At 39.8% G+C, this 72,089-nt stretch overlaps 1 protein-coding gene and 1 long non-coding RNA gene across 2 annotated transcripts; one reads left to right on the top strand and one right to left on the bottom strand.

Annotated features, from left to right (window-relative positions):
- Positions 1-40,421: 40,421 nt before the first annotated feature.
- On the top strand, positions 40,422-41,148 carry LOC145015701 (uncharacterized). The gene is made up of 2 exons (XR_013665999.1): positions 40,422-40,726; positions 40,960-41,148. It is a non-coding gene; the product is annotated as an uncharacterized LOC145015701 (long non-coding RNA).
- A 723-nt stretch (positions 41,149-41,871) lies between these two features.
- On the bottom strand, positions 41,872-43,933 carry LOC145015700 (uncharacterized). The gene is made up of 3 exons (XM_078974173.1): positions 43,213-43,933; positions 42,438-42,625; positions 41,872-42,321 (listed from the first exon to the last, which is right to left on the bottom strand). The coding sequence occupies exons 1-3, from the start codon at positions 43,784-43,786 to the stop codon at positions 41,932-41,934; spliced, it is 1,152 nt and encodes a 383-aa protein (XP_078830299.1). The 5' UTR covers positions 43,787-43,933; the 3' UTR covers positions 41,872-41,931.
- Positions 43,934-72,089: the final 28,156 nt, after the last annotated feature.

Below are 72,089 nucleotides of genomic sequence, written 5' to 3'. Positions count from 1 at the left end.
CATATTGAGGACTCAAGAGCATTCCAGATACGATTTCTGGGCTGGGTAGGGCATGCCAGACTTGTACTGTGGGCTCAGGAGCATTCCAGATACGAGTTGAGGGTCGGGCAGGGCATGCCAGACTTGTACTGTAGGCTCAGTGGTAAGCCAGATGTGAGTTGTGGGCCCGTAAGGCAAGCCATACTCACACTATGGTCCCAGGGGTAATCCAGTTTGTAAAGCTGTGGACCCATTACATGTTGTTATTTGTATATGTGTTATTTTTTATATATAGGTATTTTGGGGGAACTCATTAAGCATGATCGTACACTTCCTCGATCGATGATTATGATTTCTGGGAACTCTGATGTTTAAACTATTTTGAACACAAATTGTAATAACTGAATGGTTTTAAATGATTTAAATAGATTTAAATTGGCTTCAATTTTATGGATGTTACATTGTAACGATAAATCAGCTTGAATCAATTACAAAAAGGTTTTGAAATCGTTTGAATATTAACACAAGAGTCCTTTTGTTTTACTTGTATTCCCAACCCCCCCCCCCCCTAAAAACATTGAAAAATAGTGAAAACATAAGGGTATAAACTCACATCTAGTACGTTTTTGTGTTTGGATAGCGAGACTGAAGAGATGATCATTGGGCTAGCGTACGTGGGAAGAACGGTATCCTAGAATTATTTAAACACATAATCGTATTTAAATTTGTGAGATAATTAATTATTGTGTTAGACAACACTTACTTTGTGTAAGGAATTTCTTACAAATATTACCGAGAATTGTATGAAGTGTTGAGGAGGGTTTTCGGTATAGCCTTCACTGAAATCCTTGATTTCAGTCCTAATTCCTCAATCGAGAACTAGGTTCTCAGTCCTAAAGTGTTCTCAGTCAGAAACAAGTTCTCGGTCCTAGGTGTTTTATGCCAGCTTGAAGATTTGAAGACTGTTCTTGGTGTACTTGGTGTTCTTGGTGAACATTATGAAGATTTGAGAGATTTTTCTTGAAGATATGAAGATCCTTGTATGATACTTGAGAGAGAAATGGGAGTGTTTTCGAGTTAAAAGTTAGAAATGACTAAGTTTTGTTTAGTGTATATATATATATATATCGGTTGGGTTTTCGGTCGGAAAGGGGGTTCTCAGCCGAAGATGGGTTTGCGGTCCGAGATCTGCTTTCGATGGGGGAAGGTTTTAGGTCTAAGGATTCTCGGTTCCAAAGGGAAAATCTTTGATTTTTAAGTGTATTTTATTTCAAATACTTATATAAAACAGCATTTATATAATTTAAATCATATTTAACCCTTGTGTACTTAACGAAATAAATAAAATTTGAAATTTTAATTAAGATGGTTTGGCTTTTTATTGACTTGGAAATGACGGGCTGTTACATTATGCCTCTGTTAGTGGGAATCCCGAAATTTTTGTTATAGGGAGTACATCATGGACTAGAGAAAAGATGTGGGTACTTTTATTGCATCTAATCTTCTTGCTTCCAAGTGAATTCATGTCCCAGCTTGGCATTCCAACGAACCTTCACTATTGATATGCGACTTTGTTTCGTTTGTTTGAATTCCATATCCGTGATTTATATTGGTTCTTCCACGAAGTTAAGACTCTTGTTTACCTCAATTTCATCGAGTGGAATCACAAGAGTCTCGTCGGATAGACACTTCTTTAAATTTGACAAGTGGAAGACAGGGTTTACGTTGTTAAGTTCTTGTGGTAGGTGAAGTTTGTAAGCTACTGGGTTGATTCTAGTGAAAATTGTTGGATTAGTGTCTAAGTTCATAACTATTTTAGTATGTACTTGACCCGATTATGAGCATGGTCCTTTTAGGTTGCCTTTACCATAGCAACTTATAGGAAGAATTAAGGAGAGAGGAGATTAATTATAATTTATTAATATATTATAAGAATAATATATTAAAGGAGAAATCATATTGTTTTATTAATATTAGTCAAGAATTAATTGATAATTAATTTTGTGGCTAAAAGACATTAACTAAATAAAGGGGACTAGAGCTGTCAATTATGTGATAGTTGAATATTGGGCTAATGGACTCCATAGAGGATGGAGTGGATGAATTCTATGGGGAAACCCATAAGAAATCGTCCAAGGCCTCTAAGGAGGGAGTCCATGGACTTCTTAGAGCCTAAGCAGTCATATTAGGGTTTCCTAAGTTCAAAACCCTAATAGCCTCACATATTTAAGGACCCCTACGGCACCAAAAACGGGGCCAACTGATTCCTTAGGGTTCTAGACGTTTTTGGGTGCCTTTTCTCTTCTCCTCCTTCATCCTTATTGCTAGTGGTGTTTGTGACTCCATTAGAGGTGCAACACTTGGCGCACTAAGCTTTCTGAAGCCAATTACAAAGAGGAATAGATTTTTATTGCTACATAATAATCAAAGGTATTCTCTATACCCTAATTCAGTTTATAATATGTTAGATCTAGGGTTTATAGCTTTGGATAATTCAATTGCATGTTCATTAGACAAACTAGATCCGAAGCATTAGGGTTTACATGTACACCATAGGTATGATGTAGTGCTCAAAACCCATCAAGAATATCGAATGGCCCAATGTACCATGGATTTAGCTTCCCACGCTTTCCGAAGCGTATCATGCCCTTCCAGGGTGAGACCTTCAACAGAACGCGGTCACTAACCTGGAACTCCAAGGGTTTTTGTCTCCTGTCTGCGTAGCTTTTTTGTCTATCTCTAGAGGCTTTTAGTCGTTCATGGATTTGTACAATCTTTTATGTGGTTTCTCGAATGATTTATGGGCCAGTGAGAGTGCTATCAGGGACTTTCCCTTTAGCTAGCTGTGTGTCGCCCACTTCATCCCAGCACATAGAGGATCTGCACTTACGTCCATAGTGGGCTTCGAATGGGGCAACCTTGATGCTCGAGTATAATAGGTATAGTTTGGAAAGCACTACTCTACTTTACAAATTCAAGAACATGATTCAGAAACAAGTATATAAACTATAGTTGGTATAGTTTATGGAACACTAATCTAATACATTGATTCAAGGATACACTACTAAATAATTATTTATGTATAATTATTTTACATTACAAAGTACACTATCACTAGGTAATACATACAGTTTAAGGTACAAGAGAACACTACTACACTACATGTAAAATAGTAAACACAGGGTTGTGAGGCACTACTTCAATTGTACCCATCAGGGTACAGGTCTAAGTCCTATAAAATATAGCCAGTCTCCTAGAGGGAGAGCGTCACTTTGTGTATAGATCTACATTGGATTGGCAACCCCGTACCTAAACTGTTAGCTACAGTTAGTGTGACATCCCCATTTTTCACAGCCAGAAAAGACCGATTTTGTTTACGCTTTATAAAAATCAGAGTATCTCTTTTAATAAAAATGTTGCGGAATTTGTTCCCAGAAAAACATGATAATTGCGTTATCAAAGCATTTCTGAAGAAATATATTTTTATTTACTTTTAAAACATTTGGGATGTCATCGTCAATACATAAACATAAGCATAAACAAAACTTACATTTATTTACACTAGTGATCTACATCTCTTTTAAATCTCTCAGTGTAATGTGACTTCATATCAATACCTATGATATAAATAAACTGAGTGGGTCAGGTTGGGAAACCTGGTGAGTACATAGGGTTTTCAACCCACAATAATATAATTATTATGTTTAAATATTCAAACAATCAACCCAATTACCCATCCTCATTATCTTCTTTATTCTTAAGGGTCTACCCTAAGAATAAGCTATTTCTCATTCATTCATTCCTAAGGGTCATCCTAAGGAAACAACATGAAGTCCATTGTTGCCAATGACACATTGGTCAAGCGCAGCTGCTAATATTGTCACTTAGGCGCACCTGCCAGAATTGGGACATTTTCTATGAGGCGCTTCTACCAGTATTGACCTTTAAACGCTATTGTCATTGTCATAAGGCTCCCTATTAAGCGCAGCTACCGATACTGTCCTTAGAGCGCAGCTGCTAGGATGTTTACCGTAGATCTAAATCATTTGCGGGTTGTGGCACAGCTGCTAGTGCTCATCTATAGGGTACTAGGTCCACTGCTGCCAATGTATACCTATAGGGCACTAGGTCCATGGTACTAATGTTCCTCTATTTCAGCTTTTATCCCTCATCATTCATCTACCCATGTTTTACTTAATATATTTTGTAGATATAAAATACTTTATACAGTTTACATCATTTAAAACATGTATAAAAATCTTTCAGCAGTATATACAGCAAGTATTCAGACAATATGCACACATAGCACGTAATTTATAATAAAATACTTCATATCTATGTGTAATTTGAAAGGGACCATGCACTCACCTGATAAGGTGATGACTTGGTACTCGGACAACACTTCGTTACTGTTAAAACAATTTCCCTCAGACAAAACCTAGTATCATTACCACTAGAGTTTAGTGTAACGACAACCGCGAAAAATTAATAGTCTAGCTATTATTATTATTATTATTATTATTATTATTATTATTATTATTATTATTATTATTATTATATAAACATTAAATAACACTCAATATAACTCATAATAATAGCCCTAATAATTATTTTAAGGTCCTAATAACATTACTATATCGAAACATAAGCTATGCTAAAGATAGGGTAGGCGTAGCTCACTTACAGCGGGTTTTCTCGAAAATCGGGCTTTGCTGGAGCAGTGTTTCCGAGCCGAAAGACCCTTTTTCTCGGGACTCTGGGAGCCTCGGGGCTTCCTTCAGGTGCTAGGGGATTTACCTAGGCTTTAGGGGGGGGGGGGGGGGGTTTAGGAGGCTAGAGAGACAAAGAATGTTGGAGAGGTGTGAAGAGAAGTGAATGCCCGACACCTCTATTTATAGGCTGAATTCTTGATGGACTCACCGAGTAGGAGGACCTACTCACCGATTTGGGGCATGTGGCAGCCTTCTGGTGGTGCCACGTGTCCAATTCTGGTGGTGCCACGTCACCTCCTATTGCACATCAGCCTTTAAACTTAGAAAAATCATAACTCTCGCATACGAGCTTCGTTTTCGACGTTCTTTTTCTCAACGTGTAGGTAAAATGAAGATCTACAACTTTCATTTAGACTCCATTGGCTAATTCTCGACTGATCTCAAAATTATCAGTAGGAGGCGTTTAGACTGTTAAATGACCGCGAAGAATTCATAACTTCTTCATACGGACTCCGTTTTCGTCTATCTTTTTACCGTTGAGTTCCTATTAATGAGATCTTCAACTCTCATTTAGGTCGCGTAAGTCAAAAACTGCTCGAACTAAAATTCGAGTTTCGGGTCGTGCACTACTAAGCCGAATCTTAGAAAAATCATTTCTTCATACGAAGTCAGATTTGGGCGTTCTTTTTATGGATTTTCTCGGTTTAACATATTCTATGACTTTAGTTTAGATCACTAATGCTAAAAATTCCTCCATCGTAAATTCACTTTTTACGCTTCCCGATGCCGTGCCGGTTCCATCGCGAAACTTCGACGGGCCATAACTTCTTCGTTATAACTTGGATTTCGGCGTTCTTTATATGTATGGAAACCTTGTGACATATTCTAAAAATTGGTTAAGATTATTTATTCTAAATAATATTTTTTTGAAAAGTCATTTTCGACCCCTATTGCCTCTAAATTGACTAGCCCGGATCTACGGGCGTTACAATTATCTCCCCCTTAGGATGATTACGTCCCGGAATCATCAATGAAACAGGGATCGTATAATGACTCCATACGTCATCTCTTCACCCTAGGTAATAATTATAACATCTTTATTCCTTCAAGTCTATCTCTTAGAGTTATTGACTGTAAGCAGTACTTGATCGTGCACCTGCTCTCTACCTCAGGTTAGACAACAAATTATGACCTATCATCATGTGATGCACGTTTAGACTCAGGTATCTTAGAGTTAAATTCTAAAATAGACTATGTCTTCCTTCATTTTCTAATGTGATACAATCACACTTTAATATGTAGCATTTCTAGCTACCAACTTCTTTAACAACGAGCGTGATACTTCTATTGATCACTTTGATTTCAATCGTTTGGTTTAAGTCGGACGCTACATCAAACTTGGTTCTCTGAACCACATAACCTACTCATCTAGTTGGACTCAACGTGATATGACCACTAGGGTCGGGATAACAACAATTTTCTTAGTCATTACCGAAACAATGGTAACGACATACTTGAATAAAACGAAATCAATTACTAGATTCTTGGTAACCTTGTGACTTTCCCTGATCCAAGTGTGAGTCCTGTGCTTCCGGTAGTATAGGCCTCTACTACCATTCACACCTACTCATACTCGTCCCAAGTATTGTCTCGCAGTTTTCCAAGTCATTATCACAACAAAAAACAAATTTTAACACATATAAATGTGTCCAAACAATCATAAAAATTTCCCTAGACTCTACTAGGCCTTCTTCCATGTGTATGTTCAATCATTAATTCTACTTCAACTCGGTTGGTGGTGGAAACTCCATACGATGGGACAACTTCAGGAATTACACCAATCGTTCCATCATCCCGCCGATCGAAGATGTACTTTGGACGTATTGTACTCTTCTAAACACATTGTTATTTTACCATACATATTCTAAAGGAAAGATACCATTCTTATGATATCTTCCGATAGATGTCATTCACTATCATAAGCCTTTTCATTTCCACCATTTACACAATTTACTACCGGCCTTCACCATGATGTTACGTTCACAAAAGCATGCGTTCAGTGCATCAAGACGAGAATATAGATAAAGAAGATTTAGACGTGTAATCCTCCTTACTACTCCGAAAAGTTACATGCCAGTTCTAATATCGTAATTAAACGTTTATAAACCTAAGCACATAAAATTTTCAGATCCGGTCTGCAACAGACCATAGATCCGATTATACATTTAGCATCATAAAGCATCATAAATCATTTAGCACATAAAAGCATGTTAGGCATTTTCCCTAAATAAGCTAGCGCGTGTGTCTATTCAGGTGTATTACCTAAGACATACTCCTCACCATGATTGCTTAGAATTCTAAGTTTAAGTCTAGAAATAAATCCATATTCCTAGTTCGCTTAAACTAATGCTCTGATACCAACTGTGACATCCCCATTTTTCATGGCCAGAAAGATCGATTTTGTTTATGCTTTATAAAAATCAGAGTATCTCTTTTAATAAAAATGTTGCGGAATTTGCTCCCAGAAAAACATGATAATTGCGTTATCAAAGCATTTCTGAAGAAATATATTTTTTATTTACTTTTAAAACATTTGGGATGTCATCGTCAATACGGAAACATAAGCATAAACATAACTTACATTTATTTAGACTAGTGATCTACATCTCTTTTAAATCTCTTAGCGTAATGTGTAACGCCTGTGTTTCTAGGTCTGTCATTAATGATGATATAATAGTCTAGGTTAACCTTTGTAACCCGTTTTGAAATAATAGAAGTGTATTATTTGAGTATTATGTGTTTTGTGCTTAATTGCTTAATTATGTGGTTTGATTAATTAAGAATAAAAATAAGCGTCAAAATTTAAGTGTAAAATAAACTTTATATCTTTGGATAATGTTGTAGTAGTTGAAACAAGGTTTCCGAAGATATAAATAATGCCGAAATCCGAGTTATAACGAAGAAGTTATGACCTGTCGAAGTTTCACGACAGAACCGGCAACGCTGAATGATGTAAAAAGTGAAATTTACGTTAGAGCGATATTTAGCCTTAGTGATCTAAACGAGAATCGAAGATCTCGTTGTTAGTATCGAAGCGATAAAAACTTAGGCGAGAACGGACGTCAAACGAAGAAGTTATGAATTTATAACGAAATTTTCTGTCCCGTCCTATTAAAAATAAATAATAAAAATAAAGTCAAAATTAGCCAACGGAGTCTAAACGAAAGTTGTAGAGCATAGTCTCACCTTCGCGTGGATATAAAGACCGTCGAAAACGAAGTTCGTATGAAGAAGATATGAATTTTTCGAAGTTTATTAAATAATTAATAATTAAATTTAATTATTAAATCCGGCATTATCTGAAGAAGAGTCATCGGACTCATCCGAAGTACGCCCCGCATACTCGTGTACGCCCCGCGTACCCAAGGTATGTCGACACTCGCACTCGAGTTCTTCGGATAACGCATGCGCTTACGAACCGAGGCAGTACGCTCCGCGTACTCCGAGGCCTCAGCCTCCTATAAATAGGATGCGAGGGCAGCCGGCTTTTTTGACATTTTTCTCCCTTCTCTCTCTCGTTTTGCATCGATTTGCATGCCAGAAGTACCCCGAAGCCCCGGTATTATTCTCGAGCCTCGAAGCAAGTCCCGAGATCCCGAAGATCCCGAGAAGTGCGGTTCCCGAGCCGAAGCTCTGCCCGCGAGAAGTTCAATTTTTGTAGAGATCTTCCAGATCTGCTGAGGATTACTACTTCTACGAGCCGTAGTGTTCTCCAATCATCTTCTGATCAAGTGAGTGTGTAGTTACTTTCTTCTAACGCATAATTATGAAGTATTTTATACGAAATACGTGTTATGTGTATATTTTGTTGTTATGTGTGTGAATGTATATTCACTTTCTTCTATCTTATAGATCTGATTATTTCTCTACGAAATACGTGTTATGTGTGTGTGCCTCATCTGTTATGTGGAAAATGTATTGATTGAGCATTCTATACAAGTTTTGAAACTATGTATAAAAATGTATATTTTATCTACTAATATGTTGGGTAGAACATGGGTAGATAGTTGGTGTGTAATAAACAGATGATAGGCCTCGATGTTGTTTTGGATCCAGTCATCTAGCAGAATTTAGATGATGACTACGGAATTTTCTAGACAGTCCAGTGGAATGCTAGCAGGCTCATAACCTGTAGGTGTTAATGAACTTGGGTGTTCATTCGCTGTATTCCATCCCCCTCATGGTTGCCTTATTTGACTTATACTGTTGAGGAACCCCCAAAGCATGTGTTGTCACCCCGATGAAATATTCTTAGACTAGGTCCCCTGTGTTAGTTATTTTAGGGACATAAAGTGACAATAACAGGAATGGGTAACTGGGTTGTTGTTGGTTGATGAAAATTAATTTAATTATTTATTGTGGGTTGAAAACCCTATATGCTCACCAGGCTCCCAAGCCTGACCCACTCAGTTTTATTTGTATTACAGGAAGTGGCGCGAGGGCGTAAGATGGATGAACCATCAAGTTGTTTTGTTTACAAGTCTGTATATGTATATATTTGTTGAATAACTTGTAATGTTATCGTTTATGCTTATTGGTCTGTATCGGAACATGACACCCCGAGTTTTGATTATATAATGAAAATACATTTATTTTATGAAATGCTTTGGTAAACATTGTTTTATCATGTTTTGTTTTTGGGAACAAATTCCGTAACTCTTTCAAATCAAAAGGATTTACTCTAAAATTATTTTAAAAGCATAAATGAAAATCGGTCTTTTATGGCCGAGATTTTGGGGATGTCACAGTTGGTATCAGACCAGTAGTTTAAGCGAACTAGGAATTTGTAGGATTTCTAGACTTAAACTTAGAATGCTAAGTGAAATCTTGAGATGTGTGTCTGTTATATTTTAGACACGAGCACTAGTTTATTTTAGGAAAGTTGCCTAAAATGTTTTATGTGCTAAATGTTATATGTTGCCATATATGATATTATTTGTTCGGATCTATGGTCTGTTGCCGACCGGATCTAGAAACTTTATGTGTGTAGGATTCTAAGCGTATGTCTACGATATTAGAACTAGCATGTAAACGTTTATGAGTGATAAGGATGATCTGAATATCTGTCGTGAATGAGGATCTAATTTCACCTTATTCGGTGTGTAGATCAAAAATGGTGAGAACAAGAAGTGGAGTTGGAAATGCTGATGAAAACTGGAATCAACCACTAGTGATTGAACAAAGACCTGTCATAGTAGAAGCACCTGAGCCAATAACCATGGCTGGTGTGCAAATGATGATTCAAGCAATGTTGGATTGTCAGATGGATGAAACTAGGCGGTTGCTTCAACAGAATCGTGAAGAACTGTCAATTCGCGTGGAAGAGCCCGAATTAAATGAAGGGCACTCGGAAGGTGGAAACTTCAGTGGGTCTGTTGGTCAAGCCAACCCACCAATAGTTAGGCAAAACAACCATGATGGAATGGGATGCAAGTACAAGGACTTTCTAACTTGCAAACCATCGACCTTTAATGGAAAGGAGGATCCGATTGGAGTTATGGATTGGGTCTCAGAAATGGAATTGGCCTTCATGACTTGTGGCTGCAAAGGCAAGTTGCAGACCACGTTCACAGTACGTCAGTTCCGAGGTGGAGCCGTTCGTTGGTGGAACACTCTAGGGAAGACTTTAAGCCTAAATGAGCCACTGCAATTGACATGGGAAGAGTTCTTAGTGCAGTTCAAGCGCAAGTTCTGCTCAGCTCAAAATCTATTGGAACTAGAGAAAAAGTTTCTGACATTGAAAAAAGGCAGCATGTCAGTTGATGAATACACCAATAACTTCACCGATAAGATGGAGTTTTCCTTGCGTATCGTTCCAGAAGAGCTGATAAAGGTGGACCGGTATGCGAAGGGATTCCCATGGGAGTACGAGGTGCCAGTACGTCAGGCACATACTCTAGAGGCAGCTATTTGGGCTGCCAAGTCTGTTGAGAACATGATTAAGGGGAGAACCACCAACAAGATTGACGTTGGTGGGAAGAGAAAGTTTGAGGGAACATCTGGTTCCGGTAAGAAAGGCAAATTTTCGAAATCTGATTCGAAAAAGTTTGGAGGAAAAGGAGGCGAAGCGAAGTGGTGTGATATGTGTAAGAAAAAGCACTTTGGGAAATGTAGCGAGGATGTAACCTGCTACAAGTGCGGGAAGGTTGAACATTTTTCCAATGAATGTTCGAACAACAAAAGGATGTGTTTTGGTTGTAATGAAGAGGGGCACATTTTGAAAGACTGTCCGAAGAAGAAGGAGGCAGCTAAGCCCAACATTCCACCAAAGTTGAAGGCAAGAGCATTCCAGATGACACTGGAAGCTGCTAAAGATGAAGCTGATGTCGCTTCAGGTACCTTTCTCGTAAACACATTGCCTGCCCAAATTTTATTTGATTCTGGAGCCAACTACTCCCTTATATCGCATGAATTTGGTAGAAAACTAGCTTTGCCTGTTGATAGACTAGATAATGCTTTATTAGTCAAAGTTGCTAGTGGCAAGTTTGTACATGTTAGCCATCATATGAAAAACATCTTAATGGACCCTAATGGGAATAAGTTTCACGAAGAATTATTACCTATCGAACTTAATGGTTTCGACATCATGTTGGGAATGGATTGGCTTAGTGCCAATGATGCCGAGATATTGTGCAAGAAGAAGATAGTTAAAGTAAACCCGCCTGGGAATGATTTGTTTATGGTGTATAGGGACAAACACCGAGTGAATTCTGGAATCATTTCCCTAATGAAAGCTAGAAAGTGTTTGACCAAGGGATGTACATCATATTTAGCATTCGTGATTGATTCTAAGAAGGAAAAGAAGGTGATGCAGAGTATTCTAGTGGTGTGTTATTATCCGGAAGTATTTCCCGAAGATCTTCCTGGATTACCGGCTGATCGACAAGTGGAATTTCGTATTGACTTGTTGCCCGGAACAACGCCAATTGCAAAAGCACCTTATCGATTAGCACCGACGGAGATGAAGGAGTTGATGATGCAACTTCAGGAGTTATTAGACAAAGGTTTCATTAGACCTAGTTCATCACCCTGGGGAGCTCCGGTGTTATTCGTGAAGAAGAAAGATGGAAGCATGAGGATGTGCATCGATTACCGAGAGCTGAATAAGGCAACAATAAAGAATAGATATCCGTTGCCGAGGATTGATGACCTATTTGATCAATTGCAAGGTTCGAGCTATTTCTCGAAGATCGATCTTAGGTCAGGATATCATCAGCTGAAAGTAAGAGAGCAGGATATAGAGAAGACTGCATTCAGAACCCGATATGGACACTATGAGTTTTTGGTTATGTCGTTTGGACTAACCAATGCTCCAGAAGCATTCATGGATTTAATGAACAGAGTTTGTAATCTGTTCCTTGATAAATCTGTGATAGTGTTCATAGATGACATTCTGATTTACTCGAAAAGCCAGGAAGAGCATGGCAGACACTAGCGAGAAGTGTTAGAAGTCTTGAATCAGGAGAAGTTGTATGCTAAGTTCTCCAAATGTGATTTTTGGATTCGTGAAGTCCAATTCTTGGGTCACGTGGTCAACCAAGAAGGGATAATGGTTGATCCAGCAAAGATTGAAGCTGTAATGAAGTGGGAACAACCAAAAAGTCCCACAGAGATCCGAAGCCTTTTAGGATTAGTCGGATATTACCGAAGGTTTATCCAAGGTTTTTCTTCGATTGCTACTCCGTTGACAGCTTTGACCCACAAAGGAGCTACTTATGCTTGGAGTGAGAAGCATAAAGAAGCATTCGAGAAGCTAAAGAAGAAGCTATGCGAGGCACCGATACTTTCTCTACCCGATGGAGTCTAAGACTTCGTTGTTTATAGCGATGCGTCTGGTGTTGGATTGGGTTGTGTTTTAACCCAAAGAGAAAATGTGATAGCATATGCGTCTCGACAGTTGAAGGAGCATGAAAAGAATTACCCGACTCATGATTTGGAGTTGGCAGCGGTAGTTTTCGCTCTAAAAATCTGGAGGCATTACCTCTATGGCACGAAGTGCAAACTTTTCCCTGATCATAAGAGTCTCCAATATCTCTTCAATCAGAAAGAGTTAAATATGAGGCAACGATGCTGGCTAGAGTTACTCAAGGACTAAGACTATGAGATACTTTACCATCCCAGTAAAGCTAATGTTGTTGCTGATGCTCTCAGTCGGAAAGTCAATGTTGAGAGAAAAAGGCCAAGAGCGTTGAGAATTGAAGTTGTCTCGACTATTTTGGAAAGTATAAAGAAAACTCAAAGTGAAGCTTCTGAGAAGAATGACCGAAAGGAGGAACGTTTGGGCAAAACGTTGGTGTTCGGTCTATACAGTCATGGACTGAAGGTGTTCCAGGATCGGATTTGGATACCTAAGACAGGAGGATTCAGGGATCTTCTGATGGAAGAAGCTCAGAAAACCATGTACTCGATTCATCCCGGTAGCACAAAAATGTATAGGGACCTAAAACCCTACTACTGGTGGCCGACGATGATGCTTGATGTTGCAAAGTATGTGGCTGAGTGTGTGACTTGTGCAAGAGTCAAGACACAACATCAGAAACCGTACGGGAGTTTAGAACCATTGCATGTGCCTATGGGTAAGTGAGAAGACATTGCTATGGATTTTGTCACTAAATTGCCCAGAACAAAGAATGGTCACGACATGATATGGGTGGTCGTTGATCAATTCACTAAGAGTGCACATTTCATAGCAGCCAAGGAGAAATGGTCTATGGAAAAGCTTGCAAATTCTTACGTGAAAGAAATTGTGAGGCTTCACGGTGTTCCGTTAACGATTGTATCGGATCGTGATAGCCGTTTCACCTCAAGGTTTTGGAAAAGTCTACAAGAGGAAATGGGTACCAAGTTATGTTTAAGTACAGCTTACCATTCGCAGACTGATGGTCAGAGTGAAAGAACGATACAAATACTTGAAGATATGTTGAGAGCATGTACCTTGGAATTCCTAGGTAATTGGGATGAACATTTACCATTGGTAGAATTTTCCTATAATAATAGTTTTCACTCGAGCATTAAGATGGCAACTTACCAACCTTTGTATGGACAAAAGTGTCGTACGCCATCTTGTTTGCTTGAGGCTGGGGAAAAGCAGTTTATGGGATCGGAGTTGGTTCATCAAACTGCTGAAAAGTTGAAAATAATTACGGAAGGAATGTTAGCTGCTCAGGATCGTCAAAAGAGCTATGTTGACAAAAAGCGAAGACCGATGACTTTTGAAGTTGGGGATTCGGTTTTTCTTAAAGTCTCGCCGTGGAAGGGGTTTATAAGATTTGGAAAAAAGGGGAAAATTAAGTCCGAGGTTTATTGGACCGTTTAAAGTTCTTCAGAGGATTGGGATACAAGCTTACAAGCTCGAACTACCAGAAAAACTGAATGGAATTCATAACACTTTTCATGTGTGTTATTTACGGAAGTTCACGGGGGAAGTTCCCGACATGATTCCACTTTCGGAGTTGAGAATCGATGAGAACAAAAGGTTGATTGAAGAACCATAGGCAATTGTTGACCGAAAGACTAAGAAGTTGCGACGCAAGATGGTCGAGTTAGTGCTTGTCCGATGGAAACACACGAATGGGCCGAATCTCACCTGGGAGACGGAGAGTGACATGATGGGTCGCTATCCGCATTTGTTTATTGATGTGTGATTCCGAGGACGGAATCATTCTAAGGTGGAGAGAATTCTAACGCCTGTGTTTCTGGGCCTATCATTAATGATGATATAATAGTCTAGGTTAACCTTTGTAACCCGTTTTGAAATAATAGAAGTGTATTATTTGAGTATTATGTGTTTTGTGCTTAATTGCTTAATTATGTGGTTTGATTAATTAAGAATTAAAATAAGGGTCAAAATTTAAGTGTAAAATAAACTTGATATCTTTGGATAATGTTGTAGTAGTTGAAACAAGGTTTCTGAAGATATAAAGAATGCCGAAATCCGAGTTATAACGAAGAAGTTATGACCTGTCCAAGTTTCGCGACAGAACCGGCAACGCTGAATGACGTAAAAAGTGAAATTTACATTAGATCAATATTTAGCCTTAGTGATCTAAACGAGAATCGAAGATCTCGTTGTTAGTATCGAAGCGATAAAAAGTTAGGCGAGAACGGACGTCAAACGAAGAAGTTATGAATTTATAACGAAATTTTCTGTCCCGGCCTATTAAAAATAAATAATAAAAATAAAGTCAAAATTAGCTGACGAAGTCTAAACGAAAGTGTAGAGCGTAGTCTCACCTTCGTGTGGATATAAAGAACGTCGAAAACGGAGTTCGTATGAAGAAGATATGAATTTTCGAAGTTTATTAAATAATTAATAATCAAATTTAATTATTAAATCCGGCATTATCCGAAGAGGAGTCACCGGACTCATCCGAAGTACGCCACGCGTACCCAAGGTATGTCGACACTCGCACTCGAGTTCTTCGGATGACGCATGCGCTTACGAATCGAGGCAGTACGCCCCGCGTACCGTAGTACGACCGCGTACTCCGAGGCCTCACCCTCCTATAAATAGGATGCGAGGGCAGCCGGCTCTTTTGCCAGAAGTACCCCGAAGCCCCGGTATTATTCTTGTGCCCCGAAGCAAGTCCCGAGATCCCAAAGATCCCGAGAAGTGCGGTTCCTGAGCCGAAGCTCTACCTGCGAGAAGTTCGATTTTTGTAGAGATCTTCCAGATCTGCTGAGGATTACTACTTCTACGAGCCGAAGTGCTGTCCAATCATCTTCTGATCAAGTGAGTGTGTAGTTACTTTCTTCTAACGCATAATTATGAAGTATTTTATACGAAATACATGTTATGTGTATATTTTGTTGTTATGTGTGTGAATGTATATTCACTTTCTTCTATCTTATAGATCTTATTATTTCTCTACGAAATACGTGTTATGTTTGTGTGCCTCATCTGTTATGTGGAAAATGTATTGATTGAGCATGCTATACAGGTTTTGAAACTATGTATAAAAATGTATATTTTATCTACTAATATGTTGGGTAGAACATGGGTAGATAGTTGGTGTGTAATAAACCGATGATAGGCCTCGATGTTGTTTTGGATCTAGTCATCTAGCAGAATTTAGATGACGACCACGGACTTTTCTAGACAGTCCAGTGGAACGCTAGCAGGCTCATAACATGTAGGTGTTAATGAACTTGGGTGTTCATTCGTTGTATTCCATCCCCCTCATGGTTGCCTTATTTGACTTATATTGCTGAGGAACCCCCGAAGCATGTGTTTCCACCCCGATGAAATATTCTTAAACTAGGCCCCTTGTGTTAGTTATTTTAGGGACGTAAAGTGAGAATAACGAGAATGGGTAATTGGGTTATTGTTGGTTGATGAAAATTTATTTATTTATTTATTGTGGGTTGAAAAACCTATATGCTCACCAGGCTCCCAAGCCTGACCCACTCAGTTTTATTTGTATTACAAGAAGTGGCGCGAGGGCGTAACATGGATGAACCATCAAGTTGTTTTGTTTACAAGTCTGTATATGTATATATTTGTTGAATGACTTGTAATGTTATCGTTTATGCTTATGGGTCTGTATCGGAACACGACACCCCGATTTTGATTATATAATGAAAATACATTTCTTTTATGAAATGCTTTGGTAAACATTGTTTTATCATGTTTTGTTTTTGGGAACAAATTCCGCAACTCTTTCAAATCAAAAGGATTTACTCTGAAATTATTTTAAAAGCATAAATGAAAATCGGTCTTTTCTGGCCGAGATTTTGGGGATGTCACATAATGTGAATTCATATCAATACCTGTGATATAAATAAACTGAGTGGGTCAGGTGGGGAAACCTGGTGAGTACATAGGGTTTTCAACCCACAATAATATAATTATTATGTTTAAATATTCAAACAATCAACCCAATTACCCATCCCCATTATCTTCTTTATTCTTAAAAATCTACCCTAAGAATCAGCTATTTCTCATTCATTCATTCCTAATGGTCATCCTAAGGAAACAACATGAAGTCCATTGTTGCCAATGACACATTGGTCAAGCGCAGCTGCTAATATTGTCACTTAGGCGCAGCTGCTAGAATTAGGACATTTTCTATGAGGCGCTTCTGTCGGTATTGACCTTTAAACGCTACTATCATGGTCATAAGGCTCCCTATTAGGCACAGTTACCGATACTGTCCTTACAGCGCAGCTGCTAGGACGTTTACCGTAGATCTAAAACATCTGAGGGTTGTGGCGCAGCTGCTAGTGCTCATCTATAGGGTACTAGGTCCACTGCTGTCAATGTATACCTATAGGGCACTAGGTCCATGCTACTAATGTTCCTCTATTTCAGCTTTTATCCCTCATCATTCATCTACCCATGTTTTACCCAACATATTTTGTAGATATAAAATACTTTATACAGTTTACATCATTTAAAACATGTATAAAAATCTTTGACCAGCATAAACAGCAAGTATTCAGACAATATGCACACATAGCACGTAATTTATGATAAAATTGTAACGACCCAATTTTCATGTCCAAAAATTTCATTTTAAAATATTACTTTTAGAAAACATTAGTAAATAAAAACATTGTTTGATCACGCCATAACACATCGCAAACCATGTTTTAATAATCAAACCATACAACCCATCAAATATCAGAGTACAATCCTAGTGAATCTCGTAAATGCGGAAACCGAAGAGTGTGTGTGTGACATGCTGCTACCGTGCCAGCTCCTTTCCCCTAGCTGAGGAGGTACCTGAAACCAAAACTGAAAACGTAAACACAAAGCTTAGTGAGCTCCCCCATAATACCCCATACCATACAGCATATAACAAATAACATGCAATTAGGAGATACGGGCCCCGCCCACACTCGTGAAGATACGGGCCCCGCCCACACCTCATTTTCTGAGAGATACGGGCCCCGCCCACACTCGTGAAGATACGGGCCCCGCCCACACTTCGCTACCTGGGAGATACGGGCCTAGCCCACACTCCATTCTCGGAGAGATACGGGCCTCACCCACACCCAACCGTCAACACATATCATACAAGTATCACACAGACAACAAGTGTAACAGTTCTATCATACTGGCATATATCACAATCAACTCGACTAATAGATACGGGCTCGGCCCACACTATAATACTAACGTCTCATCTATACGGGCCGGCCTTGGTGCCTTAGACCCGTTACTACAGAAAGGAAACTCACCTCGAAATAGCTGTTGGTCTGTGTGGGAATTGATCACCTACTACTGCTGCTGCTGCTCCGGAAACTCCCCGGCTGTAATTCCCACAATATACTTAATCATACACTGCTAATTGTCCTTTGGGTAAAAAGACCAGTTTACCCCTGGTCTAGCCCTAAGTCAAATCGAAGTTAACTTTTAGTTGACCCGACTCGCCGAGTGGATCTCCACTCGCCGAGTCCCTAGCAAACTATTGTCCTGGGTCCCTGATTCTACTCATCGAGTTGGGCTATGACTCGACGAGTTCATCTTCTAAACTGTCATTCAACTCCTTCATCCTACTCGCCAAGTTGTTGAACAACTCGTCGAGTTCATCTTCATTCGAAGAACACATATGCTAAGACTCGCCGAATTGTATGAACAACTCGCCGAGTCTGTTCTTGATCTATGAAGATTGCCTTGGACTCGCCGAGTCAGGGCATTGACTCGCCGAGTCCTATCATGAGTGAGTCCAGCTTTCAACTCACCGAGTCACCCCCTGTGACTCACGGCTCAACTCGATACGTCTAAAAGGGACCAATTCGGTGACTCGCGAGCCGACTCGCCGAGTCGTCACCATGCATTCACTAGATACACCGATTTTTTTGATTTCAGTCCATGCCATTCATAGATCTGGGCTTCTGAGACACGAATCATACGTAAAGTTTCCAACTTTACGTGTGGATCTTCACTAATATGGATTTTAGGGTCCATAATGCCTCAAAAAGGGTAGATCTAGGATGAACAAGCCACATGGGTCCATAAAGCTAACAGATCTGAGCTCTTGGAGCTCAATCTTGCCTAGATCTAAAGGCCAACCCACTTATTACGAAACATTAAGCACAAACAAGCTTGGGGAATGGCTCAAGAGTGTCTTAAATGAAATCTTAAGCATAGAAACAGGGGGGAAACGAGATATACCTCAATCAAACCGCTGAAAAACACAATGATGCTTGGATGGCTCTCCTTCCTCTTGATCTCTTTCCCCTTCTTGCCTCAAAACCTTCAAGAATCCACACAAGAGCCTCAAATTCACAAGAAACAAGCTTAGGACGAGTTAGGACGAGGGTTGGGAGCTCTGGGGGTGAATGGGGGCTGGCAAGAGGCAGATATGAGGTTTAAATAGGGTGCAAACCCCTGAAACTTAGGGTTTCATCCAACAGCGGTGACTCGCCGAGTCCGGGATATGGACTCGCCGAGTCGCCAACTTAAACGTGTCCTGGGCCTCGTCCCTACTCGGCGAGTCGGACCTTGTGACTCGCCGAGTCCAAGGCTAAAATAGGGCAATACTCAAATAAAATTCACATACCGGAAACCAGGTGCTACAAATCTCCCCCACTTATTTTAGACTTCGTCCTCGAAGTCTGCTGCCCGGTCCTGAAACAGCTCGGGGTAATGCTCCATCATCTCGTCCATCGGTTCCCAAGTCCACTCCGAACCCTTGCGGTGCTGCCATTGCACCTTTACTAGTTCTACCCTCTTGTTTCTCAACGTCTTTGCCTTTCTGTCAAGTATTGTGACTGGGCGCTCAATGTAATTTAAGCTGTCATCAACCTGAATATCCTCCAATGGTACTACTGCTGAATCGTCCACCAGGCACTTCCGCAGCTGCGAAACATGAAAGGTGCTGTTGATCTGACTGAGCTTGGCTGGCAGGTCCAGCCTATACGCCACCTTGCCCACCCGGGCTGCAACCTTGAACGGCCCGATGAACCTTGGGCCCAACTTGCCCCGCTTCCTGAATCGAATGACACCTTTCCAAGACGACACTTTCAGGAGGACCATATCCCCGACTTGGAATTCCAAGTCGGATCGACGTCTATCAGCGTAGCTTTTCTGCCGACTCTGTGCAGTCTGAAGTCTGCTCCGAACCTGCTGGATCCTCTCAGTCGTCTCTAGCACCACCTCGGTGCTTCCCATGACTCTCTGGCCAACCTCACCCCAACATATCGGGGTTCTGCACTTCCGCCCATACAACATCTCGAACAGTGGTCGGTCAATACTCGCGTGATAGCTGTTGTTGTAGGAGAACTCAGCCAAAGGAAGATAGGTATCCCAGCTACCACCGAAATCCAACACACACGCCCGCAACATGTCCTCCAAAGTCTGGATGGTCCGCTCACTCTGACCATCTGTCTGCGGGTGAAAGGCGGTGCTGAAATGCAGACGAGTGCCCAACTCGTCATGGAATTTCTTCCAGAATCTGGAAGTAAAACGCACATCCCTGTCCGAGATTACCGATACTGGCACTCCATGCCGTGCCACAATCTCCCTGATATAGATGTCGGCCAATTTTTCGGCCGATATGCTCTCCTGGATTGGAATAAAGTGAGCACTCTTGGTCAATCTATCCACGACGACCCAAATCGAATCCACTCCACGTGCGGTCCTGGGAAGCTTTGTGATAAAATCCATCGTGATATCTTCCCATTTCCACAGTGGGATGTCCAACGGCTGCATCTTGCCATGCGGTCTCTGATGTTCGGCCTTGACCTTCCTGCACGTCAAACACCGCTCGACGTACCATGCCACATCCCGCTTCATGCAGGGCCACCAGTAATCCGGACGAAGATCCCTATACATCTTCGTCGCCCCGGGATGAATAGAAAATCGGGACTTGTGCGCCTCCTCCATCAAAATCTGACGCACGCCACCGTGATACGGCACCCACACCCTACGGTGTAGTGTCAAAAGTCCTCTGCCATCATAATCAAAGGAGGAAACCTGACCCACCACACGCTCGCTCTTCCGATGCTCCTCCTTGATAGCCTCCTGTTGAGCCTCCCGAATCTGCTCCAATAGGGGAGTCACAACGGTCATCCTCAAACAAACGTCCCTGATCGGCACCGTCTTGCGGCTAAGCGCATCGGCCACCACATTGGCCTTCCCCGGGTGGTAAAGGATCTCGCAATCATAATCCTTCACCACGTCCAACCACCGCCGCTGCCTCATATTCAGATTCAGCTGGTCCATGAGGTACCTCAAACTCTTGTGGTCCGTGTAGATGGTACACCGAACCCCGTAGAGGTAATGTCGCCAAATCTTGAGAGCAAAGACCACCGCCCCCAACTCCAAATCGTGCGTCGGGTAGTTTGCCTCGTGAGGCTTGAGCTGCCGTGAAGCGTAGGCAATGACATGCCCCCTCTGCATCAGAACTGCGCCAAACCCCGAAGTGGACGCATCGCAATAAACCACAAAATCCTCTACGCCCTCAGGCAGGGCTAGGATCAGCGCCTCACACAATTTTTGTCTCAGCATCTCAAACGCAGCCTGCTGCTCGGGTCCCCACCGAAAGACCACGGCTTTCTTCGTCAGTCGCGTCAGGGGTACGGCTATCTTGGAGAAATCTTGGATAAACCTCCGATAGTAGCCTGCCAATCCCAGGAAGCTCCGAATCTCAGATGGAGACTTCGGGACCTCCCATCTCATCACGGCCTCGACCTTGGCCGGATCAACCAGAATCCCGTTCTGGTTGACGAGGTGTCCAAGGAATTGCACCTCGCGCAACCAAAACTCACACTTGGAGAACTTGGCATACAAGCTCTCCCTCCTCAGGGTCTCCAATACCTCCCTCAGATGCTCCTCGTGTTCCTCCCGAGTCTTGGAATAGACCAAAATATTATCGATAAAGACTATCACAGACCGATCCAGCATCGGTCTACACACGCGGTTCATGAGGTCCATGAATGCGGCAGGAGCATTGGTGAGCCCAAACGGCATCACCACGAACTCGTAATGACCATAGCGCGTTCAAAACGCAGTCTTCTGCATATCCTCCTCCCTGACCCTCATCTGATGATAGCCTGAACGCAAGTCAATCTTGGAGAACCAAGATGCTTCCTGAAGCTGGTCAAATAGGTCATCAATCCACGGAAGCGGGTATCGGTTCTTCACCGTTACCTTGTTCAGCTCCCGATAATCTACACACATCCGATGCGACCCGTCCTTCTTCCTTACAAACAGAATTGGGGCTCCCCAGGGTGAACTGCTCGGACGAATAAATCCCTTGTCTAGCAGCTCCTGCAGCTGCGTAGACAACTCCTGCATCTCGGGAGGAGCCAACCGATACGGTGCTTTGGCTATCGGAGCCACACCGGGAATGAGGTCAATCCTGAACTCCACCTGTCGCTCCGGAGGTATCCCAGGTAGTTCCTCTGGGAAAACATCTGCAAAATCTCGAACCACCGGGACCTCGCTCACGGTCGCCTTACCCGCCTCCCGGGTATCCATCACATACGCAACATAACCCGCGCATCCCTGCTGAAGGTAGCGCCTAGCCCTCGCTGCTGAACATACAGTGGGTCCACACTGCGGCCGCTCTCCATGAATCACTAACTCTCCCCCGCTTGGGGTCCTGACTCGCACTAGCTGCTGCGCGCAATCTATCACTGCCCCATTAGGGCTCAACCAATCCATACCAATAATCACCTTGTTCCCACGCAATGGGATGGGAACCAAGTCTACCAGGTAACGCTCCTCAAACAGTCGCAGAACACAATCTCGAAACACCATCGATGCTCGCATCGATCGATTGTCAGCAATCTCTACCTCTAACGGGCAATCTAACTCGCCTGAAGTCTCATGAAATCTCTTGCTAAGAGCAAGAGAAACGAACGATCGGGATGCACCCGAGTCGAACAATACCTGAACCGGAATGCCGTTCACATGGAACGATCCTAATATACATGTATACACACGGAGCACATATCAATATCATAACAACATAAAACAAAAGATAGAAGGAAAGAATCATACCCGTCACCACCTCGGGCGCGGCGCGTGCCTCCTCGGCAGTCAACTGAAATGCCCGACTCCTCACTACTGGAGCCTCTGCCTTGCCCTGCCGACCATCCGTGATCCGCAGGGTCGCTGGAGCCGGCGCCTTCACTGGCGCTGCAACTGACAACTGGGGGCAATTGGCCTTCTTGTGGCCCCTCTGGTTGCAGTGAAAACACAGCAACTCGGATGTCTGAATAGCTGAAACTGGAGCAGTACAATCCCTGCTAAAGTGCCCTGTCTTGCTGCACTTGTAGCAGCCTCCTGATCCCATCCTACATATCCCTACGTGCGTCCTGCCGCATTTCCCGCAGCGGCTCGATCCTGAATGACCTTTCGGTCTACCGTCTGATCCCTTGGGCTTCTTCTCCGAAGCCCCTCCTGCCTGACCGTCCTCTAGTTTCCGTTTCCGGATGTGCTCCAAATCTATCTCTCTCTCCCTAGCCCTGGCAATCATAGAGTCCAGGGTAGGGCAAGCTATGCTCCTGGATGTCAGCTCGTAGCATATCATGGCAACGAGTCCTCCTCATATCCTCGTCACCGGCATACTGGGGCACCAATAAAGCCCTCTCCCGGAACTTGGCGGTGATCTCCGCCACAGTCTCCATCGTCTGCCTCATGTCTAGAAACTCCCTGGCCAGCTGCTGAAGCTCGACCGCCGGTGCAAACTCTGCCCTGAACCTAGTCACAAAGTCCGACCAGGTCATTGCCTCGATAGCCGAGGCTCCCAACGAGTCACCCACTGACTCCCACCAATCCCAGGCTCGGTCCCGTAAACACCCTGCTGCGTACCTCACCTTTGACCCCTCGGGGCAGAAGCTAGTCAACTGGGCAGACTCGATATCCGCAATCCACCGCCTGGCGACAATGGGGTCCTTCACCCCATGGAAATCCGGCGCACCACTGCCCCTGAAGTCCTTGAAGGACAGTGTGCGAGATCCTGACTGGCTAGAGGCTAAATCGCTCCTGAATACCCGTAGGCGATCCTCCATCAACTCCATAATCCCTTCCTTGATCGACCCAAAGAGGATGGGGGTCGACTCAAGGATGCCCCTGGTGATCTCCGACGTGATGAACTCACGTAGCCTCTCATCAATTGGCTCGGTGCCTGATCCCGAACCTGACCCCTCTCCCGACCCGCCATCTATCGGTCTCGGTCGAAGTACCACCATTCTGCAAAATATCATAATAATCATTAGTGATACTGCTACTTTCTGAGGGATCTCAACTACTTACAGGTTCCTTGGTCTCGTCTTGGCCTTCCTCGGCTAGGGTACGGATCCTCTGCTTTCAGTAGTACGGGCCCATACTACCTTCCACATCTATCCGTACCTTCTCCGAGAAATTCCTCGACTTCACCATATCCCCTTTTCTACTGCTACTCCCTGCTATCCTCATCCTAGGCTTGCCCTAGGGAAAACTCAAGTTCAACACGACTGGTCCTCAGCTGCTGTAGGTCTCCTCATAATGCCAGTTAGCCACCACCTAAACACCATCACATGTGATGAGGATTAGATAATCCTTCAAGTAAAAGATCCGTCCCTACAACGGTTGGACTCAAACAAGAGCTGCGCAATAGGGCCAGTTCCAGTACTTTGGGATTATTCAAACCTGATTACATGTGGTGTGACGTGTTCGCCTAGTGGCTAACTCCCATTACTCAGAACCCCACCAAGCACGAAGCAAGCAACATTCGGTTAAGGGGAAACAGACTCAAGCCAAAACTATTCTTATAACAAGAAACGGCACTAGCATAAGATGCTAAGCTCATACTATCAGGCATAACCTAAACAGGCTATCCTACTGCTGTCTACTCAATTCTAGCATGCAATACTCATAAAGCTGTAACACATAAGCAAGCACATAAGGCATCACTCCTAGATCTTTAGCCCTATTCTAGCATGCGGTTCTACGTAAGCTGATAAACATAACATAAACTTGTATGGGTACTATGGGGAATACTTACTTAAGCTCGGCCGGTCGCGCACGTCACACACTTCGCTCTTTCTTATGACTCTTTTCCGAGTTTTTAGAGAACATTTTCTTTTAGAAAATCTTTCAATCCCTCGATTTGAGTTCAGACACTCCCAAAGGCGTGTCCGAATCCCTCAAACCAGGGCTCTGATACCAACTTGTAACGACCCAATTTTCATGTCCAAAAATTTCATTTTAAAATATTACTTTTAGAAAACATTAGTAAATAAAAACATTGTTTGATCACGCCATAACACATCGCAAACCATGTTTTAATAATCAAACCATACAACCCATCAAATATCAGAGTACAATCCCAGTGAATCTCGTAAACGTGGAAACCGAAGAGTGTGTGTGTGACATGCTGCTACCGTGCCAGCTCCTTTCCCCTAGCTGAGGAGGTACTTGAAACCAAAACTGAAACCATAAGCACAAAGCTTAGTGAGCTCCCCCATAATACCCCATACCATACAACATATAACAAATAACATGCAATTAGGAGATACGGGCCCCGCCCACACTCGTGAAGATACGGGCCCCGCCCACACCTCACTTTCTGAGAGATACGGGCCCCGCCCACACTCGTGAAGATACGGGCCCCGCCCACACTTTGCTACCTGGGAGATACGGGCCTAGCCCACACTCCATTCTCGGAGAGATACGGGCCTCGCCCACACCCAACCGTCAACACATATCATACAAGTATCACACAGACAACAAGTGTAACAGTTCTATCATACTGGCATATATCACAATCAACTCGACTAATAGATACGGGCTCGGCCCACACTATAATACTAACGTCTCATCTATACGGGCCGGCCTTGGTGCCTTAGACCCGTTACTACTGAAAGGAAACTCACCTCGAAATAGCTGCTGGTCTGTGTGGGAATTGATCACCTACTACTGCTGCTGCTGCTCCGGAAACTCCCCGGCTGTAATTCCCACAATATACTTAATCATACACTGCTAACTGTCCTTTGGGTAAAAAGACCATTTTACCCCTGGTCTAGCCCTAAGTCAAATCGAAGTTAACTTTTAGTTTACCCGACTCGCCGAGTGGATCTCCACTCGCCGAGTCCCTAGCAAACTATTGTCCTGGGTCCCTGATTCTACTCGTCGAGTTGGGCTATGACTCGACGAGTTCATCTTCTAAACTGTCATTCAACTCCTTCATCCTACTCGCCGAGTTGTATGAACAACTCGTCGAGTTCATCTTCATCCGAAGAACACATATGCTAAGACTCGCCGAGTTGTATGAACAACTCGCCGAGTCTGTTCTTGATCTATGAAGATTGCCTTGGACTCGCCGAGTTAGGGCATTGACTCGCCGAGTCCTATCATGAGTGAGTCCAGCTTTCAACTCACCGAGTCACCCCCTGTGACTCACGGCTCAACTCGATACGTCTAAAAGGGACCAATTCGGTGACTCGCGAGCCGACTCGCCGAGTCACATGAACGACTCGCCGAGTTGTCGCCATGCATTCACGAGATACACCGATTTGTTTGATTACAGTCCATGCCATTCATAGATCTGGGCTTCTGAGACACGAATCATACGTAAAGTTTCCAACTTTACGTGTGGATCTTCACTAATATGGATTTTAGGGTCCAAAATGCCTCAAAAAGGGTAGATCTAGGATGAACAAGCCACATGGGTCCATAAAGCTAACAGATCTGAGCTCTTGGAGCTCAATCTTGCCTAGATCTAAAGGCCAACCCACTTATTACGAAACATTAAGCACAAACAAGCTTGGGGAATGGCTCAAGAGTGTCTTAAATGAAATCTTAAGCATAGAAACAGGGGGAAAACGAGATATACCTCAATGAAACCGCTGAAAAACACAATGATGCTTGGATGGCTCTCCTTCCTCTTGATCTCTTTCCCCTTCTTGCCTCAAAACCTTCAAGAATCCACACAAGAGCCTCAAATTCACAAGAAACAAGCTTAGGACGAGTTAGGACGAGGGTTGGGAGCTCTGGGGGTGAATGGGGGCTGGCAAGAGGCAGATATGAGGTTTAAATAGGGTGCAAACCCCTGAAACTTAGGGTTTCATCCAACAGCGGTGACTCGCCGAGTCCGGGATATGGACTCGCCGAGTCGCCAACTTAAACGTGTCCTGGGCCTCGTCCCTACTCGGCGAGTCGGACCTTGTGACTCGCCGAGTCCAAGGCTAAAATAGGGCAATACTCAAATAAAATTCACATACCGGAAACCAGGTGCTACAAATCTCCCCCACTTATTTTAGACTTCGTCCTCGAAGTCTGCTGCCCAGTCCTGAAACAGCTCGGGGTAATGCTCCATCATCTCGTCCATCGGTTCCCAAGTCCACTCCGAACCCTTGCGGTGCTGCCATTGCACCTTTACTAGTTCTACCCTCTTGTTTCTCAACGTCTTTGCCTTTCTGTCAAGTATCGTGACTGGGCGCTCAATGTAATTTAAGCTGTCATCAACCTGAATATCCTCCAATGGTACTACTGCTGAATCGTCCACCAGGCACTTCCGCAGCTGCGAAACATGAAAGGTGCTGTTGATCTGACTGAGCTTGGCTGGCAGGTCCAGCCTATACGCCACCTTGCCCACCCGGGCTGCAACCCTGAACGGCCCGATGAACCTTGGGCCCAACTTGCCCCGCTTCCTGAATCGAATGACACCTTTCCAAGACGACACTTTCAGGAGGACCATATCCCCGACTTGGAATTCCAAGTCGGATCGACGTCTATCAGCGTAGCTTTTCTGCCGACTCTGTGCAGTCTGAAGTCTGCTCCGAACCTGCTGGATCCTCTCAGTCGTCTCTAGCACCACCTCGGTGCTTCCCATGACTCTCTGGCCAACCTCACCCCAACATATCGGGGTTCTGCACTTCCGCCCATACAACATCTCGAACAGTGGTCGGTCAATACTCGCGTGATAGCTGTTGTTGTAGGAGAACTCAGCCAAAGGAAGATAGGTATCCCAGCTACCACCGAAATCCAACACACACGCCCGCAACATGTCCTCCAAAGTCTGGATGGTCCGCTCACTCTGACCATCTGTCTGCGGGTGAAAGGCGGTGCTGAAATGCAGACGAGTGCCCAACTCGTCATGGAATTTCTTCCAGAATCTGGAAGTAAAACGCACATCCCTGTCCGAGATTACCGATACTGGCACTCCATGCCGTGCCACAATCTCCCTGATATAGATGTCGGCCAATTTTTCGGCCGATATGCTCTCCTGGATTGGAATAAAGTGAGCACTCTTGGTCAATCTATCCACGACGATCCAAATCGAATCCACTCCACGTGCGGTCCTGGGAAGCTTTGTGATAAAATCCATCGTGATATCTTCCCATTTCCACAGTGGGATGTCCAACGGCTGCATCTTGCCATGCGGTCTCTGATGTTCGGCCTTGACCTTCCTGCACGTCAAACACCGCTCGACGTACCATGCCACATCCCGCTTCATGCAGGGCCACCAGTAATCCGGACGAAGATCCCTATACATCTTCGTCGCCCCGGGATGAATAGAAAATCGGGACTTGTGCGCCTCCTCCATCAAAATCTGACGCACGCCACCGTGATACGGCACCCACACCCTACGGTGTAGTGTCAAAAGTCCTCTGCCATCATAATCAAAGGAGGAAACCTGACCCACCACACGCTCGCTCTTCCGATGCTCCTCCTTGATAGCCTCCTGTTGAGCCTCCCGAATCTGCTCCAATAGGGGAGTCACCACGGTCATCCTCAAACAAACGTCCCTGATCGGCACCGTCTTGCGGCTAAGCGCATCGGCCACCACATTGGCCTTCCCCGGGTGGTAAAGGATCTCGCAATCATAATCCTTCACCACGTCCAACCACCGCCGCTGCCTCATATTCAGATTCAGCTGGTCCATGAGGTACCTCAAACTCTTGTGGTCCGTGTAGATGGTACACCGAACCCCGTAGAGGTAATGTCGCCAAATCTTGAGAGCAAAGACCACCGCCCCCAACTCCAAATCGTGCGTCGGGTAGTTTGCCTCGTGAGGCTTGAGCTGCCGTGAAGCGTAGGCAATGACATGCCCCCTCTGCATCAGAACTGCGCCAAACCCCGAAGTGGACGCATCGCAGTAAACCACAAAATCCTCTACGCCCTCAGGCAGGGCTAGGATCAGCGCCTCACACAATTTTTGTCTCAGCATCTCAAACGCAGCCTGCTGCTCGGGTCCCCACCGAAAGACCACGGCTTTCTTCGTCAGTCGCGTCAGGGGTACGGCTATCTTGGAGAAATCTTGGATAAACCTCCGATAGTAGCCTGCCAATCCCAGGAAGCTCCGAATCTCAGATGGAGACTTCGGGACCTCCCATCTCATCACGGCCTCGACCTTGGCCGGATCAACCAGAATCCCGTTCTGGTTGACGAGGTGTCCAAGGAATTGCACCTCGCGCAACCAAAACTCACACTTGGAGAACTTGGCATACAAGCTCTCCCTCCTCAGGGTCTCCAATACCTCCCTCAGATGCTCCTCATGTTCCTCCCGAGTCTTGGAATAGACCAAAATATTATCGATAAAGACTATCACAGACCGATCCAGCATCGGTCTACACACGCGGTTCATGAGGTCCATGAACGCGGCAGGAGCATTGGTGAGCCCAAACGGCATCACCACGAACTCGTAATGACCATAGCGCGTTCAAAACGCAGTCTTCTGCATATCCTCCTCCCTGACCCTCATCTGATGATAGCCTGAACGCAAGTCAATCTTGGAGAACCAAGATGCTTCCTGAAGCTGGTCAAATAGGTCATCAATCCACGGAAGCGGGTATCGGTTCTTCACCGTTACCTTGTTCAGCTCCCGATAATCTACACACATCCGATGCGACCCGTCCTTCTTCCTTACAAACAGAATTGGGGCTCCCCAGGGTGAACTGCTCGGACGAATAAATCCCTTGTCTAGCAGCTCCTGCAGCTGCGTAGACAACTCCTGCATCTCGGGAGGAGCCAACCGATACGGTGCTTTGGCTATCGGAGCCACACCGGGAATGAGGTCAATCCTGAACTCCACCTGTCGCTCCGGAGGTATCCCAGGTAGTTCCTCTGGGAAAACATCTGCAAAATCTCGAACCACCGGGACCTCGCTCACGGTCGCCTTACCCGCCTCCCGGGTATCCATCACATACGCAACATAACCCGCGCATCCCTGCTGAAGGTAGCGCCTAGCCCTCGCTGCTGAACATACAGTGGGTCCACACTGCGGCCGCTCTCCATGAATCACTAACTCTCCCCCGCTTGGGGTCCTGACTCGCACTAGCTGCTGCGCGCAATCTATCACTGCCCCATTAGGGCTCAACCAATCCATACCAATAATCACCTTGTTCCCACGCAATGGGATGGGAACCAAGTCTACCAGGTAACGCTCCTCAAACAGTCGCAGAACACAATCTCGAAACACCATCGATGCTCGCATCGATCGATTGTCAGCAATCTCTACCTCTAACGGGCAATCTAACTCGCCTGAAGTCTCATGAAATCTCTTGCTAAGAGCAAGAGAAACGAACGATCGGGATGCACCCGAGTCGAACAATACCTGAACCGGAATGCCGTTCACATGGAACGATCCTAATATACATGTATACACACGGAGCACATATCAATATCATAACAACATAAAACAAAAGATAGAAGGAAAGAATCATACCCGTCACCACCTCGGGCGCGGCGCGTGCCTCCTCGGCAGTCAACTGAAATGCCCGACTCCTCACTACTGGAGCCTCTGCCTTGCCCTGCCGACCATCCGTGATCCGCAGGGTCGCTGGAGCCGGCGCCTTCACTGGCGCTGCAACTGACAACTGGGGGCAATTGGCCTTCTTGTGGCCCCTCTGGTTGCAGTGAAAACACAGCAACTCGGATGTCTGAATAGCTGAAACTGGAGCAGTACAATCCCTGCTAAAGTGCCCTGTCTTGCTGCACTTGTAGCAGCCTCCTGATCCCATCCTACATATCCCTACGTGCGTCCTGCCGCATTTCCCGCAGCGGCTCGATCCTGAATGACCTTTCGGTCTACCGTCTGATCCCTTGGGCTTCTTCTCCGAAGCCCCTCCTGCCTGACCGTCCTCTAGTTTCCGTTTCCGGATGTGCTCCAAATCTATCTCTCTCTCCCTAGCCCTGGCAATCATAGAGTCCAGGGTAGGGCAAGCTATGCTCCTGGATGTCAGCTCGTAGCATATCATGGCAACGAGTCCTCCTCATATCCTCGTCACCGGCATACTGGGGCACCAATAAAGCCCTCTCCCGGAACTTGGCGGTGATCTCCGCCACAGTCTCCATCGTCTGCCTCATGTCTAGAAACTCCCTGGCCAGCTGCTGAAGCTCGACCGCCGGTGCAAACTCCGCCCTGAACCTAGTCACAAAGTCCGACCAGGTCATTGCCTCGATAGCCGAGGCTCCCAACGAGTCACCCACTGACTCCCACCAATCCCGGGCTCGGTCCCGTAAACACCCTGCTGCGTACCTCACCTTTGACCCCTCGGGGTAGAAGCTAGTCAACTGGGCAGACTCGATATCCGCAATCCACCGCCTGGCGACAATGGGGTCCTTCACCCCATGGAAATCCGGCGCACCACTGCCCCTGAAGTCCTTGAAGGACAGTGTGCGAGATCCTGACTGGCTAGAGGCTAAATCGCTCCTGAATACCCGTAGGCGATCCTCCATCAACTCCATAATCCCTTCCTTGATCGACCCAAAGAGGATGGGGGTCGACTCAAGGATGCCCCTGGTGATCTCCGACATGATGAACTCACGTAGCCTCTCATCAATCGGCTCGGTGCCTGATCCCGAACCTGACCCCTCTCCCGACCCGCCATCTATCGGTCTCGGTCGAAGTACCACCATTCTGCAAAACATCATAATAATCATTAGTGATACTGCTACTTTCTGAGGGATCCCAACTACTTACAGGTTCCTTGGTCTCGTCTTGGCCTTCCTCGGCTAGGGTACGGATCCTCTGCTTTCAGTAGTACGGGCCCATACTACCTTCCACATCTATCCGTACCTTCTCCGAGAAATTCCTCGACTTCACCATATCCCCTTTACTACTGCTACTCCCTGCTATCCTCATCCTAGGCTTGCCCTAGGGAAAACTCAAGTTCAACACGACTGGTCCTCAGCTGCTGTAGGTCTCCTCATAATGCCAGTTAGCCACCACCTAAACACCATCACATGTGATGAGGATTAGATAATCCTTCAAGTAAAAGATCCGTCCCTACAACGGTTGGACTCAAACAAGAGCTGCGCAATAGGGCCAGTTCCAGTACTTTGGGATTATTCAAACCTGATTACATGTGGTGTGACGTGTTCGCCTAGTGGCTAACTCCCATTACTCAGAACCCCACCAAGCATGAAGCAAGCAACATTCGGTTAAGGGGAAACAGACTCAAGCCAAAACTATTCTTATAACAAGAAACGGCACTAGCATAAGATGCTAAGCTCATACTATCAGGCATAACCTAAACAGGCTATCCTACTGCTGTCTACTCAATTCTAGCATGCAATACTCATAAAGCTGTAACACATAAGCAAGCACATAAGGCATCACTCCTAGATATTTAGCCCTATTCTAGCATGCGGTTCTACGTAAGCTGATAAACATAACATAAACTTGTATGGGTACTATGGGGAATACTTACTTAAGCTCGGCCGGTCGCGCACGTCACACACTTCGCTCTTTCTTATGACTCTTTTCCGAGTTTTTAGAGAACATTTTCTTTTAGAAAATCTTTCAATCCCTCGATTTGAGTTCAGACACTCCCAAAGGCGTGTCTGAATCCCTCAAACCAGGGCTCTGATACCAACTTGTAACGACCCAATTTTCATGTCCAAAAATTTCATTTTAAAATATTACTTTTAGAAAACATTAGTAAATAAAAACATTGTTTGATCACGCCATAACACATCGCAAACCATGTTTTAATAATCAAACCATACAACCCATCAAATATCAGAGTACAATCCCAGTGAATCTCGTAAATGTGGAAACCGAAGAGTGTGTGTGTGACATGCTGCTACCGTGCCAGCTCCTTTCCCCTAGCTGAGGAGGTACTTGAAACCAAAACTGAAACCGTAAGCACAAAGCTTAGTGAGCTCCCCCATAATACCCCATACCATACAACATATAACAAATAACATGCAATTAGGAGATACGGGCCCCGCCCACACTCGTGAAGATACGGGCCCCGCCCACACCTCACTTTCTGAGAGATACGGGCCCCGCCCACACTCGTGAAGATACGGGCCCCGCCCACACTTCGCTACCTGGGAGATACGGGCCTAGCCCACACTCCATTCTCGGAGAGATACGGGCCTCGCCCACACCCAACCGTCAACACATATCATACAAGTATCACACAGACAACAAGTGTAACAGTTCTATCATACTGGCATATATCACAATCAACTCGACTAATAGATACGGGCTCGGCCCACACTATAATACTAACGTCTCATCTATACGGGCCGGCCTTGGTGCCTTAGACCCGTTACTACTGAAAGGAAACTCACCTCGAAATAGCTGCTGGTCTGTGTGGGAATTGATCACCTACTACTGCTGCTGCTGCTCCGGAAACTCCCCGGCTGTAATTCCCACAATATACTTAATCATACACTGCTAACTGTCCTTTGGGTAAAAAGACCATTTTACCCCTGGTCTAGCCCTAAGTCAAATCGAAGTTAACTTTTAGTTGACCCGACTCGCCGAGTCCCTAGAAAACTATTGTCCTGGGTCCCTGATTCTACTCGTCGAGTTGGGCTATGACTCGACGAGTTCATCTTCTAAACTGTCATTCAACTCCTTCATCCTACTCGCCGAGTTGTATGAACAACTCGTCGAGTTCATCTTCATCCGAAGAACACATATGCTAAGACTCGCCGAGTTGTATGAACAACTCGCCGAGTCTGTTCTTGATCTATGAAGATTGCCTTGGACTCGCCGAGTTAGGGCATTGACTCGCCGAGTCCTATCATGAGTGAGTCCAGCTTTCAACTCACCGAGTCACCCCCTGTGACTCACGGCTCAACTCGATACGTCTAAAAGGGACCAATTCGGTGACTCGCGAGCCGACTCGCCGAGTCACATGAACGACTCGCCGAGTTGTCGCCATGCATTCACTAGATACACCGATTTGTTTGATTACAGTCCATGCCATTCATAGATCTGGGCTTCTGAGACACGAATCATACGTAAAGTTTCCAACTTTACGTGTGGATCTTCACTAATATGGATTTTAGGGTCCAAAATGCCTCAAAAAGGGTAGATCTAGGATGAACAAGCCACATGGGTCCATAAAGCTAACAGATCTGAGCTCTTGGAGCTCAATCTTGCCTAGATCTAAAGGCCAACCCACTTATTACGAAACATTAAGCACAAACAAGCTTGGGGAATGGCTCAAGAGTGTCTTAAATGAAATCTTAAGCATAGAAACAGGGGGAAAACGAGATATACCTCAATGAAACCGCTGAAAAACACAATGATGCTTGGATGGCTCTCCTTCCTCTTGATCTCTTTCCCCTTCTTGCCTCAAAACCTTCAAGAATCCACACAAGAGCCTCAAATTCACAAGAAACAAGCTTAGGACGAGTTAGGACGAGGGTTGGGAGCTCTGGGGGTGAATGGGGGCTGGCAAGAGGCAGATATGAGGTTTAAATAGGGTGCAAACCCCTGAAACTTAGGGTTTCATCCAACAGCGGTGACTCGCCGAGTCCGGGATATGGACTCGCCGAGTCGCCAACTTAAACGTGTCCTGGGCCTCATCCCTACTCGGCGAGTCGGACCTTGTGACTCGCCGAGTCCAAGGCTAAAATAGGGCAATACTCAAATAAAATTCACATACCGGAAACCAGGTGCTACAAAAATACTTCATATCTATGTGTAATATGAAAGGGACCATGCACTCACCTGATAAGGTGATGACTTGGTACTCGGACAACACTTCGTTACTGTTAAAACAATTTCCCTCAGACCAAACCTAGTATCATTACCACTAGAGTTTAGTCTAACGACAACCGCGACAAATTAATAGTCTAGCTATTATTATTATTATTATATAAACATTAAATAACACTCAATATAACTCATAATAATAGCCCAAATAATTATTTTAAGGTCCTAATAACATTAGGTTTAATAGTACATCCCAACAGGGGACGACCATACTTGTTCAATTTATCTCTCTCAACTTGGATGCCGTGAGGCGGACCTTGGAAAGTTTTAACATACGCAGTAGGGATTCGCAAATCTTCCAGACATAGAGCAAGCAGGGCTTTGAACCCAAATACATTACCTACAATGGAAGTAAACATGTTAGTAACAGAACCTTCTTCAAAAAGGTCTAATGGGTAAGCTACATAAGCAATATATTGACTATATCGAAACATAAGCTATGCTAAAGATAGGGTAGGCGTAGCTCAATTACAGCGGGTTTTCTCGAAAACCGCGCTTCGTTGGAGCAGCTTTTCCGAGCCGAAAGACCCATTTTCTCGGGACTCCGGGAGCCTCGGGGCTTCCTTCGAGTGCTAGGGGGTTTATCTAGGCTTTAGGGGGGGGGGGTTTGGGAGGCTAGAGAGAGAAACTAGAGAGAGAAAGAATGTTGGAGAGGTGTGAAGAGAAGTGAATGCCCGGCACCTCTATTTATAGGCTGAATTCCTGATGGACTCGCCGAGTAGGAGGACCTACTCACCAACTTGGGGCATGTGGCAGCCTTCTGGTGGTGCCACGTGTCCAATTTCGGTGGTGCCACGTCACCCCCTGTTGGGTATCAGCCTTCAAACTTAGAAAAATCATAACTCTCGCATAAGAGTTCCGTTTTCGACGTTCTTTTTTTCAACGCGTAGGTAAAATCAATATCTACAACTTTCATTTAGACTCTGTTGGCTAATTCTCGACCGATCTTAAATTTATCAGTAGGAGGCATTTAGACAGTTAAATGACCGCGATGAATTCGTAACTTCTTCATACGGACTCCGTTTTCGTCTATCTTTTTACCGTTGAGTTCCTATTAATGATATCTTCAACTCTAATTTAGGTCGCATAAGTCAAAAACCGCTCGAACTAAAATTCGAGTTTCGAGCCGTCCACTGCTAAGCCGAATCTTAGAAAAATCATAACTTCTTCATACGAAGTCAGATTTAGGCGTTCTTTTTATGGATTTTCTTGGTTTAACATATTCTATGACTTTAGTTTAGATCTCTAAGGCTAAAAAGTCCCCCATCGTAAATTCACTATTTACGCTTCCCGGTGCCGTGTCGGTTCCATCGGGAAACTTCGACGGGTCATAACTTCTTCGTTATAACTCGGATTTCGGCGTTCTTTCTATGTAAGGAAACCTTGTGACATATTCTACAAATTGGTTAAGATTATTTATTCTAAATAATATTTTGTTGAAAAGTCATTTTCGACCCTTATTGCCTCTAAATTGATTAGCCCGGATTTGCGGGCATTACAGTTAGGCCGGCAGGCCTGGGGTGACAAACGTTATAACATTCTGACGCCCGAAGAACGCCGTAGAGGACACTTGTCAGTTTAGCATGGTTATATGAAACTCACAACAGTATTAACTAAAACATTTATTTACGGGATTAACACTACTTCAATGGTTTTATTTTCATTAATAAAACTAAAGTACACTGCTATATGTTACAGTTAGTGGGAACCAGGCTTTCATACAAAAGGTTTTCATACAGTACACTACTATACATTACAGCTGGTGGTATTCAGGCATACATACAAAAGGTTTCTTACAGTACACTACTATACATTACAACTGGTGGTATCCAAGCATACATATAAAAGGTTTTCATACAGTACACTACTATACATTACAGCTAGTGGTATCTAGACATTCATACAAAGGTTTTTCATAACAAACATCTACTACAATACACTATTTTCCTAGTATATAGTACACTAATACTAGATACAGTTTGGGAAAAACATACATTTTGGTCTTAAGGTCTAAGACTGCTTTTCATTACTAAAGAAAATATAGGATTTTCTAGAAGTGCACTATGACATATTCAAAGAACAACGACAAGCTTTTCATCTCAAAAACATACTTATGAACTCACCAACTTAAATTTTGATACACTTTCAAAACCACTTGTATTCTCAGGGAGCCGGTAGACAGGTACACCCGCAGGTTTGTGAAGACAGAGCTTATAGAGTTGTGTCTTTTATACTTTTTCTATACACTTTTGATGTCATACAAATTATGTATCGAACAAATGTAAATTGTTTTCAAAATAAGAAAGGAGGATGTGAAGTGTACGATCAGCCGAAGCCAGTAAGTAGACCCCAAAATACCATGCAGTTAATTTATTATGTGATATGTTAGACAGCATGCTAGTAGTAGGCTAGGAATCTTCAGGAATTGCATGATAGAATTGTCTGACTACATGATGCATGCTAGCCTAGGGTTTTCCTTATATGAGATTGACATCATTACTGTAGTTGCTTGTGTATGTATCACGGCTGTACGTAATTAAGATCTTATAGCCTGAGAATGTTTGATTTTGCCTTATGTTCTGTTCTTGTTTATTAGGGGCTTAGGGTAGGATCAAATATTCGAAAGTCTATAGGGACCAACGTTGTGTATGGCTAGCATACATTAGTGCTGCAGGGTTGGTGGAAGTTTCATGGATGGGTGGGTTGTGTGAGGCCAGGAGGCCAGTTACGAGAAATTTAGCATTCCTCTAGGAGTGAGGATTGAGAGCTCGCTATGATTATGTATATTGTTACGGCGTTGTGATGATACTTGAGACAAATATGGGTAGGTGTGGAGGGTAGTATGGTTTTCGGTGAGAAAGGGGGTTCTCAGCCGAAGATGGGTTTGCGGTCTGAGATTTGTTTTCGGTGGGGGAAGGTTTTCGGTCCAAGGATTCTCGATTCCAAAGGGAAAATCTTTGATTTTTAAGTGTATTTTATTTCAAATACTTATATAAAACATCATTTATATAATTTAAATCATACTTACCCCGTGTGTACTTAACGAAATAAATAAAATTTGAAATTTTATTTAAGATGGTTTGACTTTTTATTGACTTGGAAATGACAGGTTGTTACATCAATCGATGTATCAAAGCCTACTTATGTTGTTTTACTCATGAGCAACCAACCAAATGGAGCTCTTACATAGCATGGGCAAAGTACTCGTATAACACAGGATATCATACCTATATGGGCACTACACCTTTCTCGGTTATTTACGGACAGGATCCTCCATCTCTCTTGTTGTATGTCAAAGGGGAAATAAAAAATGTTGAGTTGGAACAGCAACCGACTGATCATGATGATATGTTAAAACTTCTTCGCTTCAGTCTCACTAAGGCTCAGGATCACATGCACAATCAAGCTAATTCTAAATGAAGAGAGGTAACTTATTACATTGGAGACCATGTCTTTTTTAAAATTCAACACTATTGGTAGAAAAGCCTAGCTAGACGTCGTTATGAAAAGCTTTCCCCTCGATTTTTTGGCCTTTACTGTATCAAACACGCCATTGGACCCATTACCTATGAGCTCGAATTACCAACTAATGCTAAGATTCATCTTGTCTTCCACGTCTCCATGCTCAAACCAGCCCATTGCTCCTTCTCTTCTAATTCAATTGTGTCATTGCCCACAACAAAAAACTAGAAAATTTATGTCCAACCTGCTACTACTGTAGATCATCGTTGGGTTATAGAAGCAGGCCAACCGGTGCTAGAATTACTGGTATATTGGTATCAACGACTTGTAGAAGAAGCTACATGGGGGCATATGACTTATTAGTTGAGCAATTCCCTAATTTTCGCCTTGAGGACAAGTCGTTTTACCAGAAGTTGGGGGGGGGGGGGGGGGGGGGGGGGAAGTAATGATAAGAACCTCAAGGTATACACTGGGAAAAAGGCACGAGTCAAAATAACAGATTATGAGCAATTTAATATTATTTTTGGATTTTGTGTGGACCCATTGGGTCAACAAATATCGAAAAAACTGAAAGGAGTGGAGCAGGTCCTGCAGTTCAGGTCCTTTGCTTCAGGAGAAGTTAACATCAGTTTCTAAAACTTTAACAGGCTTTGTGTTTTTAGTTCAATTGTTTAATTATTCGGTTTTTATTATCTTGTTTGTACTAGAGACCTGCCATCTCGAATTTGGTTTTTCTTTTATCAAAGTTTGAATCATTCGCTTGCTTAATTTTCTGGTTCTTATCGGTTTGCCTTTTTTTTTTAATCATCACATTTTATTTTGGTATAAAAAATTCACTCATGTTCGCAAAAGAATGACATTGTCACTATTATCTATTATTGTTGGTTATGTAGATTTTTATGATGACATAACTTTTCACTAAGTTACTGGCATCATACTTGACTAATGGTGTATAACTAATATATCTTTATAGAAAAACCTAGGGTTTACAGGTTGTATTTTGAGTGCACCTAATTTGGAAAAAAAAAAAAAAAAAAAAAAAAAAATCAAACGGTCCATGACTTCTTCTTCAAGTTCTACTTCTCGAATACATATTGGCTAGAAGTGTTGAGTGTAAATATGGAGATCGAGTTCAAAGTAAGACTTTTTGGACCAATCTCAACCGCAAAGAGCATATGCCTTTTTTTTTTTTTTTTTTTTTTTTTTTTTTTTTTTTTTTTTTTTTTTTTTTCTTTTATGTTTGAGTTATAAAAAGTTAAATACTATATGATTGTGGCTTTTGAATTGATTTCAATATGCCTTACTTTTTTGGTTTATGTTTGAGTTATAAATAGTAAAATATGTGTTTTGGCTTTTGAATTGATTTCCACCCATTATAAACATCCTAAAAAGAGAAAAATTATGTAGGAGGATAATGAAATTTTCCTTTTATTCGCTATTACACTTCTTTTTAAACACGATAGACTATACGTTTAAATATTATTATTATAACCTATGATAATCAGTGATAATATAATATTTAAACAAATCTAATAAGTTTGATGGTAAATTATATTAAAAATTGCCTAAATATAAATCAAATAAAAATTATTACCTTTATTGTTTTCCCCAAAATAAAAATGATAAAATTCAGCAAATAATCAAAATGAAGTGAGTGTTCGAAGCAAATGAACAAGAAAAACATAATTTTATAAAATGATTAAAAAAAGCTCTGAATAACAAAAAAAACTCTCCATGGCAGGGAAAAGACAAAAAAAAAATTATAAAATTTTAATTCCACAAAATATACATCGTTTCATAGAAATACCCTCTGCAGATCTGTTCTTTAGAGGACCTCTGGGAAAATTTTCTTCATTAAAACACGACTTATTTCTTTGTTAAATTCTAATTCTATTTCTTAGAAACATATAGTTTTATAGTTTAAATTCTTATTTGAACCAATGATATGTGCTAAATGTTGATACAGATTTAGAAGAAAACAAATACCAAAATTGTTATTAGATCATGTTTTAGAGAAGAACAATTCCTTAGAGATACTCCTCTAAAAAATAGATCCGTAGAGAGCATCTTTTGGAACAATTAACTCTATGCATAATTAAAATTTTATATATATATATATATATATATATATATATATATATATATATATATATATATATATATATATATATATATTTTGTCTTTTCCGTTGCCACATCATTTCCTCATAAAGTTTTCTTGTTCCTGATAACATAAAAACTTCCGCAAAACCCCTTTCCATGGAAGTCGTGGTCATGTTATAAATTTATGTTTTTCATGATAATTTGCTTAAAACACTCTTATTTGATGAATTTTCTCCATAAAAATTTTAACTTTCATTTTTTTTTTAACTTACATTTTTATCTTTTTAACTTTAGGGAGCGGAGATTGGAGAGCATGTGTTGCGTATATCACATGAACAGCACCGCCTGAATATAAACATACAAACATCCCCAAAAGCATCCACCACTCCATCAATCGACGATGGCGAAAGTCGGCAGCCTCTTCATGACGGTTCTCCTTCTTGTCTTCATGCTAAAATGCGCTGCTCGGCCGACCAAGGATACTTCTCCGGCGACAACTCCACAACTCAAGGTTAGCAAACAAACTTAATCTCATTAAATTTATACCTTTTAAAGTTTCAGGATACGTGAGCGAATCAGTCTCGCCAGTAACCTGATCAAGAGGATTTAACATGCTCGCAAATAATTGCGATCTTAATTAGTGAATACCGATTTTCTTATTCCGAACAATTTAGAGGATCGATAAAATTTTTGGATTTTAACAATTTTAACAATTTTCAATGTTTATTTTGAATTGAAATGCAGGATGTTGAAGCGGAGGAGAAAGATGAATGGTTGATGAGGAAGACATTTGATGAAGCACATCTTGATTATATCTACACCCAAGAGCTACCCCATTCCAATCCCCATCATCCTTAAAACTTTTTTTCTTTCATAAATTTTGCGATCTATGTAATGCAATTTTAATGAAAACTAGAACTTATCTTCGTTGTATGTGTATCTTATCTTTACAGATTCAGAAATTCTTATAAGTTTGAGTACAACCTACAGAAACATGGACTGAAAGAAATCCTATACACTTGTTGCGTCGAGATTCCATCTCTGAAAAAATGATGACCATATTACCCCTTTGATGCTTTGACTGCGAAGTAGTCTTGTGGAATGTTCTGGAAATAATCGAAATCAGGTCGTTGAATTTGGATATGTGGGAATTGACTGTTGTCATGCTTTTGGCTGGAAGAAAATAGAATGGAATTTAACAAGAACGATATGCGAAGAATTGAATTCCATGCTTTTTAGGATAGAATATTGAAATCCATTGGTTAAATGATTTTATAAATTTCCACACAATTCAATTCCGTAGCTGTAAGGCTGCAACCAAATAGGCAAATACATGACTGGAATGGAGATAAATTCCAATTCATGCCAAAGAGGGAAAAGCACACTTGTGAAATTCTAGGATGAAAAGGGTATTTAAGTAATTTTAACAAAGAGGATATGTTTGGAATAAAATTTCATGGGTTTTATGATATTGGAATCGAATGTTGAAGTCCATCCATCGGACTTTGTAATTCAATTCCATACTCACTTGCAACCAAAACACATTTGGGAATGGAATATATTTCCAATTCATGTCAAATCCAATCTTCCGTTCCCTTTTTAGACATTTTTGTCACAAATTGGGATGAATCCATGAGCAAGAAGAGGGAATCCAAATGGAGAAATGAGAGGCGAGATGCCCTTAGGGTATTTGAGTAATTTTAACAATGAGGAACCTCAAATAACCTTGGATCTTATTGGCAGAGTACAATCATCATCCTCAAGATCACTAAATGAAATGTCATCATGGGCTCCAACAGGAACATCAACCCCATAATTATTATATCCATCTAACTCTGAATTGTTTTCATGTATCCAATCATCTTCATCATCACCAAAACTCCCAACTGATGGAAGAACCCCGCCACCCTTTGTCTCATACTTTTCCACAACCGGTTGTTTCCCGGCTTCAACTCTATGATGAGTTGTGGAAACAAAGTCCGATGACGTGGCACTAAAATCTTGACGACAATTCAATGTGTGGGAAGCATTTCCCTCCAAAAAATCTGGTTTCGACTTCATCTCGATTTGCAACTCCTTCATCCACATAGCCCGCGCAGCAACTATCTGTAAATTCAGTTAGCCAGTTCATCAGTCACAGTCACAGTCATAGTCACCATAACAGATACTGAAAATTAATAGTCACAGTCACAGTCACAATCACAGATATAGAATATGAATACCTGGGGTGTTGATAGAAGACGGGCATCATGTTTATTGAGCCTGGAGTGCAATAAAACAAAGTAGACCTTCCAAAAGTAACTTTCGCTCATGTGAATTGGACAAAGTTCGATTCTAAGAGCAGCTAATCTCGGTACTACATGTTCCACAAAACTTGCGTGGTTCCATTGAGTGTCCGACATTTCAAAATCTATAATTAAAGTTTTTTAAAAAATAAACATTAAAAATACTTGTCATTATAGCAGCTCAAATGGTTTCAGAGCTATTTTTGAAAGCGATAAAAAAGACTTCAACATAGCAGTGGAGGTGGGTGGAATATGTTATAGGTTAAACTTTTAAAAGTTTGCACCTTTATTTGATATTGCAGAATGGGAAAAGAAAATGTTCAGAGTGGTTCATTGCTTTGTTTATTGTAAGTTGTAACATCTTAGTTTCATTGTAACTTGAAGATTCTACCAATTACAGTCATTGAAATTTGAAATACAAAGCATTTTCACAGTGATGATAGGAAAAAGAAAATTGAAAGTGCAATCTTATATTTAGGTAGAATTTTATATGTACAAAGTGTTAGAAAGGAAAAGAAATGGAAGTACATTGTTATTTCTTGCGTTTAGCCCTATGGTTTTTGGTTCAGTTTTGTTGGTATAGATTTTTTCTTGGGAAGATCAAGTATTCAAATATTTGATTCCACATGAACAGTTAGGAATGACTGGAATTTAAGCAAATGAAAATAAAAGGGGATATCATATGAAACAGAACTAAAAGCAATTGAATTACCATCAAGTTCTTCTTCTTCTGTTAAAGGAAAATCCAACCACGTCTCAGGATGATGTGCTATATTCATGGCGAATGCCAAGACTTCGTCGGTAACACCAACAAAATCCGTATGGTTTTCCTCTTTGTTATCATTCGGATATATAGATGAATTCGAAACTCCAGTTTCACCCCCAAATCTCGAATCTTCGCAGATTGAATTCGACATATTATCACCGTCAGAGGAATCTCTTCGAATAGATGCGGATGTATCGGGTTTGGGGGTTGTGCGAGAACTGTGACGAAGTGGTAGTGGTGGCGGAGGTGGAGGAGGAGGAGGAGGAGCAAGAAAGGAAGCGACGCCCCAGAGTTGACGCGCTAAGGATTCTGTAAACTCGGAAAGATCTTCTTTCAGACCTGTTGTTAGGGTTTGAGGATCTGATCCGTCTTGCTTTGGGTTGAATTCTTGTTCTGTTACAGATTGAGATTGAGGGGGGTGGTTGTTGTAATCGCTTGCGACGGTGGGGCGATCATCTTCATCTTCATCTTCTCCATCGATTAGGAGAGAATTAGCAATTGAGCGAGGCAACCATGACATGATGGTGGTTGGAAATGGAATTGACTTCTCCAATTAACGGGGGAAGAGGTGAATGTGATGATGATTCGTAAATGGTAATTGATCTTGCCGGTTTTCCCTTCATCAACCTCTCGATGGGCCTGTCTTTGGAGATTTGACTGTTAACTAATCATATTGACAATCACTCGCATGGACGACCTTTTATGTACATTGGCCCAAACTATTTCGGAAACGTTTAAACAATAGATTTTGGGTGATTCAATGCTTGATCTCGAAATACAAACTAGGGTATATAAAGAAACCAAAAAAAATTGTAAATACAAACTAGGGTATATAAAGAAACCAAAAAAAATTGTAAATACGGTCCACATGCATTTGATACGTTTTGTTTCTTTACGACGGATGCGGTAAAGAATCTTAATAGAGTACAACGGATCATGTACAACAATGTTATATCATCTATATCTATGGTTGTAATCTTCAAAATAATTAGTTTTGCCATACAAAAAGTCTTCACGGTGCAACTTATTACCTGTTTGTCGTCTCACTTATTATACGATGATAATTAAATTGAAATTGACAAAAGTCATATAAAAACATGTTACAATTGTTATTTCTAAATAAATTTATAACGAGATGAAAATCAAATATGCAACAAGTTGTGTTGCTATCATTTGTAGATTGCAAAACTAACTATTTTAAATATTGCGTCCATAGATCTTGGGGTCGTAACATCAGAATGCATGACTCGTTGCACTTGTTTGAGAAGGTGCAATTCTTCGGGTGCTTAGAAACCAAATGTATCAAAAGCAAATTGTATAAATATGTGTTGACTATTAATACAAGCTTTTTCGTGTTTGGCCATTTTACTTGAGGCCGCTTTTAAAGCAACTTGACCTGCAATGAAACCCTCACTGCTTAAGCCCACTAAAGGAAACTCCTGCTAGATCTACACAAGCATGCTTCTCTTTTATCCACCCAAAAACCAAAATATTTGTTAGTCTAAGTATTGATCTTCCATCCAACGGATCAGTCAGGAAGTTCACGGGTGTTTCTTTCTTATCTGAAACATGGCCCTTTTGAATATGTCAAAGAATATCCATAACCATATCATGCTCGTACTTAAAGCCTGGGAGCTCTTAATAATGTATTGGATAGTCTCCAATGGAGTCTAAGCAGGCTTTACGATAAACTGAGCATATCTCATCAACAGAAAATAAATGGATCATGAAGCGATACTTAAGGATAGTTTGGTACTATACGGGGAAACATATGTTGGCCGAAACCATTTATTAGGATAACAAGAAGAAAAATCTTAAGCAGGTGGTGCTTTAGACACTCAAAAATTGTCTTATGTCTAATTGACATATCAATGTCTATTTACATGCCCTTAACAATTTTGCTAAAGAGAGAACACACCAATGCATCTTGGGATTAAGGGGACAGTGTCCTTAGTAGAAAAAACATTAAGTCCAAAGGACGAGATCCTATCACGAAGACAAGCCAAATAAAAAGCATAGTCAGAATTTGTACCACATACACAAGTGCCTCATAAGATGTGGTCATGTAACATCTAAACCACCACACTGAATGTGTAGAGAAGCCATAAAAATGTAGAAGGAAGCCTTTACAGTAGAGTACTACCCAAAACCACCATATTGAATGTGTAAAGAAGCAAGTCGCCACTAGATGTCTTTGAATAAGATACATCCACAAACCACTAAGCCCTAAATTGACTCATATAACTCTTTGTCAAAGGATAAAGTTGTTGGATTAATGTCTAAGTTCATAACTATATTTGGTATATATATGACCCGACCCGACATGGTCCATTTGGGTTGCATGACATCATGCACTTGGATAGACTAAATGAGAGAAATAAGACACTTATGGTTATAATATATTATAAGTTCTAATATATTAATAATAAGAATAGTAATATTTAATTAGTGTTGATTAAGAATTAATTATGTGATCAAAAGAAGACTAATTAAATATATGGGTTGATTGTGTAAATCATCCATAACATATATAGTGGGTTAAACCTCCATGAATAATCAAGTTGGGTTAAACCCATAGGATGCTCCATGGAGGTTACATAACCAATGGGTCATGGAAATGAAAGGTCATGACAATTAAGGTTTACATGGTGTAACCCTAATTGTAACACACTATATAAGCATCATATTATTCACCAAAATCGCCCACTAGTGTGCGTAAAAGAAGGGCTAGCCGATTTCATGAAGAGTGGATTTCTCTCTAAGTTATTCCAAGAGAATTTGATGTTTTGTAAGCCATTTGAGGTGTCACATTTGATACATTAGGCACTCAAGCCCCCTTGGAGTCAAGCTACACTACAAAAGGTATGTATTCTATCTATATTATTACCCAAGTATCTATGATTGTACGCTAGATAGGGTAATACCTTGGAATATTAGTATTTGCATGTATATTAGAGAAAACATAGATCCATGGTATTTAGGGTTGCATGTACACCATAGGAGTGTTAGAATGCTCAAAACCCAACAGTGGTATCAGAGCCTAGACTTGTTTTCCTGTATACTTGATGCAATTGCTGAAAAATCGAAGTTTTTGTGTTGTCTGGGTAGTGGACTCGCCGAGTTCCCTCATGGACTCGACGAGTCCAAGGCAAAACTCATCCAACTCGGCGAGTTGGTTCATGCACTCGACGAGTTGGAACCCCTGATAGCTTATCTTCGAGTTTTGGTGCTAGAATTGGTCTAGAATCATTATCTTAAACTATTTTGGACTTATAAAAACTATTTTTTGATGTGATAATGATTATGGTAAACCAATTTCAGTGTTGTTATCAAAATTTCAAGTTTTATATGGTTAATTTTATGATTCTTGAAATTGTTGATATGCATGTTCTTGAACTTATGAGTTTTGATGATCATAGAAATTATTTATAACCTTCTTGGTAGTTTAATTCTTGATCATTATGTGTTTTAATGGAGTCCATAACTTGTCTTCAAGTTATGGATAACCAAAAGTCACAAGTTATTAAATCCATTAGAAAAGCACAACGATTACATAAAATGAAAAGTCACTCATTTTAATAAGCCATTAAATCATAAGTTATGAGAAAAGAAAAACTTCCATAAGTTATGAATTATGAAGAGTCATTTTCTTAATTAGTTAAAAGTCTTCCATAACTTGTCCTCAAGTTATGGAACTTAAAGAGTTTTTTAATTAAAACTACTTTAAACACATAAGTTATGGAATTGAAAATTTTTGAAAGTTACAAAACTTGCTCTCAAGTTTTGGAATTTGAAAAGTTTTCTTTTATGAATACTTTAATTCCAAATTAAGCCCTTAGAATTTTAAAGAATTAAAATTCAACCCTTATACTATTATAATATTATAAGTTAATAATATATATATATATATATATATATATATATATATATATATATATATATATATATGTATGTATGTATGTATGTATAAGAGCAAGTCGTTTTACCATTAGTAGGCCCCATTCACGAAGCCGGTCTATAAGGGGGGTATAAGGTTGCTGCCTATAAAATGACAACTTAATGGGTGTCCACTCTCACCCACCACTTCCTTGATCGGTGGAGGGTCGTTAGCCGAAAAAGGTAGGACAAGAACTATAATTCTCCCTTCATTAAAAGTACTAATGATAAATACTAAGTAACAAAACACTTATAAATTCCCAATCTAAATTACTTAGGAAAATGTGAATAAGGTGCTAATCCATGAAATTACACTTTGCACTTTGTTTAAGCCATTAGTGGAGCATGTGTGGTTAACGGACACACTAACCTGAACTTAACAAGGTAGGCAAAGGTTAACTTAATGTTTATCATAGTATCGTTGGAGCGTGTGTGGTTAATCGGCACATTGATTGAGGGGTAAATATTAAGGGTACCAAGTACATTTGCATGGTTACTTCTCACCTTGTTTTGTGATCCTCGGCATCCCAGTCACAAAACCTGAAGGGCACACTTGAGATTGAAACATGCCATTGAAAAGTTGAATGAATCTCAAAAGATCTAGGAGTTTCGAAACCAATTAAAACCTAATTAAATATTTCGTTTATCTTGGTGGAAATTAGTGAATCGTCATCCACCTACCTTCAAATATCTTATAGCTTGGATTATGACATCCTTCTTCCAATTTATAAAATATTGTGTTGGATCCTAGCCTTAATATTTCATATTGGGTGTTATATTAAGGACTTAAATTAACTTACTTGAATTTCTCCCATTGAGATGTCTAGTTCAGACAACAATGATCTTCCCAAATCAAGCTTTCTAATGAAGATGATTTCCCAAGTTTGTCTCATGGAAATCATACTTCTCTTCCTCCACCTCCTTCAATTATTCTCCCTATCCCGCAAGCTCAAAGACTTGAAAAGCTTAAGATCACTCAATCCCTACTCACAATAAAACATAAAAATGGAAGTCTTGTGTGCACTCATGTCTTAGGACTGAAGTCACGGATTTTCAGGTTGAGAATGTTGGGTGTCATTGTCCCAAGGAAGTTAGCTATTGACTAGGTCTATCAGTCACTTCTTGAGTTATATAGAAAGACTACTATGTGACAGGTCACGACATGGCCCTAATGGATCTTTCTTATTTGCTTATTGTTACTTAATAAAGAATGGTTTGGTGCAATAGTCAAGCAAATATGGATGGAATGTCTATTTCTCAAACTTCCATGGACATTGAGAATGGTAACATTAGAAGTCCAGCAAAGCTTTCTCTTCCCAATGGAAAGGGATCGGCCTTGGTCAACCCGGTTGACCAGAAGGTAAAGAGAAAGTCTAATTCTGGGAGAGCCTTTTGTACCATTCCCAAAGAGTCTATATGTTTTCATTGTGAAGAAAAAAGGGCATTGGAATCGAAGCTACCCTAGCTACCTGAAAGAAAGAAGAATCAAAAGTTTGAGTCTGTTTTAGATAAGTCCACTATCTAACTCTCTTAAGTTTCATTTGAAGATTCTTAATACATTTTGATGTATGAAAGGATCAAGCAAAGGGTAGGAAACTTAAAGAAAAGAGTATGCTAAATCTGATCGCGTATATGGATTTCTATCGCATGGTTTGAAGATCAGATTCTTGAGCTACTTCTTAGGAGTTATGATAGATTGCTAGGAAACCTAAAATATCACAGTTTCATTTGAAGTTGCATTGTAAGGAAAACGGTTTTTCCGCTTTTTGAAAAACATAAATAAAAGTTTTCTTTATTTTATATCTCCTTACAATTGCATTCATGAAAACTTGATGTTTGTATGTTTCTAGCAATATTGGAAATATGAATTTGATTCTTTCATTTGTGGTGGTGTCTAAATTTATCAAATAAGGAATGATTCTCACCACCCAAGTTTCAATTGGACCGAAACTTGGAATCATGCAAGTTGTTTAGTATGATGAATGAGAATTTTCATTTTTGGAAAATTAACATTAGTTTCTTGTTCACATGTATATGTGACTCAAGTGAAGGACTAAGGGATCAAGTACACATTCTTGTGCAGTAGCCAAAGTGTGACAACCGGAAATCTATTCCGTCAGTTTTGACATTTTTCCGTTAAAAAGCTTCGTTTTATTTAACTGTCCATTAACCTTTTTGAAGAGGTTAATTATATGGGAACTTTTATAATGACTCGGTAAGGGTTGAAACAAATTAGAAACGCCCACAAAATGCCCTTAAAAATGTCTAGTTACAACCAAGTCAAAATTTGACCGTTTAATCGGGTGCGACCAAAAAGCCCTGTTTAACAGCAGTATCAGGTAGATTTCCACTGAGCCCCAACTCCAACCCCTATATAAGGGAGAGTAAACTTCATTTCACCCTTTTTCACTCTCTCTATACTCTCTCTCATACAAGCCCGATTTCGCCTCAAATCCGCAACCAAACGCTTCCAAATGGTAAGTCCCCTTACCCTAGCTTATTCTAAACATCTTAGCTTGTGATTATACCCCAAAAATCGACCATATAAGCTGATAAAAAGGACTTTACAGCCTAAGAGCCTCCTTAGGCCGTAAACCCCCAAAAAGTGGCTAAAAGTCCCGATTCTTCCTTATTTGAGCTTGGATACCAGTTAGGGAATTTATCTAGGAGTGTTTAAACATCACAACACAAGATTTTAGGGCATAAAAGAGAGTTTACGGCCCAAGCACATGCTTAGGCCGTGAACACCTCTTATCCTTGCAAAAATGCCCCAAAAACACTCCCAAACCATCCTTAGGCTTAATACATAAATTAGGGACTTACTATTTCGGGTTTAGAACAATTAAACACATAATTTTGTGGGGTGAAATGGAGTTTACGGCACAAGCACATGCCTAGGCCATAAACACCCCCAAATTATGTCAAAAGATGGTTTTTGTCCACCAAATGGCCTTAGACTTTTATTACAAATTACTAGAAGTGAATTTGGGACTTTAAACTTCCATAAAATCAAGGGATAGGAGTTCACGGCCGTGAACTCCCATAGGGAGTGGTTCATGGGCCGTAAACTCCCATATAGCCCCTTTAAAGACCTTATATCCAAACATACAATTTAGATTTGGACTTAGTATAATTACACGATGACGGCTGTAAACTCATGGGGAGTTGTCCCAGGGCCGTAAACACCATATGGAGAGTTTACTCTTGGAGAGTAAACTCCATTCCTAAGCCATTCACACCCTTAAATGTTACCCGGGACACCCCAAACACTTAACCAAAGTGTTTTCCGCACTTTAGGATGCGTATACTTGTTTAATTCGTATTATATGTACTAATTGTATGTGAACATATGTTATCATATGTTAAATAGGTCACTAAGTGTGTTCAAGCCTTTGCTTGACGTCGAGCACCCAACCGACACCTTCGTCAGATCCACTTACACCAGGTGAGTTCATACCCCTGAATGAACCTTTTAAATGTATTTACATGTTTTATAGGGGGGAATACAAGTTAAACATGCGATTTATCATATCAATCACATGTGATTGATAACCCGCATGCACAAGAATTTACCACACTGTAAACTGTTTTACCGAGTAGGATACTATAAATGGTTTTCTAAAATGTTTTCTCTTGTTCATAACTCTTACTTATACTGTTTTATCAAAGTTCATTTTAAACTGCTTTATGAAAGGTTTTCAAAGAATTTCTAAAGGTTTTCAAACTTATTTTACCAAAGAATACCAAGTTGTGACTTTCTTAAGTATAAAGGTTTTTCCAAGGTTTTCATCAAAGTTCTCTTTCATGTCGTATACTCTTGCTTGTTAGATGCCTCTGCTTCGCTTTTACTTAGTTTAAACTCCTACTTGATAACATTTCCACCATGTAATACACTTATATCTAGTAACGCTTATACTTCACGATTCGATTATCCCACACTGTTTGTTTATACTTTACGATTTGGTTATTCCACACTATTCGTTCACACTTTATGATTCAGTTATTGCACATTGTACGTTATACATCACGATTCGGTTATTCCACTGAAACGACCCAAAAATACGACCCAAAAATTTTGTTTTCAATGTAATCAAAACCATAATCTGAGTATCATAACATAAAAACATACGCGATGTATCCCAAATCATAATAAAATACTGTGCGGAAAAACTGTATCATACTATATCAAATCAAGACAACTAAAACCATCCCCAGGATAAAAGCTAAGCTGTGGTGTGTGCGATGCTATCACCCCGAGCTCTTCCCTTTGCTTGCGGAAGTACCTGAAACCAAAACTGAAACTGTAAGCACGAAGCTTAGTGAGCTCCCCCAAACTACCACATACCATACAGTATCATATAAACACATATTGGGCCTGGCCCACTGCATCGGGCCGAAGCCCGGAAACTGCATCGGACCGAAGTCCGGAACTGACTGGGACCTTGTCCCCTGCATCGGACCGAAGTCCGGAACTAACTGCATCGGACCGAAGTCCGGAACTAACTGCATCGGACCAAAGTCCGGAACTAACTGCATCGGACCGAAGTCCGGAACTATCTGCATCGGACCGAAGTCCGGAACCGACTGGGACCTTGTCCCCTGCATCGGACCGAAGTCCGGAACTGACTGACTGAACATGGCATAGCATAACACATCATCTAGCATGAACACATATACTGCATACTACATCGGGCCGTAGCCCAGAACACATAACACTTAACACATAAAACATATCATACAAATCCTGTCTGAGCCACGAAGGCATCAAACATACTAGCTACTGCATCGGACCAAAGTCCGGAAACTACTGCTAACTGAACGGGCCGGCATTGTGGCCTTAGACCCGTCCCTACTGGAAGGAAACTCACCTCGTAAACTAGCTGCTGAGTGTGTGGCTCTGGAAGCTAACGGCTGCTGCTCCTGTATCTCCCCGGCTACAAGTCCATAAACACAGTTAATCAAATACTAAACACTGCACTTGGGTAAAATGACTCTTTCACCCTTGGTCAAAGTTACTCTCATTTGGACTGACTCGCCGAGTTGGGCCACCCAACTCGCCGAGTCCTACTCTCACTTTTCAATCCTACTCGCTGCTACTCGTCGAGTATGGCATCGACTCGACGAGTACCCTCTTGATCCAAGAACTCAGACAATCTTCATCCGACTCGCCGAGCCGTATGAACATACTCGACGAGTTGTTCTTGATCTTAAGAAGATTGCCTTGGACTCGCCGAGTTGTATGAACAACTCGCCGAGTCCCTCCATTACTGAGTCTACCTTCAACTCGCAGAGTCCACTCTCTAACTCACTGGTTCCACTCAACACTGCTAAAAATGAAGGAATCAGGGACTCGCGACTCAACTCGCCGAGTCGTTCTTCCCGACTCGCCGAGTTGCCGCCATGCAACTATTTTTCACCTGATTTTGCTTGAATCCAACACATACAAATGATAGATCTGAGTCCAATAAGCTGGTTTACCACGTAAAGTTTCCAACTTTACGTGTACAACACATGAATAAGGGAAAATAAGGCTAAAAGATGCATAAAAGGGATAGATCTAGGGTTAATATGCAAAGTATCCTCATAAAGGCAATAGATCTGGACTATGGGACTTCTCAATGAATAGATCCAAGGTTATCTCGGCTTATTAGGGCGTTCATGAAAGCACAAGGCTTGGAACAAGCATCAACTAGTTCTTAGAAGAGTTCTAATGGAGGTTTAAAGCATAAAACAAGAGGGGAATCCGAAAATACCTCCAAATAACTCAGATTTGCCCTTGGATCTTGCACAACTCTTCTTCTCCTTGCTCCTTTCTTCTTCTCCTTCTTCAAGCCTTCACAAATCACACAAAATCACTTATAAACTCTCAAGGATGAACTAGGGTTTTTCTCACAGTGTTCTCAGGGTGAAGGAGGCAAGAATGGGGCTATAAGGTGACTTAAATAGTGGGCAACCCGGGGAGTTAGGGTTTCACCCAGACGGATGGACTCGCCGAGTCCGGGATATGGACTCGCCGAGTCTCCAGCTAACACGTGCTCGAAGTCGCGACCCTACTCGGCGAGTCAGGCTATGAACTCGCCGAGTCCCTCTTGCAAATCTTTAAAACAATTACTAATAAATTAACATACCGGGAACGGGTCGTTACATCCACACTGTACGTTATACATCACGATTTGGTTATTCCACACTGTATGTTATACATCACGATTTGGTTATTCCACACTGTACGTTATACATCACAATTCGGTTATTCCACACTGTACGTTATACATCACGATTCGGTTATTCCACAATGTACGTTATACATCACGATTCGGTTATTCCACACTTTACGTTATACATCACAATTCGGTTATTCCACACTGTACGTTTACACACCATGACTCAGTTATACATCACGATACGTTTCCACTTGTTACACACTCAGACATAGTTAGATGTATGTCTGTACTTGTATAGGTGCATATAAATAATGATTGAAGGACTTAGGAACGCTTGTCCGCCCTATTTCCTTTTCTTCGTTGAGATGTGGTCTGGTGGGATCGGATGGCCGTCCGAAGGTCATTTGATTCATTAGTTGTATGTTATGTATACGAGCATAGATATATAGGTTTACTCTAGTCAGGTCAATTATGAGTCTCTACCTCTAGTTCAGCACTTATATATGAAACCCACTACCCACTCTTTGGGATGCGTCTTCGGGATGCGGCCTTCTCTGTCGTCTAGTTGGTAACTAGAGTCTCCTGTAGGGAGAGCGGACATTGTGTGTATAGATCTATACAGGATTGACACCCCCGCACCCTGACTGCTAGCTACAGTCCACGGCCCACCAAGCCAAGGGGTGACAAATGTCATATTTTATAGACGCTTGTAGGGCGTCAGGTACTCTAGTGTCGGTTAGTATGGTTACGAGTATCCCAAGTTGCCTTATAATTCATGGCCTTAAGGTAACGGTATTTCACCAACAACTTACACTGTATGCTGGAAACCCATTCTCAGAGTCACATTGTTTTTAGACCTTGCTAGCTGTATCTCTCATTTGATACTGTTTGCGGTCTGTATTCTCTGTTTTAGACCTTGCTAGTTGTATATTTCATTTGATACTGTTTGGGGTCTGTATTCTTTGTTTTAGACCTTACTAGCTATATCTTTCATTTGATACTATCCGGGGTCTGTATTCTTTGTTTTAGACCTTACTAGCTGTATCTTTCATTTGGTACCGTCTGAGGTCTGTATCTCCTTTTGTTAGACTGATCCAGGCATGTCGTTCATTCGATACTCTCCTGGAGTCTATGATTCCTTTTGCCTTAGTCAGCAGTCCTCACTGCTGAGGCATATGTTATTTCCCTGATTTCTCTTGTTTTCTTTAATAATCAAATTCTGTATTTTGATAATGATAGTGATTAAGGGAAAACTACTTTTTAGCACATAACTCCATCCAGTCTTGGTAGAAGACTGCTTTTATTTAAGAAAATATAGGATTTTCTGGAAAAGACACTAATGTAATGGATACCCTAAAACTACCACTTTTATTAAAGTTATTTGATTAAAATGACACTAAATACTTATGAACTCACCAGCATTTGTAAAAATGCTGATACTTGCTTTTCAAATAACTTGTATTCTCAGGTCAACATTAGACAGGTACATCCCCGGAGCTGTTGATGAAGATAGCTTAGTACCATGCTGTATTTATTATATTTACTTATATTACCCTGATATTTTGTAATGTAAACAATGTAAAACTATTACTATTAATGCAATGTTTTGTTGTACTTTGATTACTATAATGCACGTGTTGTGATACTTGACATGACATCATCCACCCTAGAATGTTTCCGCCGTTCCGGTTTTGGGGTGTGACACAAATTCCACCACAAAAGATGAATGAAACTATTCATCATGATTTACTAAGGTTTAGTAAATATGATTATACTTACAAGCTTAAGTGTAACTCTGAGACATTGGAAAAATTCCAAATGTATGGCAGAGTGAATAATAAGAATCAAATTAGGCAGAAGGAAAAAAGTTTCTCAAATCTGAAAAGATGGGAGAGTACTTTAGTATCATGATTTATGATCATCTTAATGATTTTGATACCTTATCACAATTCATCCTCTAAGTGCCTTCTGATAGCTAAGAAGAGGAGTTATGAATTGTTGAAGTGGTTAAATCAAGAAGAGGATTCATACTTGGTTCCAAAAAGAAGTCTTAGAGTTATACTCTAAGATTGTGACTTGAGTGTCATGTCTTAAAGAAGGTTTAAAACACTTGTAAGAGTAAAAGTTTTCTACTCTTGTACATTTGGAGTTGGTAAGTTATGATGTTTTTGATAAAACAAAGACCAACTAAGGCCAATTGTGTTAAGTGTTTGTCTTGATTAGAATCCACACTATCTCTTGAATATTTGACAAGGAAGTCTTATAGGTCAAGAAGACAGTGCGAGTCAAAAAGATCCTGAAATGGTTTCAAGAACTAATCAAGAATAAAACTTGTATTTCATCACTAGCACACAACTAGTGGTTTATAACCTATCTTTTTGACATTTTTGTGCCCATTCCAGTTAAAGTTGGCTTTGCATATGAGTTCTTAGAGTTCTAAATTGGTTGCATAACAACTTGGAAGAAATGGCAGGCCCTTGAGCTGCTAGGTGGCAAGAAATTAAGATTGAGTTCGGTCCATATGAGTTTGGATTTGTCATTATCCTTGTCTTGTGACTATGGTTTTGACAATTCACATGGATAAGAACACATACACCATAAAATCTAAGGGTCATAAGGTTTCTCTCATATTCATGAAAATGATGGTGAGGAAACACTTCCACCAAGTATATTTGAAGCAGATAGAAAAGATCTAAACAATTGAGACTATGATTATGACACCCCTTTCCATAGTTCTAAAATTGTTTAGACACACCTGTAATCTATCTCAGATAAGGTGTATGATTTTGATAAAGTCTTATCAAAGCAATCTCGTCTCAAGAATCTGAACTTTGGTAAGAAAGTTAGTAAAGTATCGACTTCTAGAAGTCCACTAATTTCTGAATACATGTCAAAGCTAGTGGGAGCGTAAGTATTATGCTGATAATCATCATGTTAGTGGGAGCATAATTATGATAAGTATTGCAGGTTAGCAATGTTAATTATACAAAACAAAAGTTCAACTCGTGAGCTTGCAAGGGTTGAAAAAGTTGTTTTCCTATAATTAAGGGAGAGAAAATTATACTTCATTTCAATTCTAAAAGGCTTAGATTGAGATTTTAATCGTTTTAGTCAAGAATATATATATGAATTTCATGTTGGATTGGTTCAACTTAAGGAAACTCTATATATTGTGTTCTCAAAATTCGGTTATGATTACGGCGTCGCTCTTCATAGTTAAATTTTGAAAACATGGCAAACAAAAATTATTGTAGCAAAAGACTGGTCTAGTATCATGTCTTTATGTAAGACATCATGAATCGTGTCCCGTTTGCTTTGGGTACAAGATCGATTGCATGTGCTATAATATTTATCCTTTCTAAATTTTCCAAATGCCTTGGGGCATTAAGGGGAAAAAGGTCTAGAATTGGATATGACTAAAGTGATTAATCAATTGTTGAGGACAATCTAAGGTTTTACCAAATATTGGTTGCTCAAGGACAGTTGGAAGTATATTGTTAATATTGGAAGGACCATATTGACATATTCTAGAAAAGAGACAACTCTTGTTTAGAAGTAGTAGTCAAAATAGGAATATGGAGTTATCTCCATAGGTGGAAGTTATATGTGTAAGATTAGAAAAGTTAATGCAAGAAGGATATTCAAAGCAATGTGCTTTGAGACTTCGTATCCATGGAATTGATCTGCATTGGAATAACCTGTAATGACTATTGACAAGTCTTTGTGACTTTTTATATATTTATTACAAGAGGGTTTGTGTATATAAGTTTAAAATCTAAACAGATTTTGGTAAATGTTAGGAATTTGGAATTCTTACATTTTTCGATAAGTATTTGGGAGTGTGAAAAGAGAATAATTGAAAGTACGTTCAATTGATCTATTTCAAAAAGTAAGGATCATAGACAAGCATATAGTGCATACTTGATGTATTGCAAAGCTATTGTTTAGAAAACATAGTGTACATGCTTGGAGCATGGGACAACTAGTGTTTTTTAAATTCAAGTATAAAGTTGATAAAACCGAAACAATGAATAATGAGTAATCAGTATGGTGATAAATAAAAAGTGTTTTATTTATATTCATAGTTTTATACCATATTAGAATCATTTATTCTTGTATTTCATTTTACATGATTTGACTTCCAGAATAAACTAGGTTATTCTTCCTAAATAACTAAGTTATTCAAACCATCCATAGTCGGTTATATGTTGGAAGTAGATATGAATCAAGATTGTCATGGGTTGGCTTGTAGAGGTCCAAGTTGGTGGACAAAGTGGTGCTACAACACTCATGAGTGCTCATAAGTTCTGAGTATTGGATTCAACCCGCACTCATTTGAATCACTTCATGGATTTTATCACGAGTGATCATGAGACGATAATATATTATATTCTTCAAACCTAGAGATATGAGTTGTTACTATGAGTTGATAGTACATTGATTTCGATGTTATAAAATGTGCCTTTGTGTATGACTCAACAAGTAGTAGAACAAGCCATATGAGTCGAAGTTTATCCATTCCTTTTACCTTCAGGATAAAAGCGATATATGCGGGCCCCTCGATGATTTAGTGATGACACATGTGAGTGCTAGGCCAAGCCAAGACTGATGTGATTTGTTCAATCAATCAGTCGTCATAAATCGAAAATCGGGAAACAACAAATGGACAGAGAGAATGATTATTAATCCATGTCTCAGTCCATATGATATCTAGAATGGAGGAATATATGATCCCTTATCTAATGGACAAGTCATTGACAAGGTCAGAGTTCAGTTACAAGGTCAGAGTTCGACAACGGCTTTTGAGAGCTACAATTGCTAGTTGGGTTTCGAAGTCATACGTAATAATAGTTTTAGACATATCCAAGTGGGAGACTATTGGATTAATGTCTAAGTCCATAACTATATTTGGTATGTACTTGACCCGACCCGGCATGGTATATTTGGGTTGCATGGCATCATGCACTTGGATAGACTAAATGAGAGAAATACGACACTTATGGTTATTAATATATATATATATATATATATATATATATATTATAAGTTCTAATATATTAATAATAAGAATAATCATATTTAATTAGTATTGATCAAGAATTAATTTAGAATTAATTTTGTGATCAAAAGAAGACTAATTAAATATATAGGTTGATTGTGTAAATCATTCATAACTTATATAGTGGGCCAATGCTCCATGGATAGTCAAGTTGGGTTAAACCCATAGGATGCTCCATGGATGCTCCATGGAGGTTACAGAACCCATGGGTCATGGAAATGAAAGGTCATGACAATTAGGGTTTACATGGTGTAACCCTAATTGTAACACACTATATAAGCATCATATTATTCACCAAAATCGGCCACTAGTGAGTGTAAAAGCAGGGCTAGCCGATTACATGAAGAGTGGATTTCTCTCTAAGTTATTCCAAGAGCATTTGATGTTATGTGAGCCATTTGAGGTGTCACATTTGAGGCACTAGGCACTCAGGCCCCATGGAGTCAAGCTACAAGAGGTATGTATTTTATCTATATTATTACCCAAGTATCTATGATTGTATTCTAGATATGGTAAGACCTTGGAATATTAGTATTTGCGTGTATATTAGAGAAAACATAGATCCAAGGTATTTAGGGTTGCATGCACACCATATGAGTGTTAGAATGCTCAAAACCCAACAAAAGCAGCCTCCTTTATATGCACTATAGGACCTAGACAACAGAAGCAACAAGTAAATAATGAAAACATTAAACTGAAAGATCTTTATGTCTGATAGTCATTATAGAGTGATATTTGCTAATGGCATATGAATATATGATCATATAGGGTCACACCTTATAGCAAGTTACTACTAATTGATTTTTTAGTAATTTGATTATTAATAAATATAATCAACACTTGTATTTATTTGGAGAATTATTATTTTATGAAAATAATATTGTAACAACTAATTGAGAAATTATTATTTCTAGGAAATGATAATAAAAGAGAACAAAACTAGTTATATCTATAAGGTATGAATATATATGGTGTCCATAAATTAAATGGACACTTTGAGTAACCATGTACTTACTACTTATAACCATCTAGTTATTGGATTAGGTGTCTAAGCCCATAACTATATTTGGTATGTAGTTGACCCAGTTGTAGCTTGATCCTTTTGGGTCGCCTTCACCAAAGCAACTTAACTGGATGAATAATGGAGAAAGAGGTTATTATGGTTTATTAATATATTATATGAATAATATATTAAATGAGAAATCATATTTGTTCAATTAATATTGGTCAAGAATTAATTTAGAATTAATTTTGTGGTAAAAAAAGATTAATTAAATCAAGGGGCTAATACTGTAATTATAAGATAATTACAAGGTTAGGCTTAGGATCCATAAGAAAGCAATGGACGAATTCTATGTGGGAGCCCACATAGAAATCGTACAAAGGGCCTTCTGGTAGGATCCTTTGGGCTGCTTAAGGACTAAGCAACTGGATTAGGGTTTTTACTGAAACCCTAATTGCTCAGCTATATATAGAACCCTTGGGCATTCAATTTTCAGCTACCACAACCCTAGAAGGATTCATTGAGCTGAAAATTACCTCTCCCCTCTCTCTCTCTAAGATTCTCCAACTTGCTTTGGTGTTTGTGATCCATTAGAGGCATCACATTTAAGGTGTTAAGTTCTCATAAGCTCAAGATCATCAAGCTATAATCAAAGGTAACATTCTTACTAGTTTATTTATGTTGATTTTGATTTTGATATGCTAGATCTAGGGTTTACAAGCTTTGGATGATTATTGCATGTACAATTAGAAAAACCTATATCCTAAGCTTTAGGGTTTGCATGTGCACCTTAGGATTAATGTTTTGCTCATAATGCAATAGTGGTATCAAGCCTAGGTCATTTTTCTTTTATATATGATGCATAGATAAATTGTTCAAAGCTCAAAATTCGAAAAATCCAGCCTCTGCTTGATGAACTCGTCAAGTCACCTGATGAACTCGACGAGTTAGGGCAACTTGACGAGTCCATTCAGTGACTCAGCGACTCTGGCAGTTTAGGGGCTGATTCTTCAGGATTTTGACTGAAATTGAATTAGGATAATCACCAAAAACATTTTTGGCTGATACAATCCAGTTTTTTCAATAAGGTATGGATTATCCTAATGCAATTCATAGATAATTGTCATAAATAAGATAATTACTTGTTTTATATGATAAAGATTAATTATTTGTATTTTGATTTGAATTATCTTATCAAGAAAATAGATTAGGTCAAATTATGTGATAAATATTAATAATATGATTAATTAATTATTTTTCAAATTTGATCTAACAGATGCTTTTGAAAAGTTTCAAAACTTTCCCTCAAGTTTTGGGATTTAAATTTTTAATAAAAAGTTTTAATTTTGGAAATATTTAAATTCCAAACCCTAGAATTTTACAAGATTAAAATTCAACAATTATACTATTATAATATTAAAAGATTAATATATATATATATATATATATATATATATATATATATATATATATATATATATATATATATATATCTAGTATGGTGCCCGCACGATGCGGCGTCGCCTGATAATTCTATTTAGAAAATAGTTTTCTGGTGGCAATTAGTTCCCTTTTCACGTCAGATAGTTCAATTAAACATTTTAGTTGATTGTTTTATGCAATTATTTTATTTTAAATGATTTAACTTGAAGTGTTTATTTTAAGATTGAAATCTATTGTATTGGGAAATTAAATATACTACTGATTAAAAATTAGTTTTTTTTAAATAACAACTATTTTCCGGTTTTTGAAATAATTTTATTTTTCTTCCCAATGTTCTATTACGAACTGTTTTTCAATTTCCATCGTACTTTTGTTATAATTTTTTTTACATGAATATCTATATTAATATCCAAAATGTCTATTTCGAAGTGTTTAATATCATTGTTTTCTAATCAAATATTTATTTTTAAGTTGGAGTAGGTTTGTTTAAATTTATGTTAGATTTTTGCAAAAACAAATATTTTTTCTAGAAATTCCGAAACTGTTCATCGGTTTTCGAACTTGTTTTTAAAGTTCCAGAGTTTTTTTTTTCGAATTCCAAAATTACATTCTGAAATTGTTCATTGCGTCTTAAATATATTTATTTTTAGAAAAAAAGTATATTTTGTTATTCCGGAATTCTTATTCCATGCTTGGTGGTTATTATGCTAATAATAATTGTTTTTTTTATTGTATTTCTTTAAGTAGGCATCATGTTATGTAATTATGGTTAGATTATTCAATTTCTTTATTTTATTTTGTAATTATGGTTATATTACTCAATTTCTTTATTTTATTTTGTTAGAATCGTTTATATATTATGCTAATATAGACGTGCATGTGTAGATTTCTTTTGTTATAAATGTGTTTATATATCTTTATTAGATCTAAAAATTATAATTCTTATTTATAAAAAAAATCCTCAATGTTAGTTATTAACTTTGTTATGTTATATTATTATTATATATTAAATAAGAAGTAAATTTAATTCTGAATTATATAGGTTTAATCTGTTTTAAGAACTCTTTAACATGTATTATTGATATTCCTTTTTAAAAAAATAGGTATTTGTGATATTAATGTGAAAGTTATCCACCTTTCAAGTTTTTGCTATCATTTTTTTTCTTTTAAATGCAGTATACAAATCACATTTATACCATTGGATAAAGTTATTACTCATGGTAACAAAAGTAAATTAAAAAAAAAGTACATCCATGCTTCTAATTACTATTTTCCCTCGACTATGTTTATAATATGCATTGTATTTTCATGATTTGAAGAATGATCTCAATTTCATGCCAAACATGTATTTCAAAACATTTCAAATAAGCCATAAATGACATACATTTTTTATCTATTGAAGTAGTATAACACTTTAACCAACATTCCAATTCCTATTTACTGGTTCTAAAATTAAACATGAATGGAAAATCAAGTGGGAAACCTACATAGACATTAAATAATCTTATGATTAATAGTGGTTTATAGTCAATGCCATTAACAAAGTAAACTACGAAATCCATGAACAACGTATGAACTGAAAGGTTGAGAAATCCACAAACCATAATGCAATCTTCTAAATATGATCTTTTATGTACTGAAAATTATAGAACTAAAGAACTGGATACACAATGGGAAATACAATATTCCTTTTCAGTCATGTTAAAATCACACAAAAAAGAGGAACAACAAACATAAATCTACATACAACACGAACTATAAGACCGAAAGAAAAGACACATGTTTGTTTATAATAAGAACATTTGAGGGCAATGTTAATCCAGATGATGTCCCTCACTTGATAAAAAAACACATTGTTTGTTTATAATAACAATGAGAAAAATCAGATTTATGGACTGTTTTTATTTATCTAAAATTTCAAAGCTTGACAGAAATATCAATGCTGCAAAAAGATCTTAAAATTGAAATTAGAACAAAAACGATATCCAAAAAAATCAATACCAAAAGACCCATTCTCACAACCCTATTATTGAACTAAGCACATAAACACAAAAGCACCTCATACGTGAGATATCTAGCTAAAGTCATACTTCAAGCTAACGAAAAAAACTTACATTGTGAGGCTTTACTTCTTTTGATAACCACACATGACAATAACTCTTCCTATAAATCAGCTATGGTTCTTTTTAGTAAATATCGTAAATGATTTTACATCTAAGAACCACCGAATATTTAAGGGATAATGCTTGAGAGCATTATGCATGTAGATTTAAGGCCATTAAAATGTTTCTTTGGGGTTTAGTTTCCTGTAAATTAACATCATATGTCATATATGCAGTTTTTTGTGATAAAAGAGACAAGAACAACGATATCCTCCCTCTATTCATCAACAAAATATCCCAGTTCCGAATTAATGGAAAAAACTTCAAAAGGAAAAAAAATCCCGAAAACAACTTTGAATGAAAGGAAGCGACATTGGAGGGATTGAGGGACGTATTGGGTGTTGTGAGAGGAGGAATGAAGAAACAAATTTGGATCAACCAAAACCAACCAACCAGAGAAATAAAAACCTCCGCAGACCTTGGAAAGACATCGAGATCATTGATTTTATTTGCATAACATTCGTTTCTTTACATTACAAAGTTGATTTCTTGTGGGTATTTTAGTAAACACTTGGTGTTCATAAAAACCGAAGGGTTTAAAGGAAATATAAAAAGTCAATAAGCTTTCTATAACATGTTAGACACAACTAACGATATTTACAAACAGAATACTAACATCCAAACCTAAGTAGATCGTATTGAGTTTGCAGGGTGAAAGTCGAAAGGCAATACTGTTTTTGCGATTCACAACCAGGTTAGAGAAACAATATACCACCGTGCTCACCAACTCTACATCCGTCTCTATGCTTCCTTAAATGTGTAATCATGTGCTGAACAAAACATATAAAAAACCCAGATCTTAAAATAAACATTAAAAAAAATCAAACATTATTACTGTCGGTTAAGAAGCATTGCCAAGACATACGTTTCAGATGTGTTTTGGAGGCTAAAACGGGCTTCTGCGAAGGTAAACATTACAACTGGTATCGCTTGTTATTCGCTAACGTAAGGGCATTGGTAGCGACTCTTAGCTTTTGTTTGAGAGAGGGAGTAACAAAGATGTGTTTGATGAGGGTTATAAGGAGAGAACTCGACGAACAAGGAAGGGGTGATCTGTGTGCTTTCAGTTTAAAACGTTGGATGGTTGTCGTGGATCAACGGCCGGTGGGGCGATCCGTGTGCTTTTAAGTGGCTATGCATATCTTTGTACGCCTGAGCTTTTGTTTCAAGTTGTATTTTAATCCTTGATTTCTATTGGTTGATTAGTATTTACATGGATCACTAAATTTAGTATCTAAACCATTCATTTTTGATCCAACGGCCATTAGCCCTTCTCCTTGTATTTTAAGATAATTGTCTTAAAAAAATTTGGGTCCACCATTATGTATGGTTTATATAATGGTATAGATGTATAAGATTAAGCTAATAGTACCGTTAGTAGCCCTCATTCACGGAGCCAATCTATAAGGGGTATAAGGTTACTGCCTATAAAATGACAGTTTAATTGGTGTCCACTCTCACCCACCGCTTCCTTGATTGGTGGAGGGTTGTTAGCCGAACGGGTAGGATAGGACAACAAATTCCTCATTAATAAGTATAATGATCTATAAAGTAACTAAACGTTTTTACAAATTCCCAATCTTAGTTACATTATGAAAAATGTGAAAATGATGCTATTCCATGAAATTACACTTAACACGTTTCCAAGTCGTTAGTGGAGCGTGTGTGGTTAACTGGCACACTAATTTGGAACTAGCAAATGTGGCAAAGGGTAGATCGATATTTATCATAGATCAATGGAGTGTGTATGGATATCCGTCACATTGATTAGGTGGAAAATGACATTGAGAGAACCAAGTACATTTGCATGGTTATTCACACCTTGTTTGTGATCCTTGGTATCCCAGTCACAAACTTGAATGGCATATCGAGATTTAAACATGCCATTAAAAAGTTTAATGAATCTCAAAAGAATCTAGGAATTTCAACTCATTTAAAACTTAATTGTCTTTTTCATGGTGGAAATTGGTAAATCATCATTTACCTACCTTCAAATTATTTGCAATTAGATTACAATATCCCTCTTCTGAATTGTAAATAATTGTGTTGGTTCCTAGCCCTAATTTTTCATTTGGGTGTTAAATTGGGGATTCTTATCTAATCTAAACTTTGTCTCTTTACCTTTTCAGATGTCTACTTCAAACAACAATGCTTCTGGCTCAACCCCTTTGGCTCATTCTCACTCATGAACTTGTGTGGGAAGATGATCTTTGACGGGACCAACTTTAACAATTGGATCAGCAACATCCACATGGTCACCCACTACGAGGACAAAGAGTATGCTCTCGAAAAGGAGTTGAAGGAGATTGACACCAACATTGCTACTCCCGAAGAGATTACTGCCTACGAGGCTTATGAGCGAGATGTTACGAAGGTTCATAGCATCATGCTCACAATAATTATTGTTGAACTCCATAGTCCTATAAGGACTATTATTCGTACCAGATGCACAAAGATTTGATGGATAGGTACCATCAATGCGTTAGGCATGAAAGGTACAAGATCATTGCTACGATGATCACTACCAAAATGAAGGATGGAGAGTCAATCGTGGCCCACTTGCAGAAAATGTAGAGATACGTGGCCACTTGCTAAAGTTAAATTTTAACTTTGATGAGGAGTTGGCCATAAATATTATTCTACACTCCTTACCTCCTTGCTACGACCAGTTTCGAATGACCTACCACATGAACAAGGAGGAGGTCACTCTAAGCAAGCTTCAAGGCCTACTAAGGACTGCTGAGAGTAGTCTAAAAAGGCAAATATATTGTGTCTACTCCTACTACTGATGCCCCTGTTTTGGATATTGGGAAAGGAAAGGGAAAGAAGAGGAAGGCTCCTTCTAAGAGCCACAAGGGAAAATCCCACGATGGTACCTATTCTAGTGGAACCAAAGCTGGTCCTGCTGCTCCCTCTTCAAACCCGAAGGATGCATAGTGCTTCTACCGCCATTACAAAGAGTATTGGAAATGAAGGTGCTCGAACTACCTGTAGGACATTAAGGATGGGAAGATAAAGCCCACCTTCGCAAGTATTTATACTATTCATTATAATAACTCATCACATGCTATGTCTTGGGTCCTCGATACATGATGTGGTTTTCATATTTGTTATGATTTGCAGGGTCTAAGAAGAAGTAAGGATGTGGAGCATTGGAAGATAAACCTGATCGTGGGGAATAGGAAAGCATCGCTTGTCACCAAGATTTGAGTTTACTCTTTAGTTCTTAGTAGTGGGTTAGGTTTAGATTTAAATAATTTTTGCTATTCGTCATAAATGACATGAAACATTATTTATTTTTATGGTTTGTATAAACAAGGTTTTATATTTTCATTTGATAATGAAACTGGTTATATTAATGCTTTCTTTAATGGTACTTTCTATTTTGAAGCATTGCCTTGTAATAGCATATATGAAACTGTGATGGTTGTAGACAGCTTAGGAAACGATGTGTTGCATATAGATTCTTCCAACGGTTTGGATAAATCATGCTTATGGCATTGTCATCTTGGACATGTCAACAAGAAGCGCATAGCCCAACTCCAAAAGGATGAAGTGTTGGAGTCATTCGACCTTAGCGACGATGATACGTGCGAGTCTTGTTTACTTGGAAATATGACCAAGTCACCCTTCACTTGTACGTGTGAAAGGGGTGAGGGTTTGTTGGATCTCATACATATGTGACTATTACCAATGATTATAGCAGATATGGGTATATCTACTTAATCAAGCACAATTTAGAAACCTTTGAAAAGTTCAAGGAGTTTAAACAAGAAGTGGAGAATCCGCTGGGTAGGAAGATAATGATGTTGTGATCCGATCGAGGTGGTGAGTATCTTAGTATCGTGTTCCACGACTACCTCAAGGAATGCGGAATTGTTTCATAATTGATGCCACCTAGGACACTGCAGTTGAATGGTGTAGCTGAGAGGTGCAATCGAACATTGTTGAACATGGTTCGTTCCATAATGAGTCGAGCTTCATTGCCAATCTCGTTTTGGTGGTATGCCTTAGAGATTGCCGCCCATATCCTTAATTTAGTCCTGACGAAGAAGATTGCCAAAACGCCTCACGAGATGTGGACAGAGAAAGTTCCCTCGTTGGCACATATCAAGGTTTGGGGTTGCGAGGCTTTCGTAAGACAAGAGACTCACGACAAGCTCAAACCTCATAGTGAGAGGTGTATTTTCATCAGCTATCGATAGATGTCCTTTAGATATCTCTTTTATAGACTGAGTGACAATGTTATCTTCGTTACCAGGAGAGGGGTTTTCTGAGAGCGAGAACTCATACGCTAAGAGGACAGTGGGAGGCAAATTGATCTTGAAGAGCTTCAAGAATCAAGCAATGAAGGAACTTCTAACCTTGGTGCTGAACCCAAGGAGGAAACTCCTGTTAAACCGATTGACAAGTCATTACCTCTTAGACGATCTAGTAGAGTTAGTGCTCCACCTTTGATGTATGGTTTTCATATAACACGTAAAGGTGATGCATTTATTAGTGACAATACACTAATAAATTTGGATGAACCTAACAACTACAAGGAATCCATAGCAGGCCCATAGTCTACAAAGTGGAAAGAGGCTATGGACAGCGAGATTCAGTCCATGTATGACAATCAAGTTTGGAACTTGGTTGACAATGTGCTAGGTCGTAAGAAGGTTGGGTGCAAATGGATCTTCAAGAAGAAGACTGAAATGGATGGGAAAGTACACATGTATAAGGCGCGATTGGTTGTGAAGGGATTTACTCAAACTCCCGGAGTTAACTATGATGAGACCTTCTCACCAGTAGCGAAGATTAAGTCTATAAGGGTTATGCTAGCCAAAGCTGCATTTCATGATTATGAAATATGGCAGATAGATGTTAAAACTGCTTTCCTTAATGGGAAGTTGGTTGAAGATGTTTACATGATTCAACCAAAGGGTTTTGTCGATGTAAAGTACCCTAATAGAGTGTGTAAGCTTGAGAAATCCATTTATAGATTGAAACAAGCATCTCGCAAATGGAATATTTGTTTCAATGAGAAAGTCAAAGAGTTTGTTATTTCGAAAAGTGAGGATGAGTCCTGTATATATGTCAAAACCAGTGGGAGTATAGTCAGGTTTCTTATTTTGTATGTGGATGAAATACTAATCATAGGAAACGACGTCCCAAACTTGTAGGAAGTAAAGTCCTGGCTTGGGAAGTGCTTCTTATTGAAGGACCTCGAAAAAGATGCTTATATTCTTGGGATAAGGATATTGAGAAATAGGAGTAAGAGACTAATAGGACTTAGTCAACTTACTTACTTGGATAAAGTGGTGAAACGTTTTAGCATAGAGAATTCCAAGAAATGGGAGTTGCCAATCCAAAGCAATACCAAGTTGAGTAAGACTCAAAGCCCGAATACCAAAGCTGAGATAGCATAGATGAGCAGAGTACCTTATGCTTCCGCAATTGGCTCAATCATGTATTCTATGACTTGTACTGGCCCTGATGTGGCCTTTGCTTTGAGCATGGTCTGCAGATATCAAGGGAAACCTATTAGAGCACATTGGACCGCAATAAATAATATTTTTAAGTACGTGTGGAGGACTAAGGAATAGTTTCTTATTCTCAGTCGGAGTGATGAATTGAGAGTGCGAGGGTATAGTGACGCTAATTTTCAGACTGACCAAGATAATTTATGCTCTATGTTGGGTTGGGTATTTACCCTGAATGGAGGAGCAGTGACTTGGAAAAGTTCCAAGAAGGAGACCATAATTGATTCAACGTGCGATTCATAGTACATAATAGCAAGCGAAGCGTTGAAGGAGGCGATATGGATAAAGAAGTTCATCGAAGACCTTGGAGTTGTACAAGCCATAAAGGAGCCTATGGAGATTTTCTGTGAAAACGAAGGTGTGGTTTCGTTAACCATGGAACTGAGGGATCATGGTAGATCTAGGCATATCGACAGAAAATATCGTTTCATTAGACATCAGATAGAATAGGGACTCCTCGTAGTAAAGAGGGTATCATCAGAATAGAACCCAGCAAATCCCCTTACGAAGGGTCTAAATAGGGTTAAGCACTTGCAGCACGCTAGGAGCATTGGGTTGAAGGATGATATTAGGTTCAGTGATTAGATAGCCTTAGAAACTTGTAAAGATAAACTGTAATTAACATTTGATGATTAAATAAAGGAGTATTATTTATGAGTAAAGTTATTGTCTTGTGTTAATTATTTACAATTGTTTCACTTTGCATGTTTTGACTTCCTAAATAATGAGATTATTTAAACTATCCACAGTCGATCGTACGTTGGAAGTAAGTATGAAAGAAGAATGTCATGAATTGGCTTGTAGAGTGTCTAAGTGTTTAGACATAACAAAAGTTTGATGCAACGTTCATGAGTGCTCTTGAAATAAGATTTGAGTATTGGATTAAACCCACACTCACATGAATCACTTCATGGAATTCAATCACGAGTGATTGTGAGATGATAATATCATAGTCTTTAAACCTAGATATATGAGTTGTTGTTTACGAGTTGGTTGTACATTAATAATGCGTAAACGCATCAGTAACTTGATGTTATAAAATGTATTGATGTATACAATTTAATGAGTAAATATTACAAGTATATAAGTTGAAGTTTATGTCATACCCCCAAACCAAGGATGTCGGAAACATTCGGGGGTGGAGGACTTCATGTACAGTATCACAACGTGTATAATAGTGCTCAAAGTAAATACAACCATCATAAATATAATTGAAAAAGTTACACCAAAGTATATGTTTACATGTTTCAAAATCAATTACATTATGATGACAAAATAAAATGTTGATGACTTAATGTCCCATCCTCAAAGCGCTGAAGTTTTCCTATTTCACTGATTTCCTGAGAATACAAGTAGTTTTGAAAAAGTGTCAACAATTAAGTTGGTAAGCTCATAAGAGTTTTGTTTGAAGTAGAAACCGTTTTCCTTGTAAAATCGATAGAGTTTGATTTCCAGAAAATCCAGTATTTTCTTAGTTAAGTGTGAACAAAATATTCCTATATGATGTGTTAATGAACCCTAGAATGACCCGTAGATTTCTCCTATAATCGTTCAGCGTATATAAGTTATATAAGATTTAAGTTAGATAAAACGTTGAATATAGTGGGTCTGCCCTAGGTCCACAACCCAACGAGGAACATGAGATGAGGTGGGCCCTACCAATTCTAAGCCAATCGAGACTAAATTCTTATACGACTCTAGCATATATGCTCAGCGATTATAGTTGAAGTCTAAAATTTCTAGATGAAACATAGTTTTAATATCATAATAACTATTTTATGTGAACCTGGTACTTTGTATCTGTACCCGTTTCTGTATAAAAACTCGGTAATTTGTATTCGTACCCCATATATATGAAAACTCGGTACTTTGTAATGTACCCCATTTATATGAAAACCCGGTACTTTGTAATGTATCCCTTTTCGTGTGAAAACCTTTTGTAATGTAAATGATCATAAACTATACCTATTATAGTTTATCAAAATGTTTGAAATGTGTATGCAACCTAACTATACTTATTATAGTTTAGTATGTTTATTTGTGGTGTATAAGAACCCTTTCTATGTAAGTCAAATGTATAGTACAATATAGGTATGTTTATCTTGCTTTGTTTTGTACTAATGGTTATGATGGAGGATTATTATAAATTCAGTGATTGTTTTCTATTATATAATTATACCACTACAAGAAATACTTGTAATATATGAAGTCATCAAAGATTTAACACTTTGCTCAACATGTTACAAAGTGTTTTGAAAGTTGTAAGCTGATATCTGGTTATTAACCCATCTGCACTGTTTTAGAAAAGTCAAAGAAAAATCATACAAAGTAGAAAACTAAATCTGTAAATTCTGAGAGTTCCTAAAATGAGTCTAGTTTACTCATAATTTTTATTATGATTTTTGGAAGCCTTTAACTTGTAATAAAATGCTCATACTCACACACTGGTCCGGATTTGTGTTTGGAAAGATAGGCTGTTTTGTAAAAATCACCATAAATTGTAGAAAAATCATATAGAGATGTGCAAGTAGTCATTTTAAAGCTAAGAACTGGAAATACTTACACCTAAAACAGTTTTGAAAATTAAAATGTTTAAGTTATCCAAAACAGTCCGTGAATGGAGTCCAACTTTTCTGATGAAAGTTGTTAGAAATTTTTAGTTATGTTCTTAGTGTTTTGACTTTTATTCCCCCCCCCCCCTAAAACTTGATAAAACATGAAAATTTAGGGGTATGAACTCACTTTGAGTGATTTCAGTAGATGGATGATGGAGAAAAGAAGTGTTCAACTCAAGAACACTTGGGAGATGCTTGAAGATTTGAGGAGCTAACAACAAATATGATGATATTTGTGTAAGGAATCTATGATTTGAGTAGAAGGAAGTGAAATAATCATATGGAGGATGTTAATACTTACCAAAAGTAGAAGAAAATCTTGGAGTATAGCCTTGAATCTCGAATTTTAGAGAGAGAAGATGAGAGAAAGTGAAGTTTGTTCTTGATGGAGGAATGAGAGGAAATGAAAGAAATGTGAGGAGAGAGGAGGGTTTTCTAACCCTTGACAAGTGTGTGGCTGAAAAATGGTGGGAAAAATACAATGAAGTGACTAAGTATGGGCTGATGGGGAATAGTGACATGGAGTGGGTATAGGAGTGGTTGCTTGTGTCATAGATTAAAGCAAAGTCAACACTCTACCAGTAATATCCCACCCACTCTTCTTGGATAAGGATTATACTCTAAAATCGTGATTAATTAATAATTATGGCTCCTTATATGTTAAAATAAAGTTTTGGGTGAAAATCCCGCATTAAAACAATTAAAAACGAAGCTAAAATGAAGTCGTAGTCGAAAACCGGAAGGAAATGGTCTTCCAGCGAGGCTTCTCGTAAGGGGGCCGAAGGTTCGGTCCCTTCTGGTGCTAGGTCGAAGCGAGATGAAGCGAAACAGCAAGAAGCGAAATAGACCGAAGGGCGAGCAGGAGCGAAATGGACCGAGGCTCGGGTTCGGGCCTTGTGCGAGGTTCGGTCCCGAGAGG

The sequence above is a fragment of the Lactuca saligna genome, chromosome 9 (genome assembly GCF_052625555.1).
Source record: "Lactuca saligna cultivar CGN05327 chromosome 9, ASM5262555v1, whole genome shotgun sequence".
Taxonomy (NCBI): domain Eukaryota; kingdom Viridiplantae; phylum Streptophyta; class Magnoliopsida; order Asterales; family Asteraceae; genus Lactuca; species Lactuca saligna.
The sequence above is the reverse complement of the archived record's forward strand: the minus strand, read 5'-3'. Positions and strand labels throughout refer to the sequence as shown.

Bases quoted from the DNA above. Each gene is read 5' to 3' on its own strand.
- LOC145015700 (XM_078974173.1), bottom strand. From the start codon at position 43,786: ATGTCATGGTTGCCTCGCTCAATTGCTAATTCTCTCCTAATCGATGGA. The intron at 42,626-43,212 runs GTAATTCAATTG...CTTTAATTATAG, and splicing joins AGAAGAAGAAGAACTTGATG to ATTTTGAAATGTCGGACACT. The intron at 42,322-42,437 runs GTATTCATATTC...CTGAATTTACAG, and splicing joins GTCTTCTATCAACACCCCAG to ATAGTTGCTGCGCGGGCTAT.